General features: G+C 35.8%; 1 protein-coding gene across 1 annotated transcript; it reads right to left on the reverse strand.

Annotated features, from left to right (window-relative positions):
- Window positions 1-26,331: 26,331 nt before the first annotated feature.
- Window positions 26,332-30,986, reverse strand: LOC139892102 (dolichyl-diphosphooligosaccharide--protein glycosyltransferase 48 kDa subunit-like). Its single transcript, XM_071875138.1, has 13 exons — window positions 30,642-30,986; window positions 30,413-30,549; window positions 29,642-29,767; window positions 28,905-28,958; window positions 28,703-28,816; window positions 28,517-28,572; window positions 28,386-28,427; window positions 28,215-28,290; window positions 27,901-27,972; window positions 27,473-27,598; window positions 27,246-27,350; window positions 26,769-26,852; window positions 26,332-26,684 (listed from the first exon to the last, which is right to left on the reverse strand). Exons 1-13 carry the CDS (start codon window positions 30,916-30,918, stop codon window positions 26,637-26,639), a joined length of 1,317 nt encoding a protein of 438 aa, XP_071731239.1. The 5' UTR covers window positions 30,919-30,986; the 3' UTR covers window positions 26,332-26,636.
- Window positions 30,987-72,089: the final 41,103 nt, after the last annotated feature.

Consider the following 72,089-nt stretch of genomic DNA (forward strand, 5'->3'; position numbering starts at 1 on the left):
ATAATATAGAACCTGAAAAAATATAAAATTATTTATTTAGATTGATTTAATATTTATTACCTAATTAAATTTGATTAATATAAACCAAGTATATATATAAAGAAAAGTGGGAAATAAATACAAAAACTTGATAAAATTATTTTTATAAAATATCCTACTGAATTGTATAATTAACTAAGTTTATAAAAATTATAAATATAATATTTAATGAATTAATATTCGAATTAACATATATTAGTATGATTTTCGATTAACATAAGTATATTACATATACTAAATTAATATTACTATTATAACTTACGATTAATAACTAAGTATACTATATAATAAAGTATAATGCTTATAATGTAAGTTGATAACAATACATTATTAATAAACACTTATTTTATAACTATACTAATTTAATAATAATAACTTATAGTATATAATATAAGATAATCAAATTGTTAATACATTAATAAATATAATATAACATATATAATAACATATAAACCTAAAGTGAAGGTTAATCAAAGATAATGTACAATTCATGTGAACTTCATCGCTACTCACGGTCGTAAGTGAATGATGTCTAGGTTGCCATTTATGGGTAAGCTTGTGGATCTCGAATGCCATGACTTAGATTCTGGTCAAGAGTCCTGGGCCCCCAGTTACATCTGGTCATTCCTGACTTATTTGATAGCAACGAAGTTTGAGTAAAGTTATACAACGTCTTGCTAAAGATTAACCCGAACTTTTTAAAATTGGAAAATTACTATAAGTGGAAACTTTCCATAAATAGTAACTTTCTGAAAATGGAAATTCTTTAGTGAACCATTACTATCAATATAGTAATATATACTATTGTCTGTTAGGAAATATCTGATCATACGTTCTATCTCTAGGTTGAGATCTCGGTCACATCCTTCCGTTTAATTCTTTCATGGAATACTCTTTTGTGATACTAAGGTGAACTTCATAGCCCCACTTTTTACTGTTTCATAACTGTTTTATAACTTTTGGGGTGAGACACATACTTGCTTTATAACTGTTTTACGCTTAGACACAAGTACTAAATTGTTAACTATGCTGTCATGCTTTGATTCATGCTAAATCCCTACCGTAATATCGTTAATTGTAAACTTAATTATTGTGAATAGGCCTATTGAGAGTAACGTCTCTAACCATTCGACCGTTGGTCTTTGGTTACATAATAATGATTCCACGACACTGACAGTACAAGGTGTCATAGGGTAAACTTGTTTAGTAGCGATATTACAAAATGCAGCAACACTTTAAGATTGATATTTCTATATCAATCAACTTTAAACTAAATCTTGCGGTCTAAAACTTTGGATATTATTTATAAACCTGTGAATTTCACTCAACCTTTTTGGTTGACACTTTAAGCATGTTTTGTCTCAGGTGATGATTGAGCTAGCTGTTTGCAACTTTGTGATGATAGATTTGATGCTTGCATGGAGTCCACATCGCATATTATATTTTAGTTCATAAACATTTATTTTACGTTTTAATAATAATGTAAACATGTATTACTGCTTCCGCTGTTTTATTAACAAAGGTTTTATTTAAAAAGTCTCATATAGAGTCGTTCTCGTTTATACAACTGTGTTATGATAAGATTGGTCACAATTACCCCTGGTCCATTTTGAGGGGTGTGACGCAAGTTGTATTAGGGATATGTAAGAAACTGATGTGTATATTGTTTTATAGTTTTCAAATGGATTGAAGGGTTCAAATCTTTACGAACACCCTGATTCTCGAATTCTCGTGAATAATATACTAAGTGGAAATTCAGACCTCATGGGATATTTCCATTTATGCATTAGTTTGTTATGTTTGATTAATTATTTTAGTAAATCAGGGATTACACTAAAATTGGAGAGGGGGGGGGGGGGGATTTGTTGGTGATTTTAGTGTCATCCAACATACATTTTAGTGAATCAGAATTTACTTGAATGCAAGAGTTAGCTAGTTATACTTAACAACGGGGTTCGGAGAGTGTGGAGTACACGCCCGTAAGAGTTGACTACTAACTGTCGCGCAAATTGTGGAGGTCAAGGGGGTTGCGCCCCTGATATGACTAAAATGGACGATTTTATTTATGCGGTGTCGTTAGGTCGCAAGGTGTCAGAATCAGCTATCTAGAGGGAGAACAGTGGTTTATTATTTATATTTTTCGGGGCCTAAATTTACTTTTAACTTTCTAAGGTAGAAGGTGTAAGTTAACCTAGGGTCATATTTTTGAATGGTTTAACGAATTGAAGATCGAGTGGACAATTGTCTTTGGCTAAATTACCTAGATGAAAGATAGTAGTTGGTTCTAAGCTAATGATCCTAATTGCGGAAAAGTAAAGGTGATGGAGGGATATTCGGAGTATGCAGATCAGGGAAATGTTGACCAAGATATGAGTTTGGGCTGGAAAAAGGTAATTATGTTTATGTTAAAGCTATGGTTAGAATGATGTAGATCTGGTTGGATGAGCCAATTACACAGACCTACTTATCTCTAGACTCTCGGAGTTCTCGTTGAGCAATGAAAAGTATGTCACTTGGTTGTTTAATTGAAAGGTAACTATACCTCAGAGGTTATCCTTAGTAAAGCACTAGGTTTATTAGTGAGTTGAGCTCTAATTCTAACCCTCGTTATCAGTTTGGGTAACTGAATAACAATGTGCCGTGTTGAGTGAACACTGATCACAAACGGAAAGAGTCTGTCGGGTCAAGTTGACAAAACATTAATGTAAACTAACAACCATTTCATCATACTAATATCATACCAATCTAAACATTATACATCATTACAGTTGATATACTGATACTAAAGCAGATAGAAACCTAATAGATACCTAAACAGTTGATATGACTTAATCCTAGGGCAACAATCAAACAAGAACATGCAATAGGTTTGGGTCACACAGTTAAGGCACTAACTAGATCTTAATAGCTCTTAAGAGGTCTCTTTGGAACAATCAATAGGCATACTAGGTCATTCATGTCTCAATTCCTAAGTTCAGTGTCCTAAAAGCACATTAGATGCCTCTCGGGAACTCCGGCCATACCGAGTTCATAGAATCTTCAGATACAGTATAACTAGGGGTCTTAATCCTATGAAGTAGCTAAGTTCATATAGGTGGATAAGTCCTTATCATAACCTAGGTTGGTCAATCCTTAAGATGCTAGCATACAAATCTATCGGGGTCACAAATTCAGCATACAACAGTAATCGTACTAATTTAACATAATTACGCTAACCCAAACTTCTATCATGGCAACATACAGATTAATTAAGCTAACATGGCAATATCGGAACGTATTATTAAACATAAATGACAACAATACATGTTTAATTAATATGATAAGCGTTTCGGATAAAAACCTGAAAAGACCGAAGAAATCTGCCCGAGATCGCAGGGACTCGCCGGGATATCCTCCGGAAAATAAAAGTTAAGCTAGCTACTAATAAAAACTAACTAAAATACTTGAAAATCTAAATTGAAGTATCAATTGAGTGTGTGTAAGAATGAATGCAAAAGGCCCCTTAAATAGGCAAAGTTTCAGCTGCCATACGGCTGCGTATGGCCTGCCCGTATGGCATGGTGAGCCGGTTCTTGTGCCTGGATGGTGACAGGCCGTATCTAATATAGGCAAGCTGTATGGCAGGCCGTATGGCCCCTCTGGTCTTCTGTTTTTTAGGGATCGTAATTTGATTTCCTGGGTCGTAACTTGTCTTTCACCGTTTTCGCTCTAGAATCTTCGTTTTAGCTCCGATTTACTTGATTCTTTTTGCATCGCCTTTGAATCACTTAATCTATAAAATTAACCGAAAAAGCGATTATTTTTCCGACAAAACATGGAACTTTATTGTTTTAGGGCTCAATATCGGGGGTAAAAACGTGACTTTTTGGCCGATATCAGCCCCCTTGCGGGGTCCAAGGGGCAGCGCCCCTGGCTCAACTGAAACCTCAAACGAAAATGCACTATACGCTATGTGATGCCCCGTACAAAACCATCGTGTACGAATCATCAACAACAGGATCATTACAAGGTCAAACACTATAAGCTATTTCAAAATACGTTTGCATTAAAGAAAAAAGGTGACGTCATAACTAACGTTAAATGTTTTACATCGAAAGTATGCTTCTATGAACGGAAGCAAAGATAATAGTACGTGACCCTTAGGTCATTACAAATCATATTTCAAAAGTATTAAAGTTTTGAATGCAAGATAAACAGTTCATGCGGTGATAACTCTAGAGCAGCGGGTGTCTACAGCAAGACTAGTACACAGCGGAAGCAGCTAACCTTAAGCACCTGAGAAAAACATGCTTAAAAATGTCAACACAAAGGTTGGTGAGATATAGTTTAAGTATAACAGTATGTAAGGTAGGCCACGAGATTTCAGTGCTACAAAGAGCGTTTCAAAACAGTATGATAAAGTATATGCTTAACCGTGGGCACTTGGTAACTAACTTAACGTTTATACCCCCTGAAAGTACACTTGGCAAGTGCGTATGTCTACGAAGTAGTAAATACTCGTTAAATGCTAGCGCGACTAGCCCGAGTGGGGATGTCAAACCCTATGGATCCATATCTAAGATTCACGTTCACGGTTCAAAAACCAATGATTAAACGTTACCGAGCTAAAGGGATTGTTTATGCCGTTGTATAACCCACACATATATAAGTTTAAGTACTCGTGCCTAGTATGTAAAACATAAAACGCGCATGTATTCTCAGTCCCAAATAGTTAAAGTAAAAAGGGATGCTATAACTCACAATGATAAAGTAGCGGTAAAGTCGAGTCGGAAAGTAAGCAAGTACGTTTGTCCAAAAGGTCCTCAACCTAAGTCAAATATTACTAAGTCAGTAAATCATCCCAAAAGGTTTTAAAAGTAAGTAAATAAGGTCTTAAAGGTCATCATCATTCATCATCAACAAAAGGCGTAAAGTAAGTTTCATTTATGAAAGTAGTTTAAAACAAAGGCTGACTTCGGTCAGTCACCACGGCCTCTACCCTTATTGAAATAAGGTGAGACTAGTGGCCATGGCTCTGTATATGAGTCCTTTAGTTGTGGTAAAAATTCCAAAAGCAAAATCGTCTTCGTTTGACCATGGCGACGGTTTAAGTGCGAGTAGGTCAGAATTTTCTGCACAACGTTAAAAGGACATAGTGACGATCGGAGGGCCATAAATCCTAAACCGTAACTCGGATTAAGACGAGTCCTAAATGAAAAGTTATCTACTCGAACAGAGATAACTGAAAATCAAGGTTACAGCAGCCCAGGTCGTACTGATCAGACCCAGAATACAGAAAACAGAAAGGTCAATAGGTTCCAGTGGTTCTTGGTGCTCGATGCTTATCACGGTTCTCGTCCTTGATGCATATAGCTTCAAGTGTACAACTCATTGATGTGTTTGCATCATTTTCACCAAGGTTTGACCATTATAACCCAAGTGCAATTCTAAGACATGAAGCACAACTCACTTAAGTGTTGCAATATAACAACCCTTACTTTTCGACTTCCGATTTTACTAAAATACCTAGAGTTGTTATATACGAATAAATTTAACGTTGACCGAATAAATGTAAGCTTAAAATAAATAATATAATTATAAATATTATAAATAAGATTATGATATATAATATAACATAATTACATCAATGAATATATATATAATATTTATATTACTTTTGTTATTTAGTTAATAGAATATATAATTAACTAAATAATACATAATATTATAACATTTATAAAACTAATAAAAACTATAAATTAATAATCATAAATTTTAATTTTTATAAAAACTAAATATAATAATAATTTTTATATAAAATTCGTATTTAATAATTAAACAAATATAGAAATAAAATGTTAAATGTTCTTAGAAATATATTAAACAAATTTTTTTTTTAGAATTTTATACAAAAAAAAAAATCAAAACTATATCTACTTTTAATAAATAAATACAAAAATACAAACTACTTTTTCTTTTAAGATTTACTTTTAATAAAAATACAAACTACTTTTTCTTAAAGAACTTTTAAGATTTACTTTTAATAAAAATACAAACTACTTTTTATTATTTTAACTTTTAAGATTTACTTTTAATAAAAATACAAACTACTTTTTCTTATTTTAACTTTTAAGATTTTACTTTTAATAAAAATACAAACTACTTCTTCTTATTTTAACTTTTAAGATTTACTTTTAATAAAAATACAAAATACTTTTTCTTATTTTAACTTTTAAGATTTTACTTTTAATAAAAATACAAACTACTTTTTCTTATTTTAACTTTTATGATTTTACTTTTAATAAAAATACAAACTACTTTTTCTTATTTTAACTTTTAAGATTTACTTTTAATAAAAATACAAAATACTTTTTCTTATTTTAACTTTTAAGATTTTACTTTTAATAAAAATACAAACTACTTTTTCTTATTTTAACTTTTAAGATTTTACTTTTAATAAAAATACAAAATACTTTTTCTTATTTTAACTTTTAAAATTTACTTTTAATAAAAATACAAAATACTTTTTCTTATTTTAACTTTTAAGATTTTACTTTTAATAAAAATACAAACTACTTTTTCTTATTTTAACTTTTAAGATTTACTTTTAATAAAAATACAAAATAATTTTTCTTATTTTAACTTTTAAGATTTACTTATTTTATTTTAATTTTTTTTACCTAACATTTTCAACTATAAATACCACATACATTTCTCATTTCAAACTTACACCTTAATCTCTCATTTCTCTCTTAAAGAACTACTTCTAGTTGATATCTCGGTCACTTACTTGCTTTACTTTCCTTTCTTGCGTGGAATACTTCAACTGCTATTTAAGGTGAGTTTCATTTGCTCCCTTTTTAATTGCTTTGCAATTTACATTTTTGGGCTGAGAATACATGCGCTGTTTTATAACTGTTTTATGAAATGAATACAAACACTAAAACTGATTTTGCGTGAGCTTCATTTGCTCCCTTTTTATATATATTTTTGGGCTGAGAATACATGCGCTGATTTATAAATGTTTTACGAAATAGGCACAAGTACTAAAACTAATTCTATGTGGGTTTAAACCAGAAATATACCCTTAGCTTGGTAACATTAAATTACTTGTCTATGTACGGTAGGCACGAATCCTAAAGATAGATCTATTGGGTCTGACAAACCCCATCCTGACTATGGGATGCTTTAGTACTTCGAGGTTATTTTAAACACACCTGATCTGGTGTACTTCAGAGGGTAAAACATGAACGTTAAGGCTTGTTACCGGGTGCCTACAACTTATAGAATGCTTTTATACACTTGCTAGTGTACGGATATTTATGAAACTGAAATCTTGTGGCCTATTATTATAACGGAAATGATTGATTTTGATAAACTAATGAACTCACCAACCTTTTTGGTTGACACTTTAAGCATGTTTTGTCTCAGGTGACGAATAAGATGATTGCCATGATTGCTACCTGATGAATTGAATGATGCTACATGGAGTCTTCATTTCATTACATTTACTTTGCATTAAGACTATTATTATTATTATTTCAGTTTAAATTTGATGTAAAACTTTTAATGCTTCCGCTGTTTTATTAATAAATGTTTTATTCAAAACGTCTCATATAGAGTCGTTCTCGTTTATACAACTGTGATTTGATATAATTAGTCACAAATACCCTAGGCCCTAATTTGGGGGTGTGACAGATTGGTATCAGAGCAGGTTGTTGTAGAGAACCAGGATTGCATTTTATGTGTGCCTTATACAATTAGGTACCTTAGCAATGTAGGACTACAACTTTCCTTGATCATAGTGCCTTTAATTGTTGCCTTTAATTGATAAATGCTACGCTATACCTTAGAAACTATACTTAAATCTTAAGATTATAACATACACGATAATGTGAAATTACTCGAACGTCAACGCTACTTAAGGCCTAGGGTGATCCTTGGTACCACTATGGGACGCTTGTGGATTTCGAATGCCAAACTTAGATTTTGGTCGAGAATTCCTGGGCCAACCGGTAACAATTGATCATTCAAGTGACTCGGCGGTGGCATAGATGTTTGGGTATGGTGCACAATATCAAACCTGACTATAGTGATCATACAACACTTAGTCACTTACGCACTTAATAAGTGGTGAACTTATTAAGAACAACTCACCTAGTCATCTATCCTGGTTTTGTGTATTACATATGTATTACATGAAATATTATCCAAGATTTTTGAAACTCCTATAATTCATACTTAAACGTATATAACTCCCTGTTATATCACGAACCTATATGCCTTATGCCTTTATGCATCGGTTTGCGAACCGAGAAATGTCATTGGGTTATCACAGTATACGAATTGAAAGTCTTTAATCGAAAGATTATTAGATTACATACTTATCATTTTATAATCTCGACACGTCATACTGCCATTATTAGAGTATAGACAAATCATATCTTAGCATATCTATTCCCAATAGACCTTGTCTAACACTTTTCGTAAATTTCCTCCGTAAATTACGAAAATCTTTCTGCTATATATACGTATTCAAGGAGATGAATATATCATTCAATATTCAACACCCATTTCATATCAAACCCTATTCCAAACACATAATATGGATTTCTCACCTAATTCCTCAAGTTCTTCTAGCTCCAAAGATAGCGTGACAAGAGCACACCCACCGATCAATTACCGTGATTTCTTTAGAAAATGGGGATGGGTTCGCAAAATACTCACCCTATGGAGAAATGAAGAAGGTACTCCTTATCACGAGCCAAACTTACCACCAAACGTCGGAGTACTCGATCCTCTTACTGGCGAACCTGTTCGCAATACCGTTTTCACTCTTTTCGCAAGGATTTTCCGCCTCGAAGGTCGACTCGATGTAACCAACGACAATATTCATCCTCTACTCTAGAATTCTAACCAGAAAGGGTTATTAGAAGAAGTTAGAAGACTTCGAACTAAATATCAAGAATTGACAAACCTTACAGAGGAATGGGTAGAACAAATCCATAGACTCGAGCGTAAAGTAGAAACCCTGGAGGAAATAGTGCGCGATTTGGTAGCTAGGCTCACACTTACTAACCAAGTACCACAAGCAGTACCAACAGCAGCACCAGCACCAGCACCAGCACCACCAGTACTATCAGCATCACCACCAACAGCATCAGCTTCACCAACAACAACATCAGCATCCCACGTCTCAACATCATAATCGGTACCTCAAACATCGACATCATACGCCCATAGATACTAAGGAATATTAGTAATAATGAGTTAAGATGTATTGACTCATTCTTCCTGAAGAATTATATATGTATACTTTATATATATATGGTTTGGAACAATAATAAATCTTTTCGTACTAAACTATTACGTGTGAATCTTAACTAGTATGTACTACTTGGTTAATTCATATCACTAATACGCTATGATGTACATCCTTCGTTAATGACTTAACAATCATTAATCACTGCTTCAGTACAATAAACTACATTTCATAATAAACTAAGTGTATTATTCAAATGCATGTGTGATTTTACACTCCTATTTTTCGATGTACTCGAAAATTTCTCGAAAACATCATTTGTGCCTTATGAATTTCACAAGAAATCCACGAGCATCAACATCATTTACTGAGGTATATTAATAACAATGAACGATGAAGTATTGATTCATAACTTCATTAAAGAAATATTCCGCGACGATTATGTAATCTCTAAAGTTTTGGAAATTATTTATTCTCGTTTCAACCGTAAATCAAATGAGTTTAATATTATATTAACTTATTAAATCCATAATTACATCTGAAGAAAATATATATGTATGTATATTTTCATAAAGATTGTATTTAAAAATTCTTTTGTACAAACTGTTAATTGTGAAAATATTTTAACGGGTAGGTAATACCCAAGAAATATCTAACATTCACATTAATATATTACATTGTACATTCTTTAAAATCCTTGAAAACATATCAGATTGATAATCAATGATTCAGATCAGTTAACCTTGAGAATGCTGATGAAGCAGCAAAAGCTGTAGATGGCCTTAATGACCAGAAGCTTGATAATAAAGAATTGTGTGTTGGAAAAGCTCAAAAGAATATCTGGTATTGAAAGACGGATTGAGCAAAACATGAAGGAGACCAAGGACAAATCCCAAGGACTAAACCTATAACCAAAGAATCTAGATGATTCGATTTCTGAAGGAAATCACAGAAGATCTTTTTACGCATTCTAAATCCTTACAGAAGAATTTCTTCATTATCCATCGATTTTAGAAATTCTAAAATATCATCATATCTTTCGTTATAAATATCCTCGATATTTCTAAAGATATCTTCATAACGATTCTTGTTCGCAATTAATTATCTCTTTGCAATATCTTTATTACATCATAAAGGAAAACTGTTTAAGTTTCTATATTCCGTAAAATTTAAATTCAAATTTTGAATGATTTGAAGTAGTGTTGAGAATTGAAGCATGAGTTAGTATAATATAATGACGTCAGGCCAACATGATTATATTACAGTAAGTCATGCTAAATTTTTAATGGAAGATGATGATTCATAGACTTTATAATCATCATTTGCCATGTTACACGACTCTTACATTCTACTTAATCTCTGAACATATCAAGCAAATATATTCTTGATAGTTCTATCCTCAGTAATTCTGGTAATTTACCAAATCAAATCGTGATATTACGCTTAGAACAGTAGGTCCATCCGAAACTTCATACCTACAAATTCTGGACCATTACTCGCTTTACTTAGAGTCGAGAGGAGAATAAAAAGGCAAAGAGCTCCGACATATAAGGGAAAATATGTAGCCCGATAACGATACCAAAATTACAAACCGTGTATATCAATACGTATTGCAACGTAAAGACATGGAAGAATTAAAAACACTATAACCCCAAGGTAATAGTAGAAGAAAACAAATTCCTCTAGTGGTAAATGAAAAAGAAGAATGGCTGAAATGATAGTCAGAAAAATATCCAGGATAAGAACTGGATGGAGCATTCTCACAATCTTTGGAAGTATGAATTGAGGAAGAAAGTATAGAAGTGGTGAAGATAATGAAACGGAAGAAGCTAATTTATAGCAAAATTCCAAACACAGCAATTGAAGCAATTCACCTCATTTAATCAAAGAAAATTTCAAATTCCTTAATTACCGGAGAATCAAATCTTATGGATTACGAAGATTTCCTTTAATCCCTTGAATTCCAAAAATCAATCGTGGCTACGTCAAAAGTTAAGGCGAACATTTAATTTCTCATTCACTCTTTTACAATAGCTTCGTTTATACGCTTCTTATAATCAAATCGTTTTATCCATATTATTCAGTAGTGATAAAACTTTATTTTTTCAACTTATATTCATCATTACAATATTCTTGTTGTAATCAATGATGATCTCTATCAAACTTCATGACTATAATTTTCATGAACTACTCTCTGTTTTGTCTACCCTAATATTGTGACATAAACACTCAAAGTTTTAAATAAGCTCAATACTATTCATAACACATTTCATGTGTTCAGTTTACTAAAATGCTCGTATAACACCATCATCCCTTTTGAGGATAACCTAGTCAAATGACACTCTTATTAATCCTTTAGATAACCTCCGCATTAATGATAAAATGCACTTTATAGAAGAACCTGTAAGAAATTAGGGTTCGTATTATTTAAATGCATGAAACAGAACAATATTCTATCCGTTGGAATTCACGAAAGGCCCCGAACCTACCTGGGAACGTGAAGACCAGATAAAACGTAAATATCCTCGTTTAGGTACGAACAACGCTGATTGATGGCAAAAACTAAATTTCGGGACGAAATTTCTTTTAACGGGTAGGTACTATAACAACCCTCACTTTTCGACTTCCGATTTTACTAAAATACCTAGAGTTGTTATATACGAATAAATTTAACGTTGACCGAATAAACGTACGCTTAAAATAAATAATATAATTATAAATATTATAAATAAGATTATGATATATAATATAACATAATTACATCAATGAATATATATATAATATTTATATTACTTTTGTTATTTAGTTAATAGAATATATAATTAACTAAATAATACATAATATTATAACATTTATAAAACTAATAAAAACTATAAATTAATAATCATAAATTTTAAATTTTATAAAAACTAAATATAATAATAATTTTTATATAAAATTCGTATTTAATAATTAAACAAATATAGAAATAAAATGTTAAATGTTCTTAGAAATATATTAAACAAATTTTTTTTTTAGAATTTTATACAAAAAAAAAATCAAAACTATATCTACTTTTAATAAATAAATACAAAAATACAAACTACTTTTTCTTTTAAGATTTACTTTTAATAAAAATACAAACTACTTTTATTTTAAGATTTACTTTTAATAAAAATACAAACTACTTTTTCTTAAAGAACTTTTAAGATTTACTTTTAATAAAAATACAAACTACTTTTTATTATTTTAACTTTTAAGATTTACTTTTAATAAAAATACAAACTACTTTTTCTTATTTTAACTTTTAAGATTTTACTTTTAATAAAAATACAAACTACTTTTTCTTATTTTAACTTTTAAGATTTACTTTTAATAAAAATACAAAATACTTTTTCTTATTTTAACTTTTAAGATTTTACTTTTAATAAAAATACAAACTACTTTTTCTTATTTTAACTTTTATGATTTTACTTTTAATAAAAATACAAACTACTTTTTCTTATTTTAACTTTTAAGATTTACTTTTAATAAAAATACAAAATACTTTTTCTTATTTTAACTTTTAAGATTTTACTTTTAATAAAAATTCAAACTACTTTTTCTTATTTTAACTTTTAAGATTTTACTTTTAATAAAAATACAAACTACTTTTTCTTATTTTAACTTTTAAAATTTACTTTTAATAAAAATACAAAATACTTTTTCTTATTTTAACTTTTAAGATTTTACTTTTAATAAAAATACAAACTACTTTTTCTTATTTTAACTTTTAAGATTTTACTTTTAATAAAAATACAAACTACTTTTTCTTATTTTAACTTTTAAGATTTACTTTTAATAAAAATACAAAATAATTTTTCTTATTTTAACTTTTAAGATTTACTTATTTTATTTTAATTTTTTTTACCTAACATTTTCAACTATAAATACCACATACATTTCTCATTTCAAACTTACACCTTAATCTCTCATTTCTCTCTTAAAGAACTACTTCTAGTTGATATCTCGGTCACTTACTTGCTTTACTTTCCTTTCTTGCGTGGAATACTTCAACTGCTATTTAAGGTGAGTTTCATTTGCTCCCTTTTTAATTGCTTTGCAATTTACATTTTTGGGCTGAGAATACATGCGCTGTTTTATAACTGTTTTATGAAATGAATACAAACACTAAAACTGATTTTGCGTGAGTTTCATTTGCTCCCTTTTTATATATATTTTTGGGCTGAGAATACATGCGCTGATTTATAAATGTTTTACGAAATAGGCACAAGTACTAAAACTAATTCTATGTGAGTTTAAACCAGAAATATACCCTTAGCTTGGTAACATTAAACTACTTGTCTATGTACGGTAGGCGCGAATCCTAAAGATAGATCTATTGGGTCTGACAAACCCCATCCTGACTATGGGATGCTTTAGTACTTCGAGGTTATTTTAAACACACCTGATCTGGTGTACTTCAGAGGGTAAAACATGAACGTTAAGGCTTGTTACCGGGTGCCTACAACTTATAGAATGCTTTTATACACTTGCTAGTGTACGGATATTTATGAAACTGAAATCTTGTGGCCTATTATTATAACGGAAATGATTGATTTTGATAAACTAATGAACTCACCAACCTTTTTGGTTGACACTTTAAGCATGTTTTGTCTCAGGTGACGAATAAGATGATTGCCATGATTGCTACCTGATGAATTGAATGCTGCTACATGGAGTCTTCATTTCATTACATTTACTTTGCATTAAGACTATTATTATTATTTCAGTTTAAATTTGATGTAAAACTTTTAATGCTTCCGCTGTTTTATTATTAAATGTTTTATTCAAAACGTCTCATATAGAGTCATTCTCGTTTATACAACTGTGATTTGATATAATTAGTCACAAATACCCTAGGCCCTAATTTGGGGGTGTGACATGCAAGTGTTTTGATGAACCAAAGTTACATCAAAGTCTTAGATTTACCACATACATGAAAGGTAAAAGTAATATTGAACTATCAACTTGAAAGTAAACTAACTAATCAAGATCTTATGATGTAGAACATAGTTCTTATTTTGATCTTGAAGATCCAAGACTCAAAAGTCTTGATCTAAAGTTATTAAGTTAAATCCTAAGTAATAACACTTGAATCGTTACTTTAATGAAACCATAAGCTACAAAACTTAGATTATCATCTTGTAAAGAGTATGTAAGCTTTAAAGCTCTTGTTTATGACAAAATAAGTAGACCATAAGCTATAGAACTTAGATCCATTACAAGTATATGAATTTATAACTAAAGAGTTACACTTCTATGTTCTTGAACTTTTTAAAGTTAACTTTTAGTTCAAGATTAATGAGATCAAAGTTAACTAGTAATACTTGACCAATCTTAACCAACAAACATGAATTTAAAGTGCATAATATAAAGAAACAAGCTAAGTAAAAAAGTAACTAGTTCATGGGTTGTTCATACTTTAAAGATTCAAACCAAAGTTTGATCTTTAAGAATGTAAACTTTAAGTTTACAAACATGACTTACAAGTAATGATTCTACAACCATGAACTTAAAATCTTTTAACATATTAAGTGTAGAACATAAACTAGAAAGTTTATGTTCTTGTGTGTTCTTGTAAATACAAGATAAATGAAGAACAAACTAACAAGTTTGGTTCTTGAAAACTAGTAAGTAAATAACCATAAACAACAACTAGTAAGTAAGTAACAAACAAGAACAAGTAACAAACAACAAAAGAATGATGATGATGCTTATGTTTAGCTTCGGTTTTGGTCAAGAAAGGAAGAAGAAAAACTTGAACATATTACTTACAAGTTGAGAGAATAAGAGAGAAAATGTTTGAGAGAAAGTGAGAGGTAAGTGTGTGTTTTTGGAGATGAGAGCAACTAGTGAATGAAGTAGTAAAAAAAATGAAACAAAACTCCCTTTACTAGTGGGGTGGCCGATGGTTTGGTATGGGAGAAGGGGAAGACAATTGCTCACTAGGCACTAGCATGTAAAGCCTTCAAAAGTTGGTTAATGGAGGTGTTTTTATGGGAAGTAACGTGTAACTAGATTCTAATTGCACTAAACTAACTAGTTACACTTAAATGGATTACTTACATGAAGTAATGGGCTTAATTAGTCCACTAAAGAAGTAGGGTGGGCTTCATAGGTCCATTAACACTAATAAAGGCCCAAGTTTAAGTAATTAACAAGTTAAGTCCAACAAGGCCCAAGTAATTAACTAGAACCCATAGTTAATTAAAATGATTAATAAACTTAATCATGAATGTAAATAATATTCTAAAAATATTATTCGTGAAAGTTTCGTGTGTCACAAAGACGTGTCGGGCATTCAAAAGTCATGTACGGTTAATCATGGCAACATGTAAATGTAATATCATACATTCGTTTAATCACACGTATTAATAATAAACATTATTAATTAAGGATGGGAAAACCAGGGTCGTTACATTACCCACCTGTTAAAGAAAATTTCGTCCCGAAATTTTAAGCTGAAGGTGATGGAGGAGCTGGGAAAAGGTGAGGATACTTCTGCATCATGCGATCCTCTCGCTCCCATGTAAATTCAGGTCCTCACTTGGCATTCCATCGAACTCGGACGATTGGAATCCTGTTGTGTTTCCATAATTTCGACAGGCTCTTCCACAAAGTGGAGTTTGTCATCAATAGTAAGTTCCTCCAATGGTATGATAAGTTCAGGTGGAGCAAGACACTTCTTCAAATTTGACACGTGGAAGGTAGGATGAACTGAGCTCAATTGAGTTGGAAGATCTAGACGATAAGCAACGGGTCCAACACGCTCTAAAATTTCAAAAGGACCAATGTATCGCGGGTTTAACTTCCCGCGCTTCCCAAAACGAATCACACCCTTCCAAGGTGCAACCTTCAACATAACACGATCACCCACATTGAATTCAAAGTCTTTACGTTTACGGTCTGCATAACCCTTTTGGCGATCACGAGCCGTCTTGAGTTTGTCTTGAATTTGAGCAATCTTTTTTGATGTTTCATGGACTATCTCGGGTCCGGTAAGTTGCACTTCGCCTAACTCGGCCCAACAAAGAGGAGAATGACACTTGCAGCCATACAATGCTTCAAAAGGTGCGGCATTAATACTCGAGTGATAACTGTTGTTGTACGAGAATTCAGCTAACGGCAAGTGCCTTTCCCAAGCCTTTCCAAAATCAATAACACATGCACGCAACATGTCCTCCAAAGTCTGAATTGTGCGTTCACTTTGTCCGTCAGTCTGAGGCTGATAAGCAGTACTCATGTCAAGACGAGTTCCCATGGCTTCTTGCAAAGAATGCCAAAATCTAGAAGCAAAACGGGGATCGCGATCGGAGATGATCGATAAAGGCACGCCGTGATGAGATACAACCTCTTTAATGTAAAGTTGAGCAAGTCTCTCCATCGTATCTGTTTCTTTCATCACTAAGAAATGTACAGATTTAGTAAGGCGGTCAACAATAACCCAAATGGTATCGTATTCGCCCACCGTCTTTGGCAGCTTGGTAATAAAGTCCATTGTTATCATTTCCCACTTCCATTGTGGGATTTCTGGCTGTTGAAGTAACCCATAAGGTCTCTGATGCTTGGCCTTAACTTTAGAGCAAGTCAAACACTTACCAACGTAAGTTGCAACGTCCTTCTTAAGGTTCGGCCACCAATACTGTTCCATAAGATCATGATACATTTTGCCCGCTCTGGGGTGAATCGAATATCGCGACTTGTGAGCTTCATCAAGTATAAGGCTTCATAAATCTCCATAACGAGGTACCCAAATTCTTCCGGCATAGCATCAGAGTCCAGATTCCCTAACCTCGAATTTAGAGACAAGAATGTTCAAATGTTCGTGAGATATATTCTCCTCCTTGAGAGCCTCATCTTGGGCTACTCGGATCCGACTGTTGAGGTTTGAATGGATGGTGATGTTCAGAGCCCTAATACGAAGAGGTGTCATCCTCTCCTTTCGGCTTAAAGCGTCAGCTACAACATTAGCCTTGCCAGGGTGATAATGAAGTTCACAATCGTAGTCGTTCAATGTCTCGATCCATCGTCATATTCAGTTTCTTCTGATCGAAGATGTGCTGGAGACTCTTGTGATCGGTGAAGATAGTGCTCTTAGTTCCATAAAGATAGTGTCTCCATAATTTGAGCGCAAAGACAACAGCTCCGAGTTCAAGATCGTGAGTAGTGTAGTTTCGCTCGTGAATCTTCAGTTGACGAGAAGCATAGGCAATAACCTTTGATCGTTGCATCAGTACACAACCAAAACCACTTTTCGATGCATCGCAATAAACAACAAAGTCGTCACTGCCCTCAGGGAGTGATAAGATAGGTGCGGTGGTTAACTTCTTCTTCAAAGTTTGAAATGCTGATTCGTGTGCGGGTTCCCAGATGAACTTCTTCCCTTTGTGAGTCAGTGCGGTCAAAGGACGTGCAATTAGAGAGAATCCTTTAATAAACCTTCGGTAGTAACCGGCGAGACCTAGAAATTGGCGAATATGAGTTGGAGTGGTGGGAGTCTCCCACTTGCTGATAGCTTCAATCTTGGCGGGATCAACTTTGATACCCTGGTCGCTCACAACATGACCCAGAAACTGGACTTCCTTTAACTAAAATTCACACTTGGAGAATTTGGCATAAAGTTGCTCTTGTCTCAAGAGTTCAAGCACTAATCGAAGATGTTGCTCATGTTCTTCTTCACTCTTGGAGTAGATGAGGATATCATCTATGAAGACGATAACAAACTTATCCAGGTACGGCTTGCAGACACGATTCATGAGGTCCATGAACACGACAGGTGCGTTGGTTAATCCGAATGGCATCACGAGAAACTCGTAATGACTATAACGAGTTCTGAATGCAGTTTTCATCACATCACTTTCCTTCACCCTCAACTGGTGATAACCGGACCGCAAATCGATCTTAGAGTAAACACTCTATCCTTGTAGTTGATCAAAAATATCGTCAATTCGGGGAAGAGGATACCGATTCTTGATCGTCAATTTTTTGAGTTCACGGTAGTCGATACACATACGGAAGGATCCATCCTTCTTTTTCACAAACAACACAGGTGCGCCCCAAGGCGAGAAACTAGGTTGGATAAACCCTCGGTCTAACAGCTCTTGTAGTTAACTCTGTAATTCTTGCATCTCGGAAGGTGCGAGTCTATAAGGTGCGTGAGCTACAGGTGCTGCTCCTGGCACTAAGTCGATCTGAAACTCTACTGCTCTCGGCGGTGGTAATCCAGGCAATTCTTCAGGAAAAACGTCGGAGAACTCGTTCACAATTCGAACATCCTGCACGCTCTTCTCCTCAGTTTCTACCATTTTCACATGTGCTAGGACCGCAAGACGTCCCTTCTTCATGATCTTTTGTGCTTTCACGCAACTAATGAGGTTCAGCTTCGAGGTACATCTCTCTCCATAAATGATCAGTGGCTCACCATCTCCTTGTGGGATACGAAGATCTTTGGCTCCACAGATAATGTCAGCCTTTATCTTGCTCAACCAATCCATACCGACTATCACGTCAAAACTTCCCAATTTTATAGGTATCAAGTCAATTTCGAAATCCGCACCAGCTATGTTAATAATAGCTCCTCGGCCAATTTGGTCAACCTTTTCAAGTTTACAGTTGGCTACCTCGACAAGCATACTTTCTTTTAAAGGAACTAATGACCAATTTATCTTATCGCAAAAATGTCTACATACATAACTTCTATCGGCACCAGTATCAAATAGGACAGAAGCTAAAATATTGTTGATAGTGAATATACCTGTCACCAAGTCGGGATTTTCGCGGGCATCCCTTGCATTAACATTAAAAGATCTACCTCGCGGTGGTCCGCCGTCTTTTCGTTTGTTGGAACATTCATTTCTGAAATGACCCGTCTTCCTGCATTCATAGCACTTCTTCGGCCCATTGGGGTCCGCCCTTGCATTCAAAGTGGTGACCTTGCAATCCTTGCCAACATGCCCAGACCGTTGGCACTTCTCACAGACAACATTGCAATACCCAGTGTGGTGTTTGTAACACCTCTTGCATTGTGGTAAGGTTCCCTTGTAGTTGGGGTTGGAGCTTGTGCCGGGGTTGGGGTTTCCACCGTTGTTGTGCCTCTTGGCAGGGGTTTGATTGTAGGTTCTCCCTTTGTTGTTGTTGTTATTGTTGTTGTTGTCCCACTTTCGCTTGTCGCTACTACCTGCCTCGGACTTGGACTTCTCCGGTTCATCGATGAGAATCTGATTCATGAGGGTATGCGCCATTGCTCATTGCTTCGGGAACATTCGATGGCTTGGACGAGGTGAAATTTCCCTTGATGGACTTAGGGAGTCCCCAAAAGTATCTCTCCATACGCTTGAATTCTGGGGTGACCATGGTAGGACACATAAGAGCTAACTCAAGAAACCTTCGATTGTAACCATCGAGATCGTTACCAATAGCCTTCAATTGCATAAACTCCATTTCCATCTTTTGTATCTCGGTTCTCGGACAATACTCCTCAATCATGGCACACTTAAATTCTTCCCATGGCGTAGCATACGCCTCATCAATGCCTTGTGCCTGTGCCATTGTGTTCCACCACGTGAAGCAAATTTGGTTTTGCTGTCCTCCGAACAGTTGCTAACTCGGAATACTAAATCTAGCTTTTCGAACCATCTAGTGAGACCAACCGGTCCCTCAGTGCCGCTGAAGTTATGTGGTTTACAGCTCTGGAATTCCTTGTAAGTACACCCATTTCGAATGGGTGGGATAACCGACGGTGGCAGACCTTGAGGGTTCCTTTCCGCTAGGGCTGCGGTGACTCGTTCGTTAAACATCTCTTCAATCTGAGCAGCGGTAGGTGTTAATGTTGATCGTCCGTTGGCCATGGTGTTCTAAACAAAAAATTTTGACTCAAGTCAAAATCCAGCATCCAAATAGTAATAATACAGTATATGCAACCAACACGGAATCAACACATCACATGTTTATTAAGTAATGCAATCCAGGTACAAATACCACAGAATCATACAGTAACGTAAATAGAACATCGTTCAAGAATTAAATAACGCAAAGTTCCATTCATGAATAATAATAAGTTACATACATCGGTATAAGTTCGTACAATACATAAGTGTAACATAAAACTACAACTAGATTACATAATGAAATCTATATACAAAAGCCCTACGGTGAAGGTGGGTGAAGGATGTCCATAACATGGGCCATCTGGTCCTCTAGCTCAGCAACTCGAGCTCGGAGGATCTCCACCTCCCTTGTCAATTCCTCGACAGTGGGAGATGGTGGGGCAGGCGGTGCTGGCGGTGCAGGTGGTGCCGATGTAGATGGTCCGGCTCCAGAAATAGTCAGTACGTAACGGGGTGCCTTACGCACGAGTGGGTCGGTAGGATACGGCATAAGCCACTTACGGGCAGTAACCCTACGACGCCGACCAAACACGTCAGTGAAGGCTCGTCCTCCGTTGATCCCCGGAATGATGGTACCGTCGAAGCGATACCGCTTCTTTGGCGGGGTGGAGGGTGGCTGAACAGGTGCATCGGGGTCCTCCTCGTCGGAGTCATCATCACTAGAGCCGTCTGTTAATGAATCATCGGATGAAGAATCATCTGAATCATGCAGTGGTGGCTGCACTGGTGGCTGAACTGGCTCTCCTCGAGCAGCCATCATCTGTCTGTACCTAGCGGGTCCGATCGGAATGAGATGTCCATCAGGGGCGCGTCGGCACCAATGGCGATACCGGTTACGGAACGGACCTTCCCCGAACTCTGCGGGAATCACAATCTCACCGGAGCGGGGCTGTGATCCTGAGGGTCAGGGGGCAGATGGAGCTGGAATCTCCGAAGGGTCCTAGGCTCCGCTAGAAGTAACCACTGGGGCAGGCGCCTGGCTGCTAGTCCCGGAAGATGAAGCGCCGGGGTCACTCGTGGGTAGCGGGATCGGTGTGTCGGCAGCAGCAGCAGGTGGGGTGGCTGACGAGTCTGAACTGCCCAAAATGATAGCAGGTGGAGTATCCGACATCTGAACAAGGAAAAATAAATTTTCCATGTCAGTAAGTCATAAAGCAAGCACGTATTAGGCCAACAGTTTAAATCATGTATAACAATAAGTAGCATGACAATAATAACGAATCGTACAGAAGTAGAATGCAATCGAAAGCAAGTAATATCATACAGTAGTGAAATCATGTAGTAGCATACGGCATATAACAGTAAAAGTAAGCAGCAGCATGCAGTAAGTTCAGCAGAAACACGTAAACTAGCAAGTTGTAGATTAGTCCTATTAGTGAATCCTACTCGGGTTAGTCTTAGACTCACTAATGCAACCTAATTCCCTACAACCAATGCTCTGATACCAAATGTGATGCCCCGTACAAAACCATCGTGTACGAATCATCAACAACAGGATCATTACAAGGTCAAACACTATATGCTATTTCAAAATACGTTTGCATTCTAGATAAAAGGTAACGTCATAACTAACGTCAAATGTTTTACATCGAAAGTATGCTTCTATGAATGGAAGCAAAGATAATAGTACGTGACCCTTAGGTCATTACAAATCATAGTTCAAAAGTATTAAAGTTTTGAATGCAAGATAAACAGTTCATGCGGTGATAACTCTTGAGCAGCGGGTGTCTACAGCAAGACTAGTAAACAGCGGAAGCAGCTAACCTTAAGCACCTGAGAAAAACATGCTTAAAAACATCAACACAAAGGTTGGTGAGCTATAGTTTAAGTATAACATTATGTAAGGTAGGCCACGAGATTTCAGTGCTACAAAGAGCGTTTCAAAACAGTATGATAAAGTATATGCTTAACCGTGGGCACTTGGTAACTAACTTAACGTTTATACCCCCTGAAATTACACTTGGCAAGTGCATATGTCTACGAAGTATTAAACACTCGTTAAATGCTAGCGCGACTAGCCCGAGTGGGGATGTCAAACCCTATGGTTCCATATCTAAGATTCGCGTTCACGGTTCAAAAATCAATGATTAAACGTTACCGAGCTAAAGGGAATGTTTATGCCGTTGTATAACCCACACATATATAAGTTTAAGTACTCGTGCCTAGTATGTAAAACATAAAACGCGCATGTATTCTCAGTCCCAAATAGTTAAAGTAAAAAGGGATGCTATAACTCACAATGATAAAGTAGCGGTAAAGTCGAGTCGGAAAGTAAGCAAGTACGTTTGTCCAAAAGGTCCTCAACCTAAGTCAAATATTACTAAGTCAGTAAATCGTCCCAAAAGGTTTTAAAAGTAAGTAAATAAGGTCTTAAAGGTCATCATCATTCATCATCAACAAAAGGCGTAAAGTAAGTTTCATTTATGAAAGTAGTTTAAAACAAAGGCTGACTTCGGTCAGTCACCATGGCCTCTACCCTTATTGAAATAAGGTGATACCAGTGGTCATGGCTCCGTATATGAGTCCTTTAGTTGTGGTAAAAATTCCAAAAGTAAACTCGGCTTCGTTTGACCGTGGCGACGGTTTAAGTGCGAGTAGGTCAGAATTTTCTGCACAACGTTAAAAGGACATAGTGACGATCGGAGGGCCATAAATCCTAAACCGTAACTCGGATTAAGACGAGTCCTAAATGAAAAGTTATCTACTCAAACAGAGATAGCTGAAAATCAAGGTTACAGCAGCCCAGGTCGTACTGATCAGACCCAGAATACAGAAAACAGAAAGGTCAGTAGGTTCCGGTGGTTCTTGGTGCTCGATGCTTATCACGGTTCTCGTCCTTGATGCATATAGCTTCAAGTGTACAACTCGTTGATGTGTTTGCATAATTTTCACCAAGGTTTGACCATCATAACCCAAGTGCAAGTCTAAGACATGAAGCACAACTCACTTAAGTGTTGCAAGTGTTTTGATGAACCAAAGTTACATCAAAGTCTTAGATTTACCACATACATGAAAGGTAAAAGTAATATTGAACTATCAACTTGAAAGTAAACTAACTAATCAAGATCTTATGATGTAGAACATAGTTCTTAGTTTGATCTTGAAGATCCAAGACTCAAAAGTCTTGATCTAAAGTTATTAAGTTAAATCCTAAGTAATAACACTTGAATCTTTACTTTAATGAAACCATAAGCTACAAAACTTAGATTATCATCTTGTAAAGAGTATGTAAGCTTTAAAACTCTTGTTTATGACAAAATAAGTAGACCATAAGCTATAGATCTTAGATCCATTACAAGTATATGAAGTTATAACTAAAGAGTTACACTTCTATGTTCTTGAACTTTTTAAAGTTAACTTTTAGTTCAAGATTAATGAGATCAAAGTTAACTAGTAACACTTGACAAATCTTAACCAACAAACATGAATTTAAAGTGCATAATATAAAGAAACAAGCTAAGTAAACAAGTAACTAGTTCATGGGTTGTTCATACTTTAAAGATTCAAACCAAAGTTTGATCTTTAAGAATGTAAACTTTAAGTTTACAAACATGACTTACAAGTAATGATTCTACAACCATGAACTTAAAATCTTTTAACATATTAAGTGTAGAACATAAACTAGAAAGTTTATGTTCTTGTGTGTTCTTGTAAATACAAGATAAATGAAGAACAAACTAACAAGTTTGGTTCTTGAAAACTAGTAAGTAAATAACCATAAACAACAACTAGTAAGTAAGTAACAAACAAGAACAAGTAACAAACAACAAAAGAATGATGATGATGCTTATGTTTAGCTTCTGTTTTGGTCAAGAAAGGAAGAAGAAAAACTTGAACATATTACTTACAAGTTGAGAGAATAAGAGAGAAAATGTTTGAGAGAAAGTGAGAGGTAAGTGTGTGTTTTTGGAGATGAGAGCAACTAGTGAATGAAGTAGTAAAAAAATGAAACAAAACTCCCTTTACTAGTGGGGTGGCCGACGGTTTGGCATGGGAGAAGGGGAAGACAATTGCTCACTAGTCACTAGCATGTAAAGCCTTCAAAAGTTGGTTAATGGAGGTGTTTTTATGGGAAGTAACATGTAACTAGATTCTAATTGTACTAAACTAACTAGTTACACTTAAATGGATTACTTACATGAATTAATGGGTTTAATTAGTCCACTAAAGAAGTAGGGTGGGCTTCATAGGTCCATTAACACTAATAAAGGCCCAAGTTCAAGTAATTAACAAGTTAAGTCCAACAAGGCCCAAGTAATTAACTAGAACCCATAGTTAATTAAAATGATTAATAAACTTAATCATGAATGTAAATAATATTCTAAAAATATTATTCGTGAAAGTTTCGTGTGTCACAAAGACTTGTCGGGCATTCAAAAGTCATGTACGGTTAATCATGGCAACATGTAAATGTAATATCATACATTCGTTTAATCACACGTATTAATAATAAACATTATTAATTAAGGATGGGAAAACCAGGGTCGTTACACGCTATGTCGAAAAGTGTGTGGTAACAGATTTTCAGCCAACTGTTGTACCTTTTGGTATAACAGTAATTCCCGCCCAAATGAAAGGTTACAACCTTTTAAACAACAACAGCCAATAAAACTGTTGGATAAAAACGTTTTGGCAGTCTCTGCATTCATATCAACAACAACGGAAAACACACAGATTCTCTCAATACGTGATTTTGATTTCTTCTTGCCTGGAACAAAATCGTTCTTGTCTTATCCCAATTAGGATTTTGTGTTAACCCGAGACTTGTGAGGGGTGAAATATTTAATCAGGAAAATGTTTCGCGATTCCTGAACTAATCCGATTATATGTTTTCATACCCGTTTTATTACAAAAAATTTATCCTCACATCACAAGCACAAACTTTAATAGAATAGAAAACTCATCTTCTGAAATCGAACTCTAATCACCACTATCATCATTGCCTCCACTTCACTTCCAAAGCCCATATTTTACAATTCGAATTCGGTTCCAGTCGGTACTATATTGAATATACCAATATACCGATATTAGTACCGAACTGGTTCCTTTTTCTTAGTTCAGTTCAGTATTCAATTCTTGATATTGGACATTTCCGTTTTCGATACCTTCGGTATTGTTCACTTCGGTGTCCTTACCGATCTTATCCCTACAATGGATCATAAGATCTAATGTTTATACTCCCTCCGTTTCATTCCAATAGTCCAGTTTTGACTTTTAAGGATTTTTTTGCTTAACTTTGACCTAAAATAACTTTATTTGTGTATATATTATTTGATAAAAGTTATACCAATGAAAACACATTTGAACATTAATTCATTCATATAAATTTCATCGAATGATATATAACACAAACAAAAATATTTTGAGTCAAAGTTTAATACAAAAGACTGAAAAAATAAAATGGACTATTTGAATGAGACAGATGGAGTATTTGAGTTTAATCCTATGTGTTAGAAAAAGAAAGGAACTTATTTTGATAAGATACAAGAAGCAACTACATATTTTTTGTCGTTAAATGTACGTGTACATAGGTATTCATAAAACCCATGTACTTTTTCAATGATAGTCTGGACCCGATGTAGTTGACATAGTTTGGAAAAATCCAAACTAGTTGATCAAAATCATGTACTCCGTATGCTTATACCTTACACATAAACAATGCACACTTTTAACCAATTAATCAAAAAGTGTTTTGAATATTTTCTACCCATTCAGCTTTATAAACTCCACCTAATCACTACGGTTTGTTGGTTTAAATGGTTCAACCAAACCATCTCCTGGCCAAATCACTCGTGTTTAGCTTATTTAACCGCTACTATTAAGTAGACTGCTTGACGCTTTGATGCAAGACAGTTGAATCAGGTCTAGTTACTTTTTTTATATACCAAAAACTTTACATGTAATTACATAATACTAAGTATTACATATAAACGAGGCAAACTCATGCCATGCTCGAGCTTATATAATGTAAAACAAGCCAAACTCAAACTCTTTGATTTTCAAATAAGCCAAGCTCGAGCCTAGTCGAGCTCGACTTGTTTACGACTCTAGTTTGCATATAATAGAGGTTTATTTTACCAGTAGGCAAATCTTTCAACCATCTTAATTGTAGCTCATTTTAGTGGATGCCATGAGAAAATAACATTAAAACCGACCACAATTGCTGACAATCTCGTACATATAAACTGTCAATTTTTAACCAGAATACGTCGCTATGACATTTTAACTATGCATTTTTCTACTTCAAGGCTAAAAGCACTAAAATGCAAAATCTCGATATGAAGTTTCCCAGTATTGTAACATAATCAACTTATCGATGGGTACATCCACTCTAAGGTTGTAAATTAGACTTCCTATTGTGTTTGGGGTAGATAATGTTTACTTAAAAACCTTACATGATGTTTCCAAATAACATTTTTAGAACAAAGTCTCCCAACACATGCGAACTTTTACTTGCTGTAAAGGTAAACAAAGCTGAAGATGAAAAATCCAGCCATCTGAACAAACAAAAAAAAAATGTTAAAAAATCTCATTTGTAAGTTCTTACTTGATAAGAATCAAAGTAACTAAGAAAAATGTACCGTTGAGAAAGATGCTCCGTAATATGGAAACGCTGTTGGTATGAATCTCTCGTATTCGTTGTGTCTGAAAGGCCTCACTGGAATCTGCAAGTACGAAAATAAATAATGTGGTGAGTCGAGGTGGCAATTTCGATCCACTTACTTATTGATTGGTTGTTTTAAGATTATATTTTATTTATAGAAATATAGAAAGTTGCCAACAAATTATTTCTAATGCATAACACCTTGATTAAAAAGTGATCACTGTAATAGTGAACAGTACATAAAAATCTCATTTTGTTATCATATTTGACACCCTAATTTTTCATAGATAATATGATATTCTTGGACAAAAGAGTGTTTCGGATTAACATAAGCCCACCCGTACAAAAAATAATATACTATCGAGTCCTCAAACGTAGTGAATAGTCACCAAAACATTTGGTACAGATATAAAATAATATTGGTGACTGTAGTAGAACAACTTAGTTCTTTTACCTGTTTTGCAAGTGATAAGCTTGTGTATCCAAGCCTCTGGTATTCAAGCTTAAACTGGAAAACACCATAAACATCTGGCACCTTAAAAGAAGTATGGTACAAACCCTGCATTTAATAATAAAAATAATACAGAGAAATATGAAGAAATGAATGATCTTAATGAAACATACATTCGAAGTTGAAATTTGAGATATAGTTGGGAGATATAATTGTTTAGACTATGTTACCTTTGCATCACTGGACATGGTTTTTAACACATAAGGGCTCATCATGTAAAACTGAAGCTGAACATCATCTGCAACGTATGGTTCCCAACTTGATCCAGACCACTCATAGATCTCTACACTGTACTCCTGAAACAAGTTCAAATTAAATAGGGTTTAGTGAATTCATGTTCCTCTCATGTTCAACTAAAAAGGCAATCCAATTAGCTCTTATAATGTTACAATAGAGGTGGCAAAATGGGTGGTTGGAAAGGCTAACAACGAGCTACAGTAAGCTACAGTAACTTTTTATTTAAGACGCACATACTGACCCATTGACCCATTGACCCATTAGAGAAAAGATAAGCCAAATTCCCATTAAGAACTAAATGGGACGAAATTGCCACCGCTAGTGTACGCAACATTTTGTTGACATAGATATGAATGATTACCAGGTCATCGTTGATCCTGTAGATAGCAGGTTCATCAGCCTCACCAACTCTATGGTGTTGAACATTCACAGCCTGTTCACATTCAAGATGAAGATTTAGATAAGCTTCAAAGAAAATTCAAATGTTACATACATGAAATGCTGTTTATACATCAGAAGATCGACTCCTTATTGAGTTATACATGAACCCTAACCCTACCTTTTATTGTGAAAATAAACAGAGTATACTTTTCAGTCCAATCCACAGGTACAAAGTTAGAAAAAAAGCTTAATGACATACTTTAAATAAAAAAAATGTAATATGCATAATCTCACCTTTAAGTGACCTCTTTCATGGAAGACCCATTTGCTAAGCTCGGTAACAAACTCTTCATTGCCGGATTTCGCATATCTGTTTACAAGTAACTGATAAGTTTTTGCAGCAACTAAATAAAGCAAAATACAAGATTTGAACGAGTACACAATACTGTAAGAATTTACACTTACTTATTTGAGGCCCCTGCCTTTTGGACTGGTGATTTGAAAAATCTGCATAGCACAGTATTCAGTTCCCACTTCAACCACAAAAATATAGGACAGTAAACGAGATTCTACACAAAATGAAGAATATAACATACTTGTTGCTGAACAGATCCAAAGAGCCAGAGAACACAACTCTTGCATTATTTCTAGCCTGCAGTAACAAGAGAGATAATATTAGAAGAATTCTTCATGGAACTTGGCTTATATACATGTGATGTGGGACCCCTGTTTAATAATATTCAAAATCATACAGTCCTCTTACGTCACAATTATAATAGTACCTGAACAACTGAAACCAACGAAATAGAAGATCCATAAAGAGATGGTGGGCTCGATAGCTTGGACTTGGGGTTGGCAGAATATGCTGATGGAGAAGCTGAAAGAACCTTCCAAACCTGCAACATGAGTTCGATATAAAAACGAATTCACAAGTGAACAAGACAGAGTCCTAGCAACTTTAAAGATGATGTAACTTGGACTTACCAAGCTATTTGCAGGGTTCACAGAATGACCAATTCCTTTGAAAAGTACAGGAGCCTAGTTTACAAAATAAATATGAATGAGAGAAGATAATGTAGTTATATAGCACAAGAGTATGATGATTATTTAAATCTAGAGTCATATAACAGCTCAATTGTTACTTAAAAGCCAAATAGGTTTTTATTTTATAATGATAATACTAAAAACTACGGAGTATTATATTATTAAGCTATTGAGCGCTGTTGTAAATAAACTGAAGAGTAAAATATCAAGATTGTATCACTCAATTAACCAGTTGTCTAATCTTGCACATCAGTTTTATTTTGTCTTATATTTCAAGGGTAATAAACGGAATGAGTAAAAATGCCCCACAACCTAGGCATGTATAAAAAGAGAATTGCAAAAAATGGGATTACCAAGTAGAATTTCATTTTCAGTCCGTTTTGCACTGATAAAGATCTACCAAACAGCACTAAGGTCATAGACATTACTATAAAAATTTATGAATAATAAAGAAATTTTTGCGACGCCGAAAAGCTTTCAGGCATTTACATCCAAATCATCATAACAATGACAATTGATAAGCACATAAAAAGCAGTGGTACGAACAGCTTAAAGAAGGCACGAGTGTATAAAAGGTTGAGCCCAATGTAGCTGCCATACATATAGAGTATTGAAAAAATCTCATGGATTCACATGCATAAAGATGATAATATCGAAAACACAATACATGCACAGACCTCAATTTTTGTACTCCCTAAAATCACTTTAGACTGGATGAAATCATCAGCAGCAATTAGTGTATGATCACCCTCACTTCCCGAAACAGCATAGCTGCCATGATCGATAACCACGGCAGACGGATCCTGTGCAAATGCACTAGAAAATATGTCAAAAGCTTCTTTCTCTGTTTAGAACACCAGTCAAAAGTAAAATTCCATAATGAAATGCGCGAACTTTCGAAAAATGACGAGGTTAAATACAGCAGATCTAGTTCTACATTTTCAATTAACAACTTTGATTCTATGAAATCATGGTGATGTGTACATAGACAGACAATAAATCCAGTAATGTGATCAAATTAATGTGATCAAATTAAGTTTATCAGTCAGTTTAATGAGGAAGAATGGTATATGAAAGGTTCAATCGATTTGCTTATTTTTCCACTGATCTAAAGCACAAACTGCAACAACCACTACTCAAAGCTTTGGGTCAAAATGATAAAAGCATTAAAACCGATCAATGAACCACATAAGACACGAAAAGTGACCATTATCAGCTGTTAAATGTAATATATGCAACCTATCTTTAAACCTTTTTCCTTACAACATTATTATCGCGTCTTCCAACTTATGTAACACATTGTTCTAATTAAACTGTGCCATACAATATCCCAAATTCTTCTAAAATATACAATAAATATAACACATTATTATTATTGTAACAAATGTAATCAGGCAACAACAATTACTCTATCAGATAATAGATATTAGTGTAGAAAATGAACCTACCTCATCAAAATCAACTCCACACTCAGCTGCAATATTTCGAATCAAATCAGAGGGGCTTGAATCGGCAGCAACAATCAAATCTTTACCAGAATCAACAAAATCCAAAACAGACGCTAAATCCAAAGATCCACCAAACCCTAAAACAAATCAAACCCATCATTTCAACAAATTCAAAATAAAGGCACATGATTAAAACTGTATTAAGTCAAATTAACTTGGTAATTATTACGTTCAGAGGTGGGAGAAAACAAAATCAACCCATCATATAGATACTGGCCGTATCTCTGAAGTGCGATCTTTGGATCATCAGATAGCTTGAAATCGAGCTCAAATCCACGTGATTGTAACGAATTGAAGAAGATCGAGTGCGATGATTTGAGAGCTAAGTCGTCTAGCAACACTAAAATGCGCCGATCTGTAGGATTGTCGATTGAAAATGATTGAGTGAGTGTAAGTACAAGTGAGATCGATGCTATGAAGACGGTGGCGAAGGCAGATTTCGCCATTTTGATTCGATTAGAAATTTTTAGGGTTTTGGATTCTATCAGTGTGGAGTAACTGAGGGGGCGAGTTAAAACACTGATTGACTTTGTAACTAAAACCCATCATTTAGTAAACAGTCCCTGCATTTAGATCAAACTGCTTTTTTTTATCCCAATTTTATATTATTGTTAACATTTCTTTATGTATGTGCATGATTTAGTAAACAAAGTAAACAGTCCCTGTATTTAGATTAAACTGCTTTTTTGTATCCCAATTTTTTATTATTGTTAATGTTAACATTTCTCTATGTATGTGCATGATTTAGTAAACAGTCCCTGTATTTAGATTAAACTGCTTTTTTGTATCCCAATTTTATATTATTGTTAACATTTCTTTATGTATGTGCACTTGTCTAATTGTGTTTGACACGGTAAGCTCGAGCTCTTAGATTAAACTGCTTTTTTGTATCCCAATTTTATATTATTGTTAACATTTCTTTATGTATGTGCACTTGTCTAATTGTGTTTGACACGGTAAGCTCGAGCTCTACTCAACTTAAGATTGAAGCTCACAGCTTGACTAAATCTTGACGTAGCTCTCTCTACTCGATGTGAAAGAAAAAACCCTAAAAATTGGGTGCATAGACATGTCACCTGCCTATTTCAAAAGTTTTTTCCCTTGTAACATTCGATCCAAGTTATCATTTTTCCACCTATACGTGTAATCAAAATACTACAAAAAGTCAAAACGGTTACCCTTAATAAAGTAAGCAAATAAACAACTCTACTACGACTTTGCAATTTATGCACTTCTTTCACATCGAGTATGTTTTCCACAAGATAGTGGCTAGTGGTTGGTGTCCTAATAGTCTCACAAAATATCTGAGGTTTAATCTTCACTATGAATGGCTAGGTGAAGGGTTGGAATGGTCTCAGTATGAATTGGTTGGATAATCTAAGTAATGTATGTATGATTAATGTGCAAGGTACAACATATAATTATATGGCCAACTTCATTTGAGCCTTCGGGGTCACACACATATACACCGAGACGTCAAATAAAATATATATATGATGTATATATATTACTCAAGTAACAAAATAGTAAATCGAAATTAATTCATTTACTATTCATATGAATAGTAGATGAAATTAATTAATTTACTATTTACATGAAAGCGACATGATAGAAATTATTAATTATAAGTTACATAATATACCCCTAATGTATTTGAGAAATACGACTTTGAAAAAGAAAATTAAAAGAAGTTAAAACCTCAATCATGTTTACGCGTTTTAAAATCAAGTGGTTTACCTCAATCATGTTTACGCGTTTTAAAATCAAATGGTTTACTTTTGCATATATATATATATATATATATATATATATATATATATATATATATATATATATATATATATATATATATATATATATATATATATATATATGATCAGGCTTTTGAGTGAGATGAACGAACATTTGAAAAACAAAGAAAAAAAATAAAACAATCTCATATAATATTTTTAGGTCCTTTTGGAAAGAAAGACGACTAAATAGTACGGGGTATTATTTAGTTGTTTCATAAAATTAATCAATGGTTGATTAATTTGTTACTTGGATTTGGACTAGCATCCATTGGCGTTGTTTGAAAGTGTAGTGTGGACTATCCAAAGAGACGGTCATATTTTTGATCGTAGGTTTCTCTCCGTTCTTCAAGAAAGGTATATCGTTAACTCATCTTATGATTTAATATTCATGACAATTATTATGATGTAACTGGATCATTGAGAAAGTTTAATCGTATGCATGTTTCATTAAATATATGAATATTTAATCTTGTAAATATTTTATGAAATAATAAAAGATTATTATTTTAACTATCCGTTGCGTTAATTTGATTTGAAAGTACACACGGTTTTCCATCAATGGTATCAGAGCCGCTTTTACACCATCTTAATTGTCACGTGGTTTTTTTTTAGATTTAGCTTTGTGGTGAATTGGTAAGAGTCAAAACCTTAAAGGTTTTGAAAGTCAACTTTGTTGATTACCTCATGACGCACGAATAAGATCTAAAAAAAATCACTGTTATAAATTTTGAATTTATTTATTATGGCGTGAATAATTGTTGTTTATTTCATTCCATGGTTGTACACATGCATTGTAACCATGGACAAGCCATATGTAGGTTTTAATAATGTAGTTATTAAAATTATGATTGCACACATAGCCCATAATGCCCCGACCTATGTATGATTGTTGTGATTATTGATTACGGCAATATTAAGTCATACTGATTATTTTTTTATAAGAAAGACCATTTTGAAGCCAAAGTTGTATTATATTTATTTTTCATTTTTCATAGTATTGTATTTAAGTTTATTCTAAATTGTAAAAGTATTAGATTAGTTGTATTTTTTAATTTTAAATAAATGTAATAAGATGAAGATTAAAGATAAAGATGCAACGTGGAGTTTGACTTAGAAGATGGCGAACAGGTCAATTTGACAACGATAACGTTTGTCAAGTTTTCACTTGATTCTTGAATTAAGTGGGAGCTACGATATTACCCTTAGTTTGACCTCTTGATCCCATGTCGGCTCATGGGATCAAGCATAGGATTTTTGGGCTATGCTATGTGTGTGTGATGCATGGTATGGTTGTGTTTTATTTTTACGCATTTATATCTAATTCTTGATTATAATGTATGCTAAATGTTTTTGATGAAAACATCAAATAAAACTAGTAACGAGTTTCAAAGGTTAAAATTGATGATTTTAAAAAATTAAACTCTAACGAGTTTAAAGTTAAATATTTTTTTTTTTGAAACTCAAATAATATATATGGGCGACATCTTTTAAAAATATTTAAAAATGATACACAATGTGTATTTGTTATTTTTTTATATAAAATAAAATAACAAACTAGACGCATAAATACGATCGACATATATAAAATTTGGTTAAAATGATTTTTAACAAATAGTGTAGCGAATCTTGTGTGCATGCATTACTCGTTAACACAAACATTTTCAAAATACCCGTCAAATTTAAGTCATGCCATCCAATGAGCTTGCAAACACTCCTCGTTATTTTTTGATTACGGTTGTAACATCCCGTCTTTTTTCGTTTACTTTCAGTTTATTTATTCTAAAGTCCGTTATATAATTATAACATCTTCCGTCAATACGCGTTTTAAAATATCTCGTTTAGATAATTCACGCACCCGCTTTTAAACTCGAGGGACTAAAGTTGCCAAGTGACCAAAGTCTTGACTAGGTCAAGTGGTCAACCTTCTCCCCTCCACTCATTCATCACCTCCCATCTTCTCCTACTTTCACCTTTTTCTCTCAAACACCAAAAACAAAGAATCATCATCTAAATCCGATCTAGCAAGCGTTCATCAAAACAAATTGCATATTTGGAATCCTTGCAACTTCCTCTTCGATTTCATACCAACTTCATCACTCTTGGGTAACTTTCTAAAATCACTAGATTCTTGGTTCTTGATGTTTTTAACTTATAAAAGTGTTAATTAGTGTTTATGGCTCAAGTCTAACATGAATATATGATTTGTATGCTTGATCTTGTCATTTTGATGTAACTAGCTTAAACTTGAAATGAGTGTGTTTGATCTTGAGTTTTAGTTGATCATATGTTGTTAGATGTTAAAAGTGCATGTATTAAATATGTTACTAGCATCACTAGCTTCAATTTGGTATGTAAGTTAACTTAGAAAAGTCTCATTAACATGATTAAGGATTTTATGATTGTTAGTTAGGGTTTGGTGGCCTTAAATGTGATCTTTGATGCATTAAAAGCCTTGCAATGTTGTTGGTAAGTGGTTAGTAGTATTGTATGCGTAATTACCTACGAAACGGCGTATTATATGTGTGCATTTAATTCTCGAATCATAAATGTGCATTTATGAACTTGAAGGTATTTATGATGAACATTAAATGAGCATTCAACTTGGATTTTGATTTTTGTAAATGATGTTTTTAATTGATGAACGATGTTTAGTTGTGTTCCTCGTTAAATTACCTTTCTAACGATGTATGGTATGTGTTTTAGGTATTTACGGTTCATTAGTTATGATAAATTGAAGTTTGGATGAGACTTGAACAATTGAAACAGCCCAGGTACCGGCTCCCGCACAGTGTCGCGGCGCGGCCTTTCTGTGTCGCGGCGCGGCAATAGCCGCGTTCAGGGACTGACCTAACTTGTCACTTTTACGAAAAATGTTTGCTATGCTACGCACCTCCGATTCAAATGTAACTTGTTCTAACATGCTTATATATGATTAAAAACCTCAGAAAAATAGTTCGGGACCCGACCCGAACGTGTTGACTTTTTCGTTGACTTTAACTTGACCAAAGTTGACTTTTGCCCAAACTTAACCAATACTTGTTTAAACCGTTCTAATCTTCTTGTATACTTATATCTTGCATGAAACTTGACAATTTGATTCACATGCTATATAATCGAGTCGTAACGAGCCATAGGACTAATTGAACAACTTTGACCCATCGTGTTCACCGTTATTGATACAACCTACTCGTTTAGGTCAAGACTAGCAATTGTCCTTGCACACGTTTACTTGTGAAGTACTTTATTACTCGTGCACTCAAGGTGAGATCATAGTCCCACTCTTACTCTTTTAAACTTACATTTGGTATGAGAAAACATAAACGTTTCGTTTTACAAAGTGAACACAAGTACGAAAACAAACATTCTACATACGAGTTAGAACAAAAATCCTCAATTCGATTATCATTAGTTACACTTGTCGGGTGTAAGCGAGAACTTATGTTGTATGGCCATACGGGTTTGACAAACCCTCATTCGGACGGTTCGCTACCGTTATTGGATGAAATATATTTTCGAGAAACAGTGTATGTTCTAATACTATTGTGATGGGGTTCTATGGATGGAAAGTTAAGCCTTGATAATTAGGTGCTCGTGATAACAAATTTTAGAATGGTTTACTATTATTTCAATGTTATAAATCTTGTGGTTCAATTGTACTTACTTACTTACTTAAACCTATGATTTCACCAACGTTTTCGTTGACAGATCTCTATGTTTTTCTCAGGTCCTTGAACGTTTTGTGATACATGCTTCCGCTCATTATTTTGATACTTGCATTGGATGTTGAGTATATATGCATACATGGAGCGTCTTTTGGCTACTTTTAAATTGTGTCGCATAGGTTTCATTTGTACTTATAACGTTGTAACGTAACTTGTGGTTGAACCATTCTTGTAAACTTTGAAACAATCTTTACAAGTGAAATGAATGTAACATATTTTTGGTCAAACGTTGTTTTAAAGACTTATGACCATGTAACGGGACCTAAGTAGACAGTGCCGTCAATGACGATTTTGTCGGGTCACTACAGATGGTATCAGAGCGTTGGTTGTAGGGATTTAGAGTTCATTGGTGTCAACCCCGAGTCATAGGGTACATTAGTGAGTCTAGACTACAACCGACATATAGACTTGAAGTAGGAATTACTTGACTACTTGTGCATTTATACTCGAACTCTTCTATTCATATCTAACTTTTATTCGATCTTGATCTCACGTTGTTTAAATTTGATTGACACGCCACCTTGATTTAGTGAAATAATGTCGAATGCACATATGAATTAGGGTAATATAATTGCCGGGATTATATTACGGTGACTCATATGGACGTTCTGACATTACGAAATAAATAATTTAAGGCGAGTCAAGGAAAATTTTCTCTTTATCCTCATTCCATATCACTGTTAGTATTATTGAGAATACTAATCAACGATATTCTTGTGTTTTGAAGGAACAATGCCTCCTCGCCGTGTACCACGCCATGAAACACCCGAAAAATCTCTACAACGAATGATAGCCACCGACGTGGATGCGGCCATGGCCGGTCACTCATCCAACAACAATAACAATAACAACAACCACAACAACAACAACAATGGAGCCGGTAATTCAAACGATGGATGCTCCTATAAAGCTTTCATGGGGTGCAAACCTCACACTTTCGATGGAACCGGGGGACCGGTTGTGCTCACCCGATGGTTTGAGCAAACGGAAGCCGTCTTTAGCATAAGCGGTTGTCGGGACCAAGACAAGGTCAAGTACTCCACTCACACTTTCGCCGGTGTCGCGCTCACTTGGTGGAACACCTATGTACAATCGGTAGGTACCGATGAAGCTCACGCCCTCTCTTAGGCCGATTTAAGGGAAAATACGATCATCGCATATTTCCCTCATGAAGAAACCCGAAGGCTCGAACAAGAGCTAAGAACTTTAAAAGCGGTCGGGAACGATCTCAAGGCCTATAATCAACGATTTTTCGAACTAGCCTTGATGTGCCCAAACCTTCTGAACCCCGAGTCTTTAAGGGTTGAACTTTACATGGATGGTCTTCCAAAGAGCATCAAACACGGAGTATTGTCATCCAAACCCACTAATCATCAAAAAGCTTTGAATATGGCCCGCAAATTGATAGAAACGGTGGACGAAATCGTAGTACCGGCACCTAAAGCCGAGGATAAGTCGGGTAACAACAAAATAAAATGGGAAGCCCCCAATCAAGCAACAACAACTTCGCCAAGAAGCCTTTCACTTCCGACGGCAAGAAGGGTTATGCCGGAAACCTACCTCTTTGCAAAAAATGCAACAAGCATCACTTTGGTGAATGTGGCAAGCTAATTTGCCATCAGTGCCAAGGAATTGGTCATAAGGCCAACGATTGTAAAAGTGCCGCCCCCGTCGCTCAAAAGGGGCCCAATACACCAAAGACGGTCACTTGTTACGAATGTGGTCAAACGGGTCATTATAGAAATGCATGCCCAAAGAAGAAATATAACCCCAATACGCGCGGCCGAGCTTTCAACATTAACACCGAGGAAGCCCGAGATGACAATGAACTAGTCACGGGTACGTTTCTTCTCAACAATTCTTATGTCTCTTGCTTATTCGATTCGGGTGCCGATAAGAGTTTTGTAACCAAGACTTTGACTCATTCTTTTAGCACTCCACCACTCCCACTAGATACTACTTATACCATTGAAGTGGCCAACGGGAAACTATTGAGTGCCGACAAACTTTACCAGGGGTGTACGTTGAACTTAATGGGTAAAGAGTTTGAAATTGACTTGATACCTATAGAACTAGGGAGCTTCGATGTTGTGACGCCCCGTACAGAACCATCATGCACGATTTGTCAACAACAGGATCTTTACACGGTCAAGTACTGCATGCTATTTGAAAACCAGTTTTGCATTCATAAAAGAAATAGCGTTTACAAAAGATAACGTGACACAAAGGTCGTTACAAAGCCATTATTTGAAAATAACATAAACTACGAATGCAAAAGAAAAGTTCCATGATTGAGACATCTCTAAGATTATGCAGCGGAATTCTAGCACAGCAGGTCCTTAACAGCAAGTCTAAACACCAAGACAGCAAGTCTAAACAGCGGAAGCAACAAACCTCTAAGCACCTGAGAAAACATGCTTAAAAACGTCAACAATAATGTTGGTGAGTTATAGTTTAAGTTGTAACAGTAATGTAAGATAGGCCACGAGATTTCAGTGTTCCAATACAGTATGAAAAGTATATGTTTAACCGTGGGCACTTGGTAACTAACTTAACGTTTATAACCCCCTAAAAGTACATTTGGCGAGTGCGTATGTTTACGAAGTATTAAACACCCGTTAAATGCTAGCGCGACTAGCCCGAGTGGGGATGTCAAACCTTATGGATCCATATCTAAGATTCGCGTTCACCTGTTCAAAAACCAATGACTAAACGTTACCGAGCTAAGGGGAAAGTTTATACCGTTGTATAACCCACACATATATAAAGTTTAAGTACTCGTGCCTAGTATGTAAAACGGAAAAAGCGCATGTATTCTCAGTCCCAAAATAGTTAATGTAAAAAGGGATGCTATAACTCACAGTGATAAGAGCGGTAAAGTCGATAATGAAAGTATGCAGGTAGTAAGTCGGTCCGAAAGGTCGTCAACCTAAGTCAAAGGTAATTAGGCCAGTGTGTTATCCTCATAAGTTCTAATAGTGCATAAAATAAGTTTAAGTGTCATCATCATCATCGTTCATCATCATAAAAGCTAAGTAAGTTTGACAAGAATAGAGATCAAAACAATAGGCTGACTTAAGTTAGCTGCTACGACCTCTACGTAAATCAAAAAGACGTGTAATCAGTGGCTATGGCTCCGTATATGAGTCCCCTAACCGCTGACCAATTTTCAGAACCTAACTCGTCTTCGTTTGATTGTGGCGATGGTTTAAGTGCGAGTAGGTCAGAAATTTTAGCACAACGTTAATAGGGTGTAGTGACTTTCGGAAGGCCATAAATCCTAAACCGTAACTCGGATTAAGACGAGGTATAAACGTAAAATCATCTATTCGAACCGAACTAACTGAAAATCAACTTTCCAGTAGCCCAGGTGGTCTGATCATATCCCGAAAACAGTAAGCAATGTGCTCCAGTGGGGTTCTTAGTGCTTGATGCTCATCACGGTTCTCATCCTTGATGCTTGTAGCTTCAAGTGTACAATTCATTGATGGGTTAGCATCACCTTGACCAAGATTCTACCATCAACACATAATATGTTAAGACCAAGTAAGAACACAACTCATTTAAGAGTCTTAGATGGATGATGAACCAAGGTTACATCATATCCTTAGTCTTAACACAATTACAAGTTACATTTACAACTAAAGCTACAAACTTTACCTCAATCAAACAAGTATGAACATAATCTAAGTCAAATTAAGTGATGGAATCCTAAGCTAGAGAGCTTGGATCTTTTACACAAGTTATAAGCTAGAAAGCTTGAACCTTTAGTGTTCTTGAAGAACTTGAAGCATAAAGCTTAGATCTTTAAGTTATGTGAAGACCATAAACACAAGTTTTGATCTTTATAACAAAATAATAAGATCATAAGTTAAAAAACTTAGATCCAACAAAAGATACGAAGATTCAAGCTAGAAAGCTTGCATCTTGGTTGTTCTTGAAGATCTTGAAGCATAAAGCTTGGATCTTGAAGTTACATGAAGATTACAAACACAAGTTTGAATCTTTATAACAAAATAGCAAGATTAAAGTTAAAAAAATATAGATCTACAAAATGAGTGAAGATTCAAAGCTAGAAAGCTTGAATCTTCCATGTTCTTGAAGGATTCAAATCTAAGTTTGAATCTACAAGATGTAATCAAGATCAAAGCTAAAAATCTAGACCCATGATGATGATGATGATGAATTTGTGAGAGAGAGAGAGGAAGAAGAATACTTACACTTTTTAGAGAGAGAAGGACTAGAGAGAGAATTAGAGAGTGAGTGTGTGTGAATTACAAATGAAAGCAAGTGTAAAATGGATGGAATGAGGCTTGTATTTATAGGTGGATGGGGTGAGGGAGGGGGTATGTGGCCGTGGGTATGGGTGGGGGACAAGGGAGACCAACTTTTGCTTTTTAGTTAATGGTTGTCAAAAGTTGGTGCTTATGTTGGGATCTCATGCAACATTAAGGATAATACTTGACATAAATACTAGTATGTTCCCTCTAATAAATGGGCATTTGTCTTACATATTAATGGGTCACTAGCTAATAATAATTGGGCTAATTAAATAGGTCACTAACTAGTGTAGGGTGGGCTAAGGCCCAACAAGGTAGAAAGTCCAACAAGACTAACTAGTAAGCATAAGTAAATTACTACGCGTAATTAAGCATCCATAAACTCAAGTAATTATTATTATAAAATAATAATTAAGATTTCGTAGTCATAATATTCCGATTACGACAAAAGTTAAACGTGTACGCAGTACGCAGTTTGTTCGTAACGTCAAGTGACACTAACGGTCATAAAGGTTTCCGGTGATCAAGTTAAGTATCCTACATACTTAAAGGCACATTTTAACACATAAATGAAAGTAAGCCATGTGTATAAAGATTCCAGAGTATAAAGTAGCACAGTACGCACAAATACGCATTTTCGCTCAAACACAAGGCACAAAAGCAAGTCGAAAAAGTCGGGTCGTTACATTACCCACCTGTTAATGGAAATTTCATCCCGAAATTTAAGCTGAGGCAGGTGTTGAAGTCAGAAAAAGGTGAGGATACTTCTGCATCATTTGATCCTCCCGTTCCCAGGTAAACTCGGGTCCATGTTTGGCATTCCATCGGACTCGGACAATTGGAATCTTATTATGCTTCAAAGTCTTAACCTCACGGTCCATGATTTCGACAGGTTCTTCCACAAAGTGGAGTTTGTCATCAATCGTAAGTTCATAGAGAGGGATGACAAGTTCTGGTTCGGCAAGACATTTCTTCATATTCGACACGTGAAAAGTAGGGTGAACTGCGCTCAACTGAGTCGGAAGATCCAAACGGTAAGCAACGGGTCCAACACGCTCCAAGATTTCAAAAGGACCAATATATCGCGGGTTTAACTTTCCGCACTTTCCAAAACGGATCACACCTTTCCAAGGTGCGACCTTCAACATTACACGGTCGCCCACGTTGAATTCGAAGTCTTTACGTTTAAGGTCAGCATAACTCTTTTAGCGATCGCGGGCTGTCTTAAGTCCCGCTTGAATTTGGACAATCTTCTCGATTGTTTCATGGACTACCTAGGGTCCGGTGATTTGGTTTTCGCCTACTTCGGCCCAACAAATAGGAGAACGGCATTTGCAGCCATACAACGCTTCAAAAGGTGCGGCATTAACACTCGAATGATAACTGTTGTTGTAAGAGAATTCAGCTAGCGGTAAATGTCTCTCCCAAGCCTTTCTGAAATCAATAACACAGGCACGCAACATGTCCTCCAAAGTCTGAATCGTTCATTCGCTCTGATCGTCGGTCTGTGGGTGATACGCGGTGCTCATGTCGTGACGAGTTCCCAAGGCTTCTTGCAAAGAACGCAAAAACCTTGAAGCAAAACGGGTATCGCGATCTGAGATAATCAATAAGGGTACACCATGACGAGATACAACCTCTTTGATGTATAGTTGAGCGAGTCTCTCCATCGTATCCGTTTCCTTCATGGCTAAGAAGTGTGCTGATTTGGTAAGTCGGTCAACGATAACCCAGATGGTATCATAACAGCCTACCGTCTTCGGTAGTTTTGTGATGAAGTCCATTGTTATCCTTTCCCACTTCCATTGCGGGATTTTCGGTTGTTGAAGTAATCCAGATGGCCTTTGATGTTCGGCCTTAACTTTCGAGCAAGTCAAACACTTACCAACGTAAGTTGCAACATCCTTCTTAAGGTTAGGCCACCAATACTGTTCCTTGAGATCGTGGTACATTTTACCGGCTCCTGGATAAATCGAATATCTCGACTTGTGGGCTTCATCTAGTATAAGGCTCCGTAGATCTCCATAACTAGGTACCAAAATCCTTCCGGCAAAGCATCGGAGTCCAGTCTCCTTAACATCGAATCGTGAAATGAGAATGTTCAAGTGTTCTTGAGAAATATTCTCCTCTTTGAGAGCCTCTTCTTGGGCTACTCGGATCTGGCTATTGAGATTTGAATGAATGATGATGTTCAAGGCGCAGACACGAAGAGGTACCGTCCTCTCCTTTCGGCTCAGGCATCGGCTACAACATTTACCTTTCCAGGATGGTAACAAAGTTCACATTCATAGTCGTTCAGCGTCTCGATCCATCGTCGCTGCCTCATGTTCAATTGTTTCTGATCGAATATGTGCTGGAGGCTTTTGTGGTCGGTGAAGATGGTACTTTTAGTTCCATAAAGATAGTGTCTCCACAATTTGAGCGCAAAGACAACGGCTCCAAGCTCGAGATCGTGCGTTGTGTAGTTTCGCTCGTGAATCTTTAGTTGACGAGAAGCATAGGCAATAACCTTCGATCTTTGCATCAATACACAACCAAAACCATTTTTCGAGGCATCACAATATACGACGAAATGATCACTGCCTGCAGGAAGAGATAAGATAGGTGCGGTGGTCAATTTCTGCTTCAAGTTTTGAAATGCTTATTCGTGTTCTTTTTCCCAAACGAACTTCTTCTCTTTGTGAGTCAGCGCTGTCAAAGGACGCGAAATCAGAGAGAAACCTTCAATAAATCTTCGGTAGTAACCGGCAAGACCTAGAAATTGGTGGATGTGAGTCGGAGTAGTGGGGGTTTCCCACTTGCTGATAGCTTCGATCTTCGCGGGATCAAGTTTGATACCTTGATTACTCACAATATGACCCAGAAATTGGACTTCCTTCAACCAAAATTTACACTTGGAGAATTTGGCATAAAGTTGCTCTTATCTCAAGAGTTCCAACACTAGTCGAAGATGTTGTTCATGTTCTTCTTCACTTCAGGAATAGATGAGGATATCATCTATGAAAACGATAACGAACTTGTCCAGATATGGCTTGCATACTCGATTCATGAGATCCATAAACATGGCAGGTGCGTTGGTTAAACCGAATGGCATCACTAGAAACTCATAGTGACTATAACGGGTTCTGAACGCAGTCTTCATCACATCACTCTCCTTCACCCTCAATTGGTGATAACCTGATCGCAAATCGATCTTGGAGTAAACGCTGGATCCTTGCAGCTGATCGAAAAGATCGTCAATTCTGGGAAGGGGATACCGATTCTTAATCGTCAACTTGTTCAGCTCACGATAATCGATACACATGCGGAAAGATCCGTCCTTCTTCTTCACGAATAAAACAGGTGCGCCCCAAGGCGATGAACTCGGTTGGATAAATCCAAGGTCTAGCAATTCCTGCAGTTGACACTGCAACTCTTTCAGTTCGGAAGGTGCTAGTCGATAAGGTGCGCGAGCTACGGGTGCAGCTCCCGGCACTAGATCGATCTGGAACTCCACTGCTCTCGGTGACGGTAATCCAGGCAATTCTTTCGGAAAGACATCGGGAAATTCGTTCACAATTCGTACATCATTCACACTCTTCACCTCGGCTTTTAACATTTTCACACGTGCTAAAACAGCAAGACGTCCTTTCTTCATGATCTTTTGTGATTTCATGCAAATAATGAGGTTCAGCTTCGAACTACATCTCTCTCCGTAAATAATCAGTGGCTCACCATCTCCGTGGGGTATACGAAGAGCTTTATCTCCACAGATAATGTCTGCCCTTACTTTGGTCAACCAGTCCATACCGATAATCACATCAAAGCTTCCCAATTTGATGGGTATCAAGTCAATCTCGAAATCCACACCAGCTATGTTGATAATAGCTCCTCGGCCAATTTGGTCAACTTTCTCAAGTTTTCCATTGGCTACCTCAACAAGCATACTCTCCTTTAAAGGAACTAACGACCAATCTATCTTAGAGCAAAAGTGTCTACAAACATAGCTCCTATCGGCACCGGTATCAAATAGGACAGAAGCTAATAGATTGTTGATAGTGAATATACCTGTAACCAAGTCGGGGTTCTCACGGGCATCCCTTGCGTTTACATTGAAAGCTCTTCCATGTGGTGGTCTGCCGTCCTTTCGCTTGTTGGGACATTCATTCCTAAAGTGGCCCTGTTGTCCGCACTCATAGCACTGCCTTGGTCCAGTAGGGTTTGTCTTCACCGTTGGGGTGGGAATCTTGCAGTCCTTACCAATATGCCCAGTCCTTTTGCACTTTTCACAGACCACATTACAGTACCCAGTATGGTGCTTGTAGCACCTCTTGCACTGCGGTAGAGTACCCTTGTAGTTGGTGTTCGAGCTAGGGGTCGGGTTGGGGTTCCTCCAGTCGTTGCTTCCCTTGAAACCCTCATGCCTCTTAGCTGGGTTTTGATCAAAGACCTTTCCCTTATTTCCATCCCACTTACGCTTCTCATGACTAGTCCCCGATTCTGATTTCGCTTTCTCAGGTTCCTTGCGGGTGATCTGGTTCATCAGGGTGTGCACCATGCGCATAGCTTCCGGGACGTTGGGTGGCTTAGAAGATGTGACATTTCCCTGAATGGACTTGGGAAGTCCCCACAAGTATCGTTCCATTCTCTTAAACTCCGGGGTAACCATCGAGGGACACATCAGCGCTAATTCCAGATACCTATGGTTGTAACCATTAAGATCGTTACCCACAACCTTCAACTCCCAGAACTCAGCCTCCATTTTCTGTATCTCTGTTCTGGGGCAGTACTCTTCGATCATGGCTCCCTTAAATTCTTCCCAAGGAGTAGCATAAGCCTCGTCAATACCTTTGTCCTGAGCAAGTGTGTTCCACCAGGTTAGGGCACCGTCCGACAGTGTACATGAGGCATACTTGGTTTTGTTCGTCTCTGAGCAGTTGCTTACACAGAACACAGCTTCTAGTTTTTCAAACCATCTAGTCAATCCAACTGGCCCCTCAGTACCACTAAAGTTGTGGGGCTTGCAGCTTTGAAACTCCTTATATGTACACCCGTTATGGATACGCGGGTTAACTGGTGGAGCTTGGGGGTTGATTTCCGCAATAGCTGCGGCTACTCTTTCCACAATCATTTCCTTAATTTGTGCTGCTGTGGGCGCTGCTCTTCCGTTTGCCATTGCTCTTCTAAACAGAAATTTTGACTTAAGTCAAAATCCAGCATTTAATAAATAATAATATAGTATATGGCATAACACATATTAACTAAGCAATGCAACTAGATACAGATACCACAAAATCACCATACAGTAACGTAATTAAAACACCGTACAAAAAGTAAACAACACTAAGTTCCATTCATTAATAATAAGTTGCATACATCCGCATGGGTTTGCACAATACATGAGTAGAACATGAAACTACAAACGAGATTACATAATAAAATCTACTACAATGCCCTATGGTGACGGTGGGTAAAGGATGTCCATTACGTGGGACATCTGGTCCTCGAGCTCAGTTACCCGAGCACGGAGGATCTCCACTTCCCTTGTCAGTTCCTCGACGGAGGGAGATGGTGGGGCAGGCATTGCAGTCGGTACAGGTGGTGCAGGTGGTCCAGCGCCAGAAGTAGATGGTGCGTAATGGTAAGCCTTACGCACGAATAGATCGGTAGGATACGGCACAACCCACTTGCGGGCGGTGACCCTAGTCCTCAGTCCATGTGATTTAACGGACAACCTACCTCCGTTAACCCCTGGAATAACGATACCATCGAAACGATACCGCTTCTTCGGCGGGGTAGAGGGTCGCTGCACGGGCGTCTCCTCAGGGTCCTCGTCGGAATCCTCGTCACTGGAGTCATCAAAGGATGAGTCGTCGGATGATGAGTCGTCAAAAACAGCTGGAGGTGGCTCTGCTCGGCCGGTAGTCATAATCCGATATCTGAAAGGTGGAATCGGCACGACACGTCCATCAGGAAGGTGTCTGCACCAATGGTTATGCTCATTACGGAACGGAACGTCCCCATATTCCCCTGGAATCACAACACCACCAGAATGGTGATGTGGCTCTGAGGGTCCTGGGATGAGTGGAGCTGGAATCTCTGGTGGATCCTCGTGTCCGTCTGAGGTGATCACTGGGTCGGGTGTATGGCCACTGGCTCCAGAGGTCGAAGCGCAAGAGTCACTGGAGTGTGTTGACGACGGGATCTGTGAATTGGCAACAATGGCAGGAGAGGTGGAGGGTGAGTCTGAGTCTCTCTCCAAAATGATAACGGGCCAGACATCCGACATCTGAACAGGGGAAAATATCTTTTTCCATGTCAGTAAGTCATAAAGCAAGCACGTATTAGGCAAAATAACTACGACAGTCTAGATCACCTATAGCAGTAAATAGCATGGCAATAAATCGTACAGAAGTATCATGCAATCGAAAGCAGATAGTAGCATGCAGTAATGAAAATCAAGTAGCAGTATACGTCATATAGCAGTAGAAGTAAGCAGCAACATGCAGTAAGTTCCGCAAAAACAAGTAAACTAGCAAGTTGTAGATTAGTCCTATTAGTGAATCCTACTCGGTCCGGTCAAGACTCACTAATGCAACCTAATTCCCTACAACCAATGCTCTGATACCAAATGTGACGCCCCGTACAAAACCATCGTGTACGATTCGTCAACAACAGGATCTTTACACGGTCAAGTACTACATGCTATTTGAAAACCAGTTTTGCATTCATAAAAGACATAGCGTTTACAAAAGATAACGTGACACAAAGGTTGTTACAAGGCCATTATTTAAAAATAACATAAACTACGAATGCAAAAGAAAAGTTCCATGATTGAGACATCTCTAAGATTATGCAGCGGAATTCTAGCACAACAGGTTCTTAACAGCAAGTCTAAACACCAAGACAGCAAGTCTAAATAGCGGAAGCAACAAACCTCTAAGCACCTGAGAAAACATGCTTAAAAACGTCAACAATAATATTGGTGAGTTAGAGTTCAAGTTGTAACAGTAATGTAAGGTAGGCCACGAGATTTCAGTGTTCCAATACAGTATGAAAAGTATATGTTTAACCGTGGGCACTTGGTAACTAACTTAACATTTATAACCCCCTAAAAGTATACTTGGCGAGTGCGTATTTTTACGAAGTATTAAACACCCGTTAAATGCTAGCGCGACTAGCCCGAGTGGGGATGTCAAACCCTATGGATCCATATCTAAGATTCGCGTTCACCGGTTCAAAAACCAATGACTAAACGTTACCGAGCTTAGGGGAAGTTTATGCCGTTGTATAACCCACATATATATAAAGTTTAAGTACTCGTGCCTAGTATGTAAAACGTAAAAAGTGCATGTATTCTTAGTCCCAAAATAGTTAAAGTAAAAAGGGATGCTATAACTCACAGCCATAAGAGCGGTAAAGTCGATAATGAAAGTATGCAAGTAGTAAGTCGGTCCGAAAGGTCGTCAACCTAAGTCAAAGGTTATTAGGTCAGTGTGTTATCCTTATAAGTTTTAATAGTGCATAAAATAAGTTTAATTGTCATCATCATAAAAGCTAAGTAAGTTTGACAAGAATAGAGATCGAAACAATAGGCTGACTTTGGTCAGCTGCTACGACCTCTACGTAAATTGAAAAGACGCGTAATCAGTGGATATGGCTCCGTATATGAGTCCCCTAACCGCTGACCAATTTTCAGAACCTAACTCGTCTTCGTTTGACCGTGGCAACGGTTTAAGTGCGAGTAGGTCAGAAATTTTAGCACAACGTTAATAGGGTGTAGTGACTTTCGGAAGGCCATAAATCCTAAACCGTAACTCGGATTAAGACGAGGTATAAACGTAAAATCATCTACTCGAACCGAACTAACTGAAAATAAACTTTCCAGTATCCCAAGTGGTCTGATCAGATCCCGAAAATAGTAAGCAATGTGCTCCTGTGGGGGGTTTCTTAGTGCTTGATGCTCATCACGGTTCTCATCCTTAATGCTTGTAGCTTCAAGTGTACAACTCGTTAATGGGTTAGCATCACCTTAACCAAGATTCTACCATCAACACACAATATGTTAAGACCAAGTAAGAACACAACTCATTTAAGAGTCTTAGATGGATGATGAACCAAGGTTACATCATATCCTTAGTCTTAACACAATTACAAGTTACATTTACAACTAAAGCTACAAACTTTACCTCAATCAAACAAGTATGAATATAATCTAAGTCAAATGAAGTGATGGAACCCTAAGATAGAGAGCTTGGATCCTTTTCACACAAGTTATAAGGTCACAAAGCTAGAAAGTTTGAACCTTTAGTGTTCTTGAAGAACTTGAAGCATAAAGCTTAGATCTTTAAGTTATATATAAACACAAGTTTTGATCTTTATAACAAAATAATGAGATCATAAGTTAGAAAACTTAGATCCAACAAAAGATATGAAGATTCAAGCTAGAAAGCTTGCATCTTGGTTGTTCTTGAAGATCTTGAAGCATAAAGCTTGGATCTTGAAGTTACATGAAGATTACAAACACAAGTTTGAATCTTTATAACAAAATAGCAAGATTAAAGTTAAAAAAATATAGATCTAAAAAGTGGGTGAAGATTCAAAGCTAGAAAGCTTGAATCTTCCATGTTCTTGAAGGATTCAAATCTAAGTTTGAATCTACAATATGTAATCAAGATCAAAGCTAAAAACCTAGACCCATGATGATGATGATGAAGAATTTGTGAGAGAGAGAGGAAGAAGAAGAAGAAAAATCAATACTTACACTTTTTAGAGAGAGAAGGACTAGAGAGAGAATTAGAGAGTGAGTGTGTGTGAATTACAAATGAAAGCAAGTGTAAAATGAATGGAATGAGGCTTGTATTTATATGTGGATGAGGTGAGGGAGGGGGTATGTGGCCGTGGGTATGGGTGGCGGGACAAGGAAGACCAACTTTTGCTTTTTGGTTAATGGTTGTCTAAAGTTGGTGCTTATGTTGGGATCTCATGCAACATTAAGGATAATACTTGACGTAAATGCTAGTATGTTCCCTCTAATAAATGGGCATTTATCTTACATATTAATGGGTCACTAGCTAATAATAATTGAGCTAATTAAATAGTTCACTAACTAGTGTAGGGTGGGCTAAGGCCCAACAAGGTAGAAAGTCCAACAAGACTAACTAGTAAGCATAAGTAAATTACTACGCGTAATTAAGCATCCATAAACCCAAGTAATTATTATTATAAAATAATAATTAAGATTTCGTAGTCATAATATTCCGATTACGATAAAAGTTAAACGTGTACACAGTACGCAGTTTGTTCGTAACGTCAAGTGACACTAACGGTCATAAAGGTTTCCGGTGATCAAGTTAAGTATCCTACGTACTTAAAGGAACGTTTTAACACATAAATGAAAGTAAGCCATGTGTATAAAGATTCCAGAGTATAAAGTAGCACAGTATGCACAAATACGCAATTTCGCTAAAACACAAGGCACAAAAGCAAGTCGAAAAAGTTGGGTCGTTACAGATGTAATCATTGGTATGGATTGATTAGCCAAAACGAAATCTCACATCTTTTGCGATCTTAAAGCGATTCAAATTCCTATCGAGAATGGTGAACCCTTGATTGTCTATGGCGATAAGAGTTGCACTGGACTCAACCTCGTCTCGTGCTTTAAAGTTGAAAAATACCTTCGTAAAGGTTGTTTCACGATTCTAGCCCTTGTTAAGAATGTCGAGATCGACGAGAAGCATATCGATGATGTGCCAATTGTTAGTGACTTTTCCGATGTATTTCCCGACGAATTGCCGGGTCTTCCACCTCATCGACCGATTGAATTTCAAATCGATCTTGTTCCGGGAGCCGCACCCGTAGCACGTGCACCGTAAAGACTTGCTCTATCCGAGATGCAAGAATTACAAAGTCAAATCCAAGAACTACTTGACCGTGGTTTTGTCCAACCTAGCCATTCACCATGGGGCGCTCCGATTTTGTTCGTTAAGAAGAAAGATGGATCCCTACGAATGTGCATTGATTATCATGAACTAAACAAATTGACGGTTAAGAACCGATATCCTCTTCCGCGCATCGACAACCTCTTTGATCAACTACAAGGATCTCGTGTATATTCGAAAATCGATCTCCGCTCGGGTTATCATCAATTAAGGGTTAAGGGGGAAGATGTCTCCAAAACCACTTTCCGGACTCATTATGGTAGTTATGAATTTCTTGTAATGCCATTTGGTCTCACTAACGCACCGGCGGTGTTCATGGATCTTATGAACCGCGTGTGCAAACCATACCTCGACAAATTCGTTATCGTGTTCATCGATGATATTTTGATCTATTCTAAAAGCGAAGAAGAGCACGAACAACATCTCCGACTTGTGCTTGAACTCTTGAGACAAGAACGAATATATGCCAAATTCTTTAAGTGTGAATTTTGGTTGAAGGAAGTTCAATTTCTTGGTCATGTTATAAGTGATCAAGGTATTAAAGTCGATCCCGCAAAAATCGAAGCCATTAGTAAATGGGAGACCCCTACTACTCCTACTCACATTCGCCAATTTTTGGGTCTCGCCGGATACTATCGTAGATTCATCAAGGATTTCTCTTTGATTGCTCGTCCTCTAACCGCGTTAACCCACAAGGGAAAGAAATTCATTTGGGCGACCGAGCAAGAATCCGCATTTCAAATCTTGAAGACGAAGCTAACCACCGCTCCTATCTTGTCACTTCCCTAAGGCAATGATGATTTTTTTGTATATTGCGATACCTCTAAACATGGTTTTGGGTGTGTATTGATGCAACGAAAGAAGGTCATTGCTTATGCCTCTCGATAACTAAAAATTCATGAACGAAACTACACGACACATGATCTCGAACTCAGAGCCGTTGTCTTTGCACTTAAAATGTGGAGACATTATCTTTATGGAACCAAGAGTACTATCTTCACCGATCACAAAAGCCTCCAACACATCTTCGACCAAAAGCAACTAAACATGAGACAACGAAGGTGGATTGAAACTTTGAACGATTATGATTGTGAGCTTCGTTACCATCCCGGAAAGGCAAATGTAGTAGCCGATGCCTTAAGTCGAAAGGAAAGAGCGGTGCCTCTTTGTGTTCGAGCTTTAAACATCACCATTCACACCAACCTCAATAGTCAAATTCGGGTAGCCCAAGATGAGGCTCTCAAGGATGAAAATATTCCTCATGAACATTTGAATGTCCTCGCCTCTCGATTCGAAATTAAGGAGACCGAGCTCCGATATTTCACCGGAAGAATTTGGGTGCCTAGTTATGGGGAGTTACGAAGCCTTATTCTAGAAGAAGCCCATAAGTCAAGATACTCGATTCATCCCGGTGCCAATAAGATGTACCATGACCTTAAAGAACAATATTGGTGGCCGAACATTAAAAGGGACATTGCTACTTATGTTGCAAAGTGTTTGACTTGTTCCAAAGTCAAAGCCGAACACCAAAGGCCATCCGGGTTACTTCAATAACCCAAAATCCCGCAATAGAAGTGGGAAAGAAAAACGATGGACTTTATCACCAAACTACCAAGAACGACGAGCGGTTATGATACCATTTGGGTTATTGTTGACCGTCTCACTAAATCCGCCCACTTCCTAGCCATGAAAGAAACCGACAAAATGGAGAAACTTACACAACTTTACATTAAAGAGATCGTAGCCCGTCATGGTGTACCTTTATCGATTATTTCGGACCGAGATGGCCGTTTTGTTTCTAGATTTTGGCATACTTTACAAGAAGCGTTGGGAACGCGTTTAGACATGAGCACCACATATCATCCACAAACCGATGGACAAAGCGAACGCACAATCCAAACTTTGGAAGACATGTTACGAGCTTGCGTTGTCGATTTTGGAAAAGCTTGGGACAAGCATTTGCCACTAGCCGAGTTCTCTTCCAACAATAGTTATCACGCGAGTATTAAAGCCGCACCTTTTGAAGCGTTATATGGCCGCAAATGTCGTTCTCCTCTTTGTTGGGCCGAAGTAGGCGACACACAAATCACCGGACCCGAACTCATTCATGAAACAACCGAGAAGATCATTCAAATCCGAGATAGGCTCCGGACGGCCCGTAGTCATCAAAAGAGCTATATCGACAAAAGACGCAACGACCTCGAATTTCAAGTCGGTGATCGCGTAATGTTAAAAGTCACACCTTGGAAAGGTGTAATCCATTTCGGGAAATGCGAGAAACTAAATTCGCGGTATATTGGTCCTTTCAAAATCTTGGAGCGTGTTGGAACCGTTGCTTATCATTTAGATCTTCCACCTCAACTAAGCTCCGTTCATCCTACTTTCCATGTATCAAATTTGAAGAAGTGTTTAGCCGAACCCGAACTCGTCATCCCTCTCGAGGAGCTTACTATTGATGATAAACTTCATTTTGTGGAGGAACCGGTTGAAATTGTGGACCACTCCGTCAAAACGCTAAAACAAAGCCGAATTCCAATTGTCAAGGTCTGTTGGAACACCAAAAGGGGACCCGAGTTTACTTGGGAAAGACAAGATCAAATGCAAAGGAAATTCCCTCATTTATTCGTGGATTCGGAAACGCAAGGTCTCGAGGAAGAAACAACGACTACTACGCCTACTTAAATTTCGGGACGAAATTTCTTTTAAGGAGTAGGTAATGTAACATCCCGTCTTTTTCCGTTTACTTTCCGTTTATTTATTCTAAAGTCCGTTATATAATTATAACATCTTCCGTTAATACCCGTTTTAAATATCTCGTTTAGGTCATTCACGCACCCACTTTTAAACTCGAGGGACTAAAGTTTCCAAGTGACCAAAGTCCTGACTAGGTCAAGTGGTCAACCTTCTCCCCTCCACTCATTCACCACCTCCCATCTTCTCCTACTTTCACCTTTTTCTCTCAAACACCAAAAATAAAGAATCATCATCTAAATCCGATCTAGCAAGCGTTTATCAAAACAAATTGCATATTTGGAATCCTTGCAACTTCCTCTTCGATTCCATACCAACTTCATCACTTTTGGGTAACTTTCTAAAATCACTAGATTCTTGGTTCTTGATGTTTTTAACTTATAAAAGTGTTAATTAGTGTCTATGGCTCAAGTCTAACATGAATATATGATTTGTATGCTTGATCTTGTCATTTTGATGTAACTAGCTTAAACTTGAAATGGGTGTGTTTGATCTTGAGTTTTAGTTGATCATATGTTGTTAGATGTTAAAAGTGCATGTATTAAATGTGTTACTAGCATCACTAGCTTCAATTTGGTATGTAAGTTGACTTGGAAAAGCCTCATTAAAATGATTAAGGATTTTATGATTGTTAGTTAGGGTTTGGTGGCCTTAAATGTGATCTTTGATGCATTAAAAGCCTTGTAATGTTGTTGGTAAGTGTTTAGTAGTATTGTATGCGTAATTACCTATGAAACGGCGTATTATATGTGTGCATTTAATTCCCGAATCATAAATGTGCGTTTATGAACTTGAAGGTATTTATGATGAACATTAAATGAGCATTCAACTTGGATTTTGATTTTTGTAAATGATGTTTTTAATTGATGAAAGGTGCTAGTTGTGGTCCTCGTTAAATTACCTTTCCAACGATGTATGGAATGCGTTTTAGGTATTTACGGTTCATTAGTTATGATAAATTGAAGTTTGGATGAGACTTGAACAATTGAAACAGCCAAGGTACCAGCTCCCGTACAGTGTCGCGGCGCGGCAATAGCCGCATTCAGGGACTGACCTACCTTGTCACTTTTACGAAAAATGTTTGCTATGCTACGTACCTCCGATTCTCATGTAACTTGTTCTAACATGCTTATATATGATTAAAAACCTCAGAAAAATAGTTCGGGACCCGACCCGAACGTGTTGACTTTATCGTTGACTTTGACTTGACCAAAGTTGACTTTTGTCCAAACTTAACCAATACTTGTTTAAATCGTTCTAATCTTCTTGTATACTTATATCTTGCATGAAACTTGACAATTTGATTCATATGCTATATAATCGAGTCGTAACGAGCCATAGGACTAATTGAACAACTTTGACCCATCGTGTTCACCGTTATTGATACAAACTACTCGTTTAGGTCAAGACTAGCAATTGTTCTTGCACACGTTTACTTGTGAAGTACTTTATTACTCGTGCACTCAAGGTGAGATCATAATCCCACTCTTACTCTTTTAAACTTACATTTGGGATGAGAAAACATAAAAGTTTCGTTTTACAAAGTGAACACAAGTACGAAAACAAAAATTCTACATACGAGTTAGAACAAAAATCCTCAATTCGATTATCATTAGTTACACTTGCCGGGTGTAAGCGAGAATTTATGTTGTATAGCCATACGGGTTTGATAAACCCTCATTCGGACGGTTCGCTACCGTTATTGGATGAAATATATTTTCGAGAAACATTGTATGTTCTAACACTATTGTGATGGGGTTCTATGGATGGAAAGTTAAGCCTTGATAATTGGGTGCTCATGATAACAAATTTTAGAATGGTTTATTATTATTTCAATGTTATAAATCTTGTGGTTCAATTGTACTTACTTACTTAAACCTATGATTTCACCAACGTTTTCGTTGACCGATTTCTATGTTTTTCTCAGGCCCTTGAACGTTTTGTGATACATGCTTCCGCTCATTATTTTGATACTTGCATTGGATGTCGAGTATATATGCATACATGGAGCGTCTTTTGGCTACTTTTAAATTTGGTCGCATAGGTTTCATTTGTACTTATAATGTTGTAACGTAACTTGTGGTTGAACCATTCTTGTAAACTTTGAAACAATCTTTACAAGTGAAATGAATGCGACATATTTTTGGTCAAACGTTGTTTTAAAGACTTATGACCACGTAACGGGACCTAAGTAGACGGCGCCGTCAATGACGATTTTGTCGGGTCGCTACAACGGTGAGAACTAATCGAATTATAGTTACGAGGTAGATTTTCAGTTACGAGTGAGACTAGGCTGAATTTCTACTGTTTCCAAATTGGACGACTTAATCGTATTCACGGTGAGACCTGAGTTCCAGGCAAGGATGGGACAAACATGCCAATAGATAATAGTGGTTTGTTAGTGATAGTGCTCTAAATGAACATATATTTAGGCACAATATCATCCCAATATGTAAAGCTATTAGTTGCAATTGTTCTATTTTTATGTAATATTCGTTTAAATAAATAAGTGAGAAGACAAAAGAAGAAAACGATGATTTGAAGACGCAAATGACCAAAAAGCTAAAACGTACAAGTTACAATCCAAGTGGTTCAATTTATTGATGAGAAACATCTAAAAATTACAAGAGTACAAGTCGCGGAACGCAAAGTACAAGATATCTAAGCGTACGAAAAGGCGTTCGAAAATCCGGAATCGGGACATAAACCGAGCATCAACGCGCGAGTCAACGGAGCTAAAATTAAAAGTCAACTATGTACAAGAATATAATATATATATATATATATATATATATATATATATATATATATATATATATATATATATAATTATATATAATTATATATATTATATTATATAATAAATAAATCAAGAGCCGCCCACGTTTAAAACTCAATGTGAGCTGGATCTGACGGCCATGCGATCACATGAGAAATAGGCATAAAACCCATGCGAGTGCATGAGCCCATGCGAGTGCATGAGATTTGTACTAAAACCCCATGCACTCGCATGGGCATCAGAATCAGGAAATATGCCTATAAATATCAGGCTTCTGCTCGACGAATAAACTTACACCTTTTTCTCTTCTTTCTTTCCTTATGTAAGATATATATATATATTTATAATTATAATTATAATTTTAATTTAAGTTAATAATAATAAGGTTATTGTAAGAATGTTTTACGAGTTTTAAGTCAGAACTCTGCCCGTGTAACGCTACGCGATAAATACTCACTGTAAGCTATGTTCTTCCTTTTTAAATTAATGTCTTGTAACTAAGTTATTATTATGCTTATTTAAGCCGAAGTAATCGTGATGTTGGACTAAAAATTAAGATTGGGTTATTGAATTTTGTACCATAATTAAGGTTTGGACAAAAGATCGACACTTGTGGACATTGGACTATTGACTATTAATAGATAGGGGGTATTGTCTAATCGAATGACAACTTATTAGAATCTGTCGAACCTATCTTCAAATTAGTTAATCTAATAATTATTAAAATGATTATGTATGTTCTATATAGTGACGTTTATACGACATCTTTTATGATCATTTAATTAATTATTCGGGTTGGGTAATTGATTATTCATTCTGATCAAGTGGGTAAATTAATATTCATATCTCATTAAAACTGGGGTAGATTACATACAAGGATAATTGGTGTAATTGTTAACAAAGTATTAAAACCTTGGATTACACGTAGTCAATAACCTGGTGTAATTATTAACAAAGTATTAAAACCTTGTTACAGTTCGAATCCCTAATTAGTTGGAATATTTGACTTCGGGAATAAGGTTAATTTGACGAGCATTTTATAATTATGACCGATGGACTATTATGGACAAAAACCAGATAGGTATCAAATAAACCAGGACAAAGGACAATTAACCCGGGTAACAATTAATCAAAACGTCAAACATCATGATTACGGAAGTTTAAATAAGCATAATACTTTTATTTCATATTTCATCGTACCTTTATTTACTGTCATTTTAATTACTGTAATTTACTTTATCGCAATTTAATTTCTGTCATTTATATTATCGTCATTTATCTTTACGCTTTATTTAAAATCGACAAACCGGTCATTAAGCGGTAAACCCCCCTTTTATAATAATATTACTACTTATATAATTATATATATTTTATACAAATATAGTTTATAAAAATATAGTACGTATCACTATCTCCCTGTGGAACGAACCGGACTTACTAAAAACTACACTACTCTACGATTAGGTACACTGCCTATAAGTGTTGTAGCAAAGGTTTAAGTATATCCCATCTATATAAATAAATAAAACTTGTGTAAATTGTATCGTATTTCGTAGTAAAAATATAACTATTTCGTATACACCTCGCATAACATCAGTTAGACAACACATATCTCAAGGTCCCATAAAGATCTAAGAGTTGCACCTGTGATGCAATTGGTACTCGCTACCTACCAGTAGACTCTATAACTGCTAGCTGATCAACAGATTTAGTTATGGAACCTGTATGTGGATCTTAGACTTTCGTAAATTAATTATTTTTAAATATATTAAAACTTAGGTAATTAATTTATTAAAGTATTATATCGAAGATACTAAAATTGAACCTTGTTCTTTTGTAGATGTCAAACAATCAAAATGTAAACCAAAACACCCTCCGTTCTTTGTTGGAGAAGGAGAAACTTAATGGTTCAAACTTCCTCGATTGGTACCACAACCTGAGAATTGTTCTTAAATATGAAGGGAAGTTAAACAAAATTGAAGAACCCTTACCCGAAGCTCCTCCTGAGACAGCTACTGCTGCTCAAAAGAATGCTTATCAGAAGTTATTGGATGAGCAAGAGAAGATAGCTTTAATCATGCTTGCTAGTATGACTTCAGACCTCCAAAAGGAAATGGAAGATCGTACAGCATATGATATGATGACTGAGCTGAAAAATATGTTTCAAAGACAGGCCAGTCAAGAGTTATATGAAACTTATAAGCTTCTTCAAACATGCAAAATGGAGGAGGGTCAATCAGTGAGCTCTCATGTTTTATAAATGAAAAGCTACATTGACCGATTGGAAAAACTTGGAACTACCTTGCCGCCTAACTTGGCTATGAACACGATTTTGGTTTCACTACCAAAATCGTATCACCAATTTGTGATGAATTACAATATGTAAGGTTTGGAGAAATCTCTGGCAGAGGTGCACTCGATGCTCAAAACTGCTAAACAGAATATTCTATATAAGGTTTCCAATCCAGGTGTCCTGATGATTTGGGATAGTAAGGTGAAAAAGAATAAGCCAAAAACTTAGGGAAAAGGCAAGTCAATTTCTAAGAAAAAGATTCCACCACCTCCCAAGAAAGAAAACCCAGCGAAAGACGCCGAATATTTCCACTGTGGAAAAGTTGGCCACTGGAGGAGGAACTGTCCTTCCTACCTATCTGAGTTGAAAAAAGGCAAATCTGGCCAGACCAGCAAATCAGGTATATTTCATATACAGTTATATACTTTTTCTAGTGATTCCTGGATTTTTGATACTGGTTGTGGTACTCACATCTGTAACAATATGCAGGGAATGAGAAGAAGTAATAGACTGAAGAACAACATACTAGACTTAAGAGTGGGCAATGGGGCTCGAGCTGCTGTCAAAGCTATTGGAACCTATGAGCTTACTCTACCTAGTGGTCTTATTGTTTTGTTGGAACAATGTCATTATGCTCCTAGTATTACGAGCAATGTAATTTCAGTTTCTCTTTTGAAAGATGTTGGTTTTGAACTTACTTTTATGCACCTTGATATTTCAGTTTCTAAGAATAATATATTTTATTTTAATGCTATTCCACGTTATGGTATTTTTGAAATTGATATGCATGGTGTTATTTCAAATAATAATTATGTATATACCTGTACTGCCAAACGATTCAAGCAAGACTTGAACAAGACCTATCTATGGCATTGTCGTCTTGGTCATATAAATAAACAACGTATTTCAAAACTCCAATCGCATGGGATTTTGGAATCAACTGGCTCTGAGTCATTTGATTTATGTGAGTCATGTTTATGTGGAAAGATGACAAAGGCTCCTTTATCCAGTTTAGGTGAGAGAGCTGAAGATATTTTAGGACTAATACATACTGATGTATGTGGCCCTTTTAGAACTATGTTTAGAAATGGCGAATCATACTTCATTACATTTACTGATGATTATAGTAGATATGGTTATGTTTACTTGCCGAAACATAAACATGAAGTTTTTGAAACATTCAAAATCTTCCAAAATGAAGTAGAGAATCAACTTGGAAAGACCATTAAAGCCCTTCGCTCTGATCGGGTAGGGGAATATATGAGTCAAGAGTTTTTGGACCACCTGAAGAATCGTGTGATTATCTCACAGTTCACTCCACCTTACACACCACAACACAATGGTGTGTCGGAGCGGAGGAATTGAACTTTACTTGATATGGTTCGATCTATGATGAGTCTAACTACTCTGCCGATGTCTTTTTGGGGTTATGCATTAGAGTCTGCTGCACGCATACTCAATATAGTTCCAACCAAGAAGGTAGAAAAGACACCATATGGATTATGGCATGGAAAGAGTCCTAAGTTGTCTTATTTGAAAGTCTGTGGTTGTGAAGTGTGACGACTCAAAAATTTCCGATCAAATTTAAACTTAATCTTTAAATGATTTAATGTTCCGACACGATAAGCAAAGTCTGTTATGTTGTGTCTCAAAAATCTTGAACTGTTTTCATAAATATAAATTACCCTTCGACTGTTCTCGACGATTCACGAACAACTATTTGTAAATAGATGCATATATATTTATATATATATATATATATATATATATATATATATATATATATATAAAATTTAAATTGTAATTTAAAATAATATAAAATATAATAAAAGTTATTAGGAATCTATATATATATATATATATATATATATATATATATATATATATATATATATATATATATATATATATATATAACTATATTAAATATAATAATAGTAATACTCGTTTGTCGATTCGTTGGCATTTAAGTAAACTGATTCAAACTTATGTGATTTTAAAATAAACAAAAGCTCATTAATAGACTACGTAAACTTCAGACTAGTTGAAAATACATTTACTATCTTATTTTGAATTTTAATTAATTTGTATATTTTAGTTGGGATTGAGCTCGAATGACAGGTCAATTTTTATGATCGATATGAAATGAGTTTAAACTCGAAATTATGAGAATTTGAAATTAAAGGTTGGTCCATAATTAAGTTTTATCAACTTTAAGTTTGTTAAAAATATAATTAAATACCCTGAGTTAAGTTTTAATACTTCGTACAGATTACTAGAAATTTAAAACAAATAATGAACGAACCTTTTTGACTAGGTTTCAATCAGCTAATGACCAGAATAAATAAATGAACTTAATTTAAAAATACAAAACTTTTTTAAAGACTTTTATCCTCAACTATTTAACAATAGAGCACGAGATATTACTCCGTAGATTGGTTGTCGACTGAAATAAGACAAAATGTAGGCTGCTAATCATATCTTAATAATTTATGTAATTGCACGTTTATTTGTTTTATGATATTTTTCAATCAACTTGCTTAGTGGGAGATTTTATATACATAAGATACATATAGAATGATGAGAGAACACATCCAAACCCACTAGCCTTTCTCTTTCTCTTCTTATTTAGGCTGTCTTCAACAACCATCACCCAAGCTCGAACACTAGAATCACCACCTATTCACCATCTCGTTTTTCTTCTTGTTTCGCAGCCACATGACAGTCGCCATCAAACCACCACCAACACCATCATTTAAACTAACCGTTATTATTCCTTTTAAGCTTCTGATGTACGGTTTAAACCATCCATGACACCATTACCGTCTTCAACATGAAACCATTCATCACCACCATCGGATTACACCCACAACAACCATCTCCTTTGTTTTTTTTTGAAAACCCACAACCTTATTATCTTTCACCACCATCCTGCTACAACCCATTTCTACTTTCTACTTCACCATGAACTCAACCGAATTCATGAAACCCATTTAGATAATTAACTACTGCGTCTTTAATCTTCTGTTTCTCTTCGAAGATAGTCCAAACATCCATGGATTATTACTGCTACTAATTTCCATTTCGTTTCACTAATCAGACCACAAGCCATCAGCATCATTCATTACCAGTTCTGCTGCTATATTATTTTCCTTCTGTTTCACTAATATCACGAAAAAGATGGTACCCATGATCTTACTAATTATTTATTTATTCACACAAAGTATTATTGTTACAGTTACCGGTAATCTGCCTATGTGTTATGATAATGGAGAATGACACTTGGATGATGCAATCGTGAATTTGGTGAGGTGTTATTACGTGTCCTGCTACAGCCATATCATCTAAATCATTTAACTAGATAATGGATTAGGCCACTTATTTTTGTTTCTATAATGGGCCGTGATATTTTCATTTGATACTTGGGCCGTTAATGGACTGGTGGGCTGCTAATCAGTTTTTGTTTGGGCCGAAATCCTAGGCCAAGAACCTACATAAGATGCTGTTAAAATAACACTAGTATGTATACAATGATAAGGTCTTCGTTGATTGTTGGTTAGTTATATTATCTTTAAACTTTATGAAATTACCGAATTCATTTAGTCGAATTCATCTAGTAGAATTCCTCACCAACCTGAGAGGTTAAATCTTCTGATTAATTCAGATGAACCTCATCTAGGGGATTATGATGAACCCTCTAGCTACGGTGAAGCCATGTCAGATCCAGAATCTTACAAATGGCGAGATGCTATGAAGGCAGAGATGCATTCCATGAAAGATAATCAAGTATGGGACTTGATTCATCTTTCACCCAATTACAAGAAAGTGGGGAGTAAATAGGTCTTCAAAAAGAAGGCTGACATGGACGGTAATGTAAACACTTTTAAGGCTCGGTTGGTGGCAAAAGGTTATACTCAAACTCAAGGAATTGATTATGAGGAAATTTTTTCAACAGTCGCGAGCATTAAATAAATTAGGATACTTATTGCCACAGCTGCTTTTCATGATTATGAAATATGGAAAATGGATGTCAAAACCGCTTTCCTAAATGGAGACCTAAGCGAGGACGTATATATGGTTCAGCCGGAAGGGTTTGTGAATCCTAAGCATCCTACTAAAGTATGCAAGCTTCTAAAATCCATTTATGGATTAAAGCAAGCATCCAGGAGCTGGAATCTTAAGTTTGATCAGAAAATCAAAGAGTTTGGTTTTTCTCAAAACCAAGATGAGCCCTGTGTTTACCTTAGAGCTAGTGGGAGCAAAGTTGTCTTCTTGATCTTGTATTTTGATGACATACTACTTATTGAAAATGACATTCCAACTTTGCAAGATGTCAAATCTTAGCTTGGAAAATGTTTTGCCATGAAAGATCTTGGAGAAGCTAAGTATATTCTAAGAATCATGATCTATAGAAATAGATCCAAAAGGTTTATTAGTTTGAGTCAAAGTACATACATTGACAAAATCTTGAGAAGATTTAACATGCAAAACTCCAAGCGCGGAGCATTGTCCATGCATAAGGGCATAACCTTGAGCAAGTCTCAAAGTCCTATCACACCTGATTAGATAAGATGAATGAAATGTGTTCTGTATGCTTCAACTATAGGATCCATTATGTAAGCCATATTATGTACTAGACCTGATGTCTTGTTAGCTTTGAGTTTGACGAGTCGTTATCAACAGAATCCAGGTGAAGAACATTGGATTGCTGTTAAGAGCATTCTTAAATATTTGTGGAGATATGTTCTTGGTTTACGGTGGTTTGGAAGAAGAGTTGAGTATCAGATGTTATATAGATGCTAGTTTCCAAATTGATCGAGATGATTCTCGATCCCAATCAGGGTATGTCTTTGTCATGAATGGCAGGGCAGTTGATTGGAGAAGCTCAAAGCAGAGCACAGTTACACAGTCTACAACGGAAGCAGAATACATTGCTGCCTCAGAAGCTGCTCAAGAAGCTATCTAAATTAGGAAGTTTATTGCTGAACTCAGAGTAGTTCCCATCATTGAATCCCCTATGGAAATGTACTGTGATAATTCAAGTGTTATTATACTTGCGAAAGAATCACGTGTACATAAAGGTAGCAGACACATTCTTCGAAAGTTTGACTACATTCAAGAAGTCGTTGAGAGGAATGATATTAGTATTCTTAAGGTTCATACAGATGATAATGTGGCTGACCCGTTCACGAAGCCCATGACACACAACAAGCATGATGATCATGCTAGTAGTATTGGACTTCGTTATGCTGCTGATATTTTTAATTTGTAATTTAGTATTTGGATATTTTTGGATCATTAAATAGTTTTATCATAATGAATTGATATATTGATGGTTAATCGTTTTCATATATATCACTGTGTTCTATATTAGCATGTTTAATCCATGAGTAATTGTTGATTATTCAAATTCTCCATAATCAATCATGTTATGGGAATGACATGAATTAAGATTAATATGAAGTTTTGGTTATATTTATTGATGATAATAGTTAACTTGTAGAGACCAAAATTCATATGTATTCATTGATGATGAATGTTGGAATGACTCATCCGAGATATCACTACATGGATCATTGTCAGTAGTGAATCTTTTAGTGATTATGTCTTTATGTCCTTAGACTTGAGATGCACGCCAGTTTTGATGTGTGAAACATTGTACTTTGATATGGATGAACGATGTCCTGAATAAGGCTGTTATAAAGGCCATTATTGGGTATAATATAAAGCTCCTGATAGACACGTGTATGCAATATAGGATTTGTTCCTCTAAAATGTTTGGAGTTAGATACTTTTGAGCTCTTCGATGAATGAATAAGATATTTGTGTGGCCGCACCCAGATGTAATTAAGATGATACTTAATTAGTTTGATGATCTAATTCAGTTCTAAGATCGAGAAACAAAATTGTTAAACAAATGAGAATGACCGATGATCCATATCTCAAGTTTAACTAAAGTATCTAAAACAAAAGGACGAATGAGATTTAAAACTTACCATAAACAGTTTCGAGAAACTACCCTCACATGAATTTGGGGACAATGACGTGTTGCTAGATGCTTACCATTGTTTGTATAGTTACTTGGTGTTGTGCCTTGCATAAGTGGGAGTCTGTAGGATTAATGTGCAAGGTACAACATATAACTATATGGCCAACTTCATTTGAGCCTTCGGGGTCACACACATATACACCGAGACGTCAAATAAAATATATATATGATGTATATATGTTACTCAAGTAACAAAATAGTAAATCAAAATTAATTCATTTACTATTCATATGAATAGTAGATGAAACGAAATTAATTAATTTACTATTTAAATGAAAGTGACATGATAGAAATTATTAATTATAAGTTACATAATATACCCCTAATGTATTTGAGAAATACGACTTTGAAAAAGGAAATTACAAAAGAAGTTAAAACCCCAAATCATGTTTACACGTTTTAAAATCAAGTGGTTTACCTCAATCATGTTTACGCATTTTAAAATCCATTGGTTTACTTTTGCATATATATATATATATATATATATATATATATATATATATATATATATATATATATATATATATATATATATATATATATATATATATATATATATATATATATGATCAGGCTTTTGAGTGAGATGAACGAACATTTGAAAAACAGAGAAAAAAATAAAACAATCTCATATAATATTTTTAGTTCCTTTTGGAAAGAAAGATAACTAAATAGTACGGAGTATTATTTATTTATTTCATAAAATTAATCAAGGGTTGATTAATTTGTTACTTGGGTTTGGAGTAGCATCCATTGGCGTTGTTTGAAAGTGTAGTGTGGACTATCTAAAGAGACGGTCATACTTTTGATCGTAGGTTTTTCTCCGTTCTTCAAGAAAGGTATATCGTTAACTCATCTTATGATTTAATATTCATGACAATTATTATGGTGTAACTGGATCATTGGGAAAGTTTAATCGTATGCATGTTTCATTAAATATATGAATATTTAATCTTGTAAATATTTTATGAAATAATAAAAGATTATTATTTTAACTATCCACTGCGTTAATTTGATTTGGAAGTACACACGGTTTTCCATCAATATACATGACCTTCTCGAGTAATGATATGTGAAATCGTACCTTAAAATAACTAGCTAAAAACTTAACAATTACCATACACTTACAGGAAACTATAACCCGATCATGCAGTAATTTATAAGTAATTTGACTAGGGATGGCACCCGCGGGTCGTGGAAGCGGATCCACTACATCCATTACCCTTACCCGCGGATTTTTTGAAGATCCATTAGCCTGCGGATCTTAATTAACAGATTTATTTTTAGATCCATGCCCGTACCCACGGATATTCGCGGGTCGCGGGTTTACCCGCGGATCTTATTTATGATGTATATGTAAAGTAAAGTATTCAAAAAACAAAAATAAATATCATTACATAATTTAAAGTGACATGAAAAATAGCATCCAATCATATAATGAAATGAGAACCATATATTAATTATACTATTTTTGCTAATATATGCAAAGCTACAAAGTTTAAAATTAACAATCAATATTTAGTTGCTAAACCTAATCATATAGTAGGTTGACGAATTACTTAATTGATATGTAAAAATTAAATTTATTATGATGAATTAATAAATGAAACAAACAACAACATGCTTTGATTATATAATGCATGTGATGTGTGGTTGTAAGATGCTCTAGTTACTAAAAAAGTTCGATACTAAAAAATGATGTAAATAATGTAGAAATTTATACGAAGTAAATTATTACCTATTGGACATTTATTCAAGGTGGAGATTTTCACCCATTTAGAACGTGTATATCCGTGGATTATTCAAACGGGTATTACGAATTTTTGGATTGGATTTTACCCGCAACGGATCTATTACATCCATCACCCACCCGCGACCCGTCAGCGGGTACAAAATTACATCCATCGCCCACCCGCGGGTTAAGATTTTTGATTTTATCCGCCCATCACGGGCGCGGGTATCCGCGGATCTCAGATTTTTTTAGATCCATTACCATCCCTAAATTTGACTAGTTTGTTCCACAGAGAGCAGTTTAATCGAGATCTTAAAAATAGTAATTATCCTAGAGATTTAATAAAAGAGTTGGTTTGTATTTTGATTCACGCAATTAACGTGAAGTGAATAAAAGAATTAACAATTAAGAGAAAACAGTGTCCACTTGAATAATTCACTATAGATATGGATTGTTCTTACAATTATTACCGATTATTATGTTCTAAATATAGTTGTATGACTTTTCACAAAGTTCTAATCAATCAAAGTCAGTAAACTCACATAAACTCGCTTCAAGAGATTAAACTATATTTGATAGAAACTAATGAGACTTGATTTGGACTAAACTCACATAAAGTCCTAATTATCACAATCACTTGTAATAATTACACTCTTATGCAATTCACATGCCTTTCAATTACCAATTAAATCCATAACACAATCACTTGAAATCACTTTTTTAATTGTCTAGATCACCTAAGTGTTGAAGCATAAATTGCATCTCAAATCTAACTCACATTAAATGACTAACAATCTATGTATTTGAATTAAGAACATAGAACATGCATACAAATGGATCTTTAATCAAACACAATCAATTTCAATCACAAACATTAAATCCATAAGATAGAACAATCCAATAATCATAGTTTCACATTGAAGCAAACGCTAAACTGATTTTGCCTAGCATATTAAAGTAGCAAGAAACAAATAAATAATAAAAACTAAGAGTATTCATGATTACAATGATAAACTTATAATAAAAACAAGTACTGAATGTTATAATTAACTGAATAGAAGTAAAGAATGAGCAATTCTTCAATGGTAGGGTTTAGGTCTTCAAAAACCCCTTTGATTCGTAGCTGGAAAACTGCACACCCCTTTAGGGTTAAAAACCTCGAATATTTATAGATAAACAAAAAGTCACCAATTCGGGCCCGCATCGTGACCGCGATAAGGCCATCGCGACCGGGATCAATAAACATCATCGCGACCGTGATTCTTTTATTGCGGTCGTGATTCACCCAATTTTAAATTCTTCAATCCCTGCCAGCTTATTTGTAACACCCTGTTTCTATTTCTGCCTTTTCAGTTATATGGGATGCCGTCCAGCAGTGAAGGACTGGACGCCGTCCAGAATGTTGGACGCCGTCCAACTTGTCTGTCAGGCCAGCTGTTTTACTTTGAGATATTTGGAGGAGCAAAATGGTATTTTCACATGTGGAACGAGTTAAGGCCACAATATCAGTTCTAGGAGCCTCATTTGCTCCATTATCACCCACACAAACCCTCTCATCTTGTTCTAGTGAGAGAGTAAGGGTTTAGAGAGAGAGAGAGGTTGATTTGGAGAAGAAGGAGCCGGATTCGCACCAAAGCTCGGGTTTTAAAGTTGTTCATCTCGCTCCTAGCTACGTTGTGGTGGTATTGGTAAGTTCAAACTCTGAATTTCATTTGTTAGAATTGATATTCAAGTTAGGATTTTGAGCTAGTTTGTTGTAAAACCCTTTTAGATGATGAAGTGGGTTCATGGTGACTAGTTAGTCTTGTCACTTGGCGGGTTTTGGGTTGGTTGACGATTTGGCCTTGATTAGGCTTTGAAAATGAGTTTAATCACTAGGGTTAGTGATTATGGAAGTGTTGGAACGCTTTTGGGTGTGTTTGGTTACCTAATTTTGAAATGGGTCGAATTAGGGTTTTGGTGTCAAAATGGGCAAGACGAGTATTTAACACTTGTGTTTGGGTGTATTTGGCGTATTAGGACAATTGTCACTATTGTTAGTGATTATTGGATAGTTTGGGCGCGTTTTGTGCTTGAAAGTACATTTGGGTCGAATTTGCACTAAGTGTCAAATGTGTTGGTTTGTAAGTCAACCCTAATTGTGTTGTGTATTTTGTGATAATGGAATAGGTACTTTCCATTGACGGGTTGCGGATTATTCGGTGGCATTCATCAAGGCGATAAGGTGAGTGTTAATATCCTATGTACATGTGTATGTGTAGGATGGGTGCGGGTCAGGTGAAGTGGTTCTCGGTTATAGAGCTCACTTCACATATAGGTGGATTTGATGGACTTGCGTTTAGGTCCAATTGGCATGGTTGTGCGTTTTGGTTGACCACCTTTGGCGAGGTACACGTTTTGTGTGTACGTTATCACACGTGTTTGTGATGTGGAATGATGTGTGCAGCGTGGGGTACGAAATACTATATATTTTTAATACGAAATACGATACAAATTACACAAGTTTTAATTATTTATTTACATATGAGATATACCTAAACCTTGCTACAACATTATAGGCAGTGTACCTAATCGTAGAGTAGTATAATTTTTAGTAAGTCCGGTTCGTTCCACAGGGAGACGGCTTATTTTACACTATATTTTTATATAACTATATTTGTACAAAATATATATATTACAATTATTATTATTATAAAAGGGGGTTTTACCGTTTAATGAGTGGTTTGTCGATTTTATATTTTAAGCGAATCATAAAGTAAATGACAATAATTAAAGTGCGTAAAATAAATAACAATAATTAAAATAACAAAAAAATAAAAGTACGCGGAAATATGAAATAAAATATATTATGCTTATTTAAACTTCCGTACTCATGATGTTTGACGTTTTGATTTTTATTTATTACCCTGGGTTAATTGTCCTTTATCCTGGATTATTCGATAAGTCTATCTGGTTTTGTCCATAATAATCCATCGGTCATAATTATAAAGTGCGAGGGTCTTCGCCAAATTAACCTTATACCCGAAGTCAAATATTCCAACTAATTAGGGATTTAAACTGTAATAAGGTCTTAATACTTTGTTTAATGATTACACCAGGTTATCGACTGCGTGTAGTCCAAGGTTTTAATACTTTATTAACAATTACACCAATTACCCTTGTATGTAATCCACCCCTGTTTTAATGAGTCCATTGATTATTAATCCATTGCCCGTGTCCGGTCAAATGAACAATTATTAGTATTTATAAATATCCCGCCTACCGTACCCGATCAAGCGTATGTGGTTATATATAACTATGTCAAAGTGTAAATCTCTATATTAATCAAATATAAAGTCCATTAATAACCCATAGTCTCATTTCCACAAGTGTCGTTCTTTTGTGCAAACCCCAATTATGGTCCAAAGCCCAATAACCCCGTCTTAATATTTAGCCCAACATCATGATTACTTCGGCTCAAATAAGCATAATAATAACTTAAGTACGAGACATTAATTTAAAAAGGAGAACATATCTTACATTGATTATTTATCGCGTAGTGTTACACAGACAGAACTTCGACTTCAAAACCCGTAAAATAACCGTTACAATACCCAAACTAATCTAATATAAAACTAAACTATATTTATATTATATATAATATATATTATAGACAGAGAGATAGATTGATGGTGTATGGATTCAGCAGAAAGCTCGAGCTTTTATAGGCACATTTTTGATCCCGGCGGCTCCGCAAGTGCGGAGTTTTTACTCTTTACAGCTCCGCGAGTGCGGAGCTTCAGATTCCAGCTCACCAAATTTTGGATCCTGGCTTTGTCGACATATTTATTATATATAAATAATTTATATAATTATTTATATATTATATTTTATTCTTGTGCATAGTTGACTTGTAATTTTAGGTCCGTTGCGTCGCGCATTTACGCCCGGTTTATGTCCCGGTTCCGAATTTTCGAACGTCCTTTCGTACGCGTAGATATCTTGTACTTTGCGTTTCGCGGCTTGTACTCTTGTAATTTTTAGACGCTTCTTATCAATAAATTGAACCACTTGAATTGTATCTTGTACATTTGAGCTTTTTGATCATTTGCATCTTTAAATCTTCGTTTTCGCCTCTTGTCTTCGCACTTATTTATTTAAATGAGTATTACTTGAAAATAGAACATTTGCAACTGAAAACTTCACATATTGGAAGGATATTACGCCTAAATATATGTTCATTTGGAGCACTATCAAATATCCCCACACTTGAACGTTGCTTATCCTCAAGCAATACAGAACTTGAAATTAAATCACACTTCACTCGAATCACTTCTTTATTCTCACACTTTATACATCAGTGATTTTGATACGGCGGTATAAACAATGATAGTAACATTGTGGTTTACAGCCCCACATGACTATAAAAATTTAGATCCTTTAAGGAAATTGGATCTTTATGAAAACATTTGATCTTTTGAAAATTCATTCTAGCTTTTACCCTAGATAAGTTTTCCGGAATAACCCTTCACTGGTGTTTGCAAATTGTTTTTATGGGTTTGGTGGGTTTCAGATTTGAAAATTTTAGCTCAAAACTTATGGTTTTGTGTCACCCACTTGCTAACCTTGTATTAGGAAAGCAACACGTCCAGTTTACTTGCTCCGTACATTACCTTTCGTTAAACTACCATCCAGTTCTAAAGGAAAGCGTTGAACAATCAACTGTTAAGGCAATGTCTAATGACATGCATTTGTTCATGGTCCACAACGTGCCGGATGCAATTACTATCCTTTGTAGGAGAAATAGTAAAGATCACCCTATAATTTTTCCGTCTGGCACAAGGTCCTGTCTTTGACCATGCTATGCAACCACCGTTCTTACGGTTGACACCCGATTTGGTTCAGGTGACCTAATGAATTCTAGGTGAATTCCTAGGATTTTACGTTCAATGGTAATGAACGCATTGAAAATAGGTTTTCAGAAAACAAATCGGTTTTAATTTGATCAAAATATTTTCTCGTTCAAGCTCGAGTTTAGATATCATTGAATTCCATGAGTTTGTAATTCTCAATCTTTAAAGTCAATCTCAAGGATTGGGTAATATCAGGCTTAAAAGCTGATTTTTAATCTTTAAGGAGATTATCCTTTCTGGGGGTCTAATTCATTAGTCTTATCAAGCTAATTTGCACGGCGCCCTCCCCATTTTACGAGACAGATCCTCTCATGGTTAGGATAAGTCTGACCACTTGGCGACCCTGTTTGATGCTGAGGTCCGTGGATTTCCTGCTGATTTTAGTGATGAATTTTCTAGATTTTTCGTCAACCTACAGCTGGTCTGGACGACAACTTCTTGACCTATATCAAGAAGCGTGTGTCTTTTTAGGAAGACTTTACTTCCTTTTAATGATGGAATTGATTCATCGTGTAGATCCATCTCTCTTTCAAAAATATTACAGTAAACCGGGTAAAACAGTTAATTTAGTCCAAAACAAAAGCACCTGCAATAAACTTTACATAAACATGTGATAGATAGTTTTTAAATAAATAACTTGGTACATTCTCCCCACACTTAGCTTTTTTCATGCGTCTTTTTATATCTTAATAAATAAATTCAAGCGTTTTAGTTGTTTCTCAATTTATGTCTTTTTCGAGGTAACGATAATTTCGGCATTAACACCTAGTTTTATCGTTCATAAATATGTATAAATATGATTTTGAATTCATTTAGTTGAAAATTTTTCAAATTTTCATAAAATTTAGAAAATTAGAAAATAAACCAAGTATAAACCCGAGAGAATTTATAACCCTTCCCCACACTTGAGATCATGCAATACCCTCATTTGCATGAAATCAGACTATATTTATAAATTCATGAGGGTGATTAGTGTAGAAAAGTGATTAAAAATACCCAGTTTGTAATTGCAAAGCTCGTCGAATGATAGATGGCGCGTCTCATCGTTCATTTTATCACACATGTTTTTCTTCAAAAATGGTTGCTTTTCTGAACTGTTTGCTAATCTTTGAAAATACATCTTTTACCCTTAATCATCATGCATGTTTATTAACGAGTTATGCACTAACTCGAACCCCTAATTTAACGTTAAGTGGGGTTAAACTTCCCCACACTTAGCTGACGACATGTGAAGTCGGTAGAATAAGTTCCACGAATTAGAATAGTGAGCCAGTTATTTACATCTCGGGTGGTGTATAATATATCAATGGGTTTAAAGTTTAGACCCACCCGATCGTCACTAATTAATTCTTTTTTAAGTGTAGCTTTTAGTAAATGGATATGTCTCTTTTCTGGTTCTTGGTCAA

The sequence above is a fragment of the Rutidosis leptorrhynchoides genome, chromosome 2 (genome assembly GCF_046630445.1).
Source record: "Rutidosis leptorrhynchoides isolate AG116_Rl617_1_P2 chromosome 2, CSIRO_AGI_Rlap_v1, whole genome shotgun sequence".
Classification (NCBI taxonomy): domain Eukaryota; kingdom Viridiplantae; phylum Streptophyta; class Magnoliopsida; order Asterales; family Asteraceae; genus Rutidosis; species Rutidosis leptorrhynchoides.

Coding starts and splice junctions, on each gene's coding strand:
- LOC139892102 (XM_071875138.1), bottom strand. CDS start 30,918: ATGGCGAAATCTGCCTTCGCCACCGTCTTCATAGCATCGATCTCACTT. Junction 30,550..30,641: donor GTTTTCTCCCACCTCTGAAC/GTAATAATTACC, acceptor GATTTGTTTTAG/GGTTTGGTGGATCTTTGGAT. Junction 27,351..27,472: donor CCATGTCCAGTGATGCAAAG/GTAACATAGTCT, acceptor TATTAAATGCAG/GGTTTGTACCATACTTCTTT.